The sequence below is a fragment of the Mustela lutreola genome, chromosome 2 (genome assembly GCF_030435805.1).
Source record: "Mustela lutreola isolate mMusLut2 chromosome 2, mMusLut2.pri, whole genome shotgun sequence".
NCBI lineage: Eukaryota > Metazoa > Chordata > Mammalia > Carnivora > Mustelidae > Mustela > Mustela lutreola.
In genome coordinates, this window is record NC_081291.1 from 106,915,135 (window position 1) to 106,968,728 (window position 53,594).

Genomic DNA, 53,594 nt, shown 5'->3' on the forward strand with positions numbered 1-53,594 from the left:
AGCCAAATTCTCTGCAGAGTTGGAATTGAGTAAAGTTGAGAATTTTCCCATTTTACTTTTACACCCTATCTAAATTTTTAAGATAATGGTATTGAGGGGCGCCTGGGTGGCTCAGTGGGTTAAAGTCTCTGCCTTCGGCTTAGGTCATGATTCCAGGGTCCTGGGATCGAGCCCCACGTCGGGCTCTCTGCTCCGCGGGGAGCCTGCTTCTTCCTCTCTCTGCCTGCCTCTCTGCCTACTTGTGATCTCTGTCAAATCAATAAATAAAATATTTTTAAAAAAGGATAATGGTATTGAGTATATATTCATTTTATAATGGAAAAAAATGTGAAAGAGGTCAGCAGAATTTGCTTTGGATAAGGTACCTAAGAAAAAAAAATCCACAACTGCTCAGCTCGCATGATCTCCTCCTCCTGCTTTAGACAGAGTCAGTACCTCTAGCTCATATACGCTAGTTTTCTTGTTTTGGTAAACTATGTTAATATCTCAAAGGCAAAAGTTATGGCCCATTTTGTATCTTACTGTAGCTCTTCACAGGATGTGCTCAATAAACATCAAAAAACATAGATTGGGAATGTGCTATAGATGACATTAATATAATCAAAAGATAACTATTCTGACACATATGGGAACTTGTATATAATAAAGCATGCACTTCAACTCAATGGGGGAAAGATAGGTAATTCGGTATATAGTAGTGCAGGAAAGCTGTATGGGCATCGGGAAGTAAGGTTGGGATTCACATCTTTTATCTTATACCAAAATAAATTTCTATGTAGAAAATACCATGGAATTTTTTTTTTAAAGATTTATTTATTTGACAGACAGAGATCACAAGTAGGCAGAGAGGCAGGTAGAGAGTAGAGGAGGAAGCAGGCTCCCCGCTGAGCAGAGAGCCAGATGTGGGGCTCCATCCCAGGACTCTGAGATCATGACCTGAGCCAAAGGCAGAGGCTTAAACCCACTGAGCCACCCAGGTGCCCCAATACCATGGAATTTAAAAAAAAAAAAAAACAAAACAAAACTTGGAGTGAAGAATGCCTCTCTCAGTATGACAAAAATGCAGAAACACAGAGAAAAATATTGATCAATTTGACTTGAAGAAAATCTGCCCGGAAACAGTATCATAAAGTCAAAACACAAATGACAAAGGTAATGGATCTGCAACTCATATCACAGACCAAGGTCTATTCTCCTTAATAAAGAACTTTTTTTTAAAAGAATTTATTTATTCGACAGTGAGAGCACAAGCAGGGGGAGTGGCAGGCAGAGGGAGAGGGAGGAGGAGACTCCCTGCTGAGCAGGGAACCCAATACGGGGCTCAATCTCAGGACCTTGGGATCATGTCCAGCACTGAATGCAGACACTTAACCAACTGCGCCACCCAGGTGCCCTAATAAAGAACTTTTTACAAATCAGTAAGAAAAAGACCAGTAACACAACAGAAGAATGAGCAAATGACATGTTGTCATAAAAATTGTCTTTAAGTGTACGAAAATGCTCAATCTCACTCATAATAAAAGACATAGAAATTAAAACCATGAGGTGCCCTTTTTAGATTATAAAATTGGCAAAGATCAACAAGTTTGAGAACACTATCTGTTGATGTGCATGTGGGGAAAATGGGTACCTTCATGTACTGCCAACAGTTTAAGTTGGTACAGCCTTCATGGAAGTACTATGCATTGGTAAGAACACTCCAACCTCATTTCCTACCATTATTCTCCTCCTCAGTCTGTATTAGCCATATCTGTGTCCTTGTTATTCCTCGGTAAGCCAAGCACATTCCAGGTCTGGGGGCCCACACACCTTTCTCTACAACTCATGAAATGCACATCATTTCTTGCTTAACCTCCTTCAGGTCTTTACTCAAATATCCCACCTCTACAGTGAGGCATTCTCTGATCACTGTCAAAAAAAAGTGGCTCCCAACCCCTACATCACTGTCTTTTTACCACGTTTTTAATTCCAAGCACATATGTGACATTATTCTATGTATTTATGTTTAATGTCTCTCTTCTGCCACTTGATTGTAAACTTTGTAAAGGCAAGGACTTTGTTGTGTATACTGCTACGTACTCAGACTCCAGAATAATACAGCTCAGCATGTAATATGTGTTCATTAAGTACACATACTGAATGAATGGATGAATGAATGAACTTCTTTGAAGGACAAGTTAGCAATTATCTATTAAAATTTGGAACAGACATACCCAGCAATTCCCTTCTAGGCATTTTATAGTTTTATAAGTGCACAAAACAGAGAATATACAAGGTTATTTGCTGTGGCGTTGCTTGTAATAGTGAAAGGAAAAACAACCTAAGGTCAACTTTTAAAATGTATCATCTACATCTGTACAATGAAATACTGTGTAGATATAGGAGATCTCTGATTCTGAAATTTTTTTCCTACCTTTGGCAAATATACATATGATGCCTGACCATCTTAAGCCCCTGATGATACCACTATAAGAGTGACCCCTTTCATGGGGCTTTTACTGGTAAAGACAGTGGAGATGAATAGGTGGAAAGAGTGAATAATTTTTACAGCTTTATTTAAGGAGTATTAATCTCCTTGCAGAAAACATGGAATATCTGCCAATTAAACAACATTCTAATGAGAAGAAAGTTGTATCTGTACACATTTAACCTGGTTCAACAAAGATCTTCTCTTTGTAGATCTAAACACATGAATAGGCCTAAACTGGCAATGCCTATTTATTCATTATGGCTAGATTTCCCATTTTACAAACAAACCACTTCAGTTATGGGAAGACCTTCAGGATTTCAGAGTATCTTTAGTACAGGTTTCCTGATCCTGGAGTGGCAGAATTCCCCTACTGTCTATCAGATGACACCCCTTGCAGCTGCAGGGCATTCTGTAGGGCTGGTCTCCTACTCCACAGTCCAATTCATATAAAAACATAATGCATACAGGGTAATCCCCTGGTAACAATAAATACCCTCCAATCTTACCAAACTATAATTTGCTTACTGTTCCTCAAATAAAATGTTCTAGTCCCCATCTCTTTACCACTACCCTCCCCAAAGCCCCTTTTTTCTCCCAGCTTCTCTCATCTGGGACCTTATAAACTTCTATCCAAACACTACCATTTCGGGGACCAGACAAAGTCCCATCTCTCTACTAAAGGACTCAGTCTTCCCTGACTATTCTAACCCTATCATCATCTAGGCTCTGACCCCCTTTAACTTTTATCAAGCATCTGGCTCTAATCTTTTTGTTGCCTAATTCTGTTAATTAGCTTTTCACAAGTTTCTGAGTTATCTTCCAATTAGATTGTGAGCTCCTTAAAGGCAGATTCCTATATTCTGGTTTTTGTATATTCCTCATGAATCTACACAGTAGATACATGTCCTGGTTTTGAAAAGTAACATGGTCAATCCAAACTTGACCCAACACGTACATTTAGTGTTCTTTAAAGATTTTTCTAGAACCATGTTTATACATCCTTTGTATAAACATGCAGTTTCTGCTAGCTCAATTAATTCTTTGAGTTTTTGGTATCAGAACTCGTCAGCTGACTCTGTGTCCCAGCCGCAAGACTGCAACTGTTCATCCTGTGGGAATTCAACTTCAATGTCATAAACGAAATCTGGATCATCCTTCTTCTTCTGATTTTTCTCAAAAAGTTCATCCATGATGCTCTTTCTCTTAGCAAGTTCCTTATCATCTAGTTTGTTCAGGTCTTCCTCAGGATCAATTGTTGTTTCCCGTTGAATTTGTTCCATTGTTTCTGCCAAACTCTGCCCCAACAAGTAACCTCGTAAAAAAATGAATAACTTCTCTAGCTGCCTCAGGGACACTTGTTCCAGGTAACTCTTGTGTCGCGGATTATTCTTTAATTGTTCAGCAGCTCTGTTGCAATCTAGGAGAGAAAAGCAAAATTATATACCACACACAACAGACACATCGCAAACTACTGAAAACATTATCTGCTGTGAGAGCCAAGTAGCTAAGTGACTGCTTCAGAATGAATAATTTTGCAGAACTATTATTCTTTTATATCGAGCTTTGAGTGTGGTGGGGGGAAGAGTGATGCATTTTTTATTTTCTTAACTTAAAAATCACTTTAAGGAGATGTCAAACACTTGCAACTGGAGAAAACATCTAAGGTGAAAAGGATTTATTACAGTTTCAGGTATTAGTACTGGTACCAAGAAAATATCAAGACTAAGAAAATATCAAGAAAATATCAAGACAAATACAAAACACATTTGGAGGGAGAGAAGGGAGTCAGTATTATTGAAGAATGCAATCTCATTTAACCCATATCACAATTCTGAAAGGATGGGATTATCAATATCCATTTACAGATCAGGAGACTGAAGCTCACTGACAATTTAGCTGGGGTTTACCTACCTACCCTGATAGTCATGATTTGAACCAGAGGCTGTCTAACTCTGAAGGCCATGGTGCTCTATTACAAGACTGAAATCATTCTTAGTAAGTGATTTAGAGAATATTTAAGATAGGAAGCAAGATAAAACATGAGGTACCTGAAAACTTTGAAAAGTTTCGGACTGGCATGATGCGTTGGCGACGTTTTCCCTTCGTTTCATTCTCATAGATTAAGATAATAGCTGGAGGCTGGAACCTAATTCCACATTTCTTGGCAGTGCACATCATTCTCACATGCACTTCAGGGCAAATCAGAGGAAATCTGATGAAAATATGTTAGTCACATAATGACTTCCTGCTAAAGGGGAAAAAAATATAAGTGTTGAATAAATCACACTCCCCAGTACCCCTTCTCCCCAGCAGATCTGGCTCTAGTCCAGTTCTAGAGATGCATGCTCAGCCCATCAACTTCAATACTTTGAGAGCTGCCCTGAACATTCAGTATAGCCCTGGGGTTATCCTTAGTTGTTGGATCCCTGGTTCAATGAGGTGTGTAGGTTTGTTCACACATGAGCCTGGAAGTGCAGTTGTCTGGACCTCTTAGTGTACTGCATTCTTAACCAAAGATTGTACATGAACCCGAGTCAGGCCAAGAATCAACTTACAGGATCTTTTTATTTATCAATTAAACAAGTACGTACAAGCACCCTCTATGGCAAGATACTATGATTTTTTTAACCTTAAACATTAAGTCCTGAGAGGTTTATCAGACTGGGTCTGTCTCCTCTGTACTTTCCCATTTTACTCACCAATTTTTCTATGATTACTTATTGAATCACTTATCTTCCCTTCCATTGTATATGCTGCATGAGGGCAGGGAACATATCCACTGTTCACCAGAATATCCCAGCAAAATACCATACATACTTGTTTAATTTAATATACTAAGGGCACCTGGGGGGCTCAGTCAATTGACCTTGGTTTCCGCTCAGGTCATGATCTCAGAGATCCACACTGCCCTCTGCACTCAGCGGGGAGCCTGCTTTTCTCCCTTTCCCTCTGCTCCTCCCCTCGCTCACTCGCGCATACACAAGCTTTCTCTCAAATAAATAAGTACAATCATTTAAAAAATTTAATTTAATCTACTAATATAAGACACAGCCTCTGTATATCCTTTAAGTGTTTCTAGTCTACAGGTCTGATAAAAAAAATGCAGACCCGGTACAGATTCAACCTCTACATATACAAGTCAATAAAGTTTACATCGTTTTTATTTCAACTTATTTGTCTCTCTGTTTTCTCAGTTACAAGAAACACAGCTATTTTGCAGTTAATACTTTCTATTTCCTCTTGTTGGTGCCCAGTGCCAAAATACGCTTAATTATAGCGACTGCTTTGGGTAGGACTTTGATATTCTCAGGAAGATTTGCAAATGTCAAGGAACCTAAAGGTAAAGGAGTATAGAGTGATGATACCTTCATAAACTTGATTTTTCTAGAGAATCACCATAGGAACACAGTACATTGGAGAAGACTGGAAGTAGGGTGGGGGAGGTGGAGGAGGAAGAAACATATATATAATGATTACCTTTGATTTGTTTTTTTCTACATATACTTTTTTTTAGTATAGTAGGTTTTACATTATACATCTATTTCCTGCCTTGTTAATGTAATAACTTACGTGATTCTGTCCTTCGATGCTTTACTAAAACACACATTTCTATGACTGTCAAGTGTTTTGTCTTATGGATATACCATCACCTATACTTTTCACTTCTTATTGTTGAACATCAGAATTTTTACTCTTAAGAAATTAATCATAAAGAACTGCCATTTCAAATTACTGTGCTCTGATCTGACACAAACGATCCCACCGCTCCCCCTTCTTCAAATAATACTCCCAGTTCATATCATTAAAATCTGGTCTGTTAGTAAGCTTTCTAAGAGATCCTATTGAGCACAATATAAATTCCACACACTCAAGCAAATGGCTGTACTCATGACTGATGTATGCAACTGATAACAATGGTTTTTCTTTTTAAAATTTCTTTTAAAATTTCTTTTTAAAATTTAACTTTTGGGGCACGTGGGGGGCTCAGATGGTTGAGCGTCAGCCTTTGATCCCAGGTACTGGGATTGAGTCTTGCATTGGGCTTCCTGCTCAGCGGGGAGCCTGCTTCTCGGACTCTGCGCCTCTCTCTCTTTCTCTCATAAATAAATAAATAAATGATCTTAAAAATTTTTTTTTAACTTTCATTTGTACTAATATGTTTATATTCGGTTAAAAATGTAAAATAATTCTGAGGATTATAACAAAAAAACTGCTGTCCCCTGCCCTTCCTCTCTTCATAGTCAACCAGCTTCAATTCTTTTAAGTGTTTCTTCCAAAATTTATCTCCATATTTCTTAATATCATGCTTATACTGCTATTTTCACTTTCCGATGGTACATTCTGACATCTTTCCTCTTGCAAACACCTGTCCTAGCTCCAGTCTGCATCCAGGCCTACTTACAGATTCACTTTAATTCAAGAAGACAGACCACACATTTACCTAACTCCTCCTCATAGGCATTAATACTTTTCTCCCCAGGAATCAGTGACCACCACAATTTTACTAAACATCCCCCACAGCACCTAAAACTGTACGGATTTTGCCAACAGAGAGACGATCCTCTCCCAAACTCATGTCCCCGCTACGGCACGGCTGACTTTCTTATCCTTAGAGAAATAGAGAAAGTGGATCTTCTGCGGCTGGGAAGAGCTTAAAACCGCCGTGAGGGGCTTGTTTCCCCCCAACCGCAATGCACAGAGAACTTAACTCGACTTTGAGGCCGGGCGGAGCCTGGCGATGCAGGAAGAGGCGACAGCCATAGCCCCGCAGACGTGACTGTGGGGTGAATTCCCCCGCAGGAGGGCCGAATCCGCAAGTACCTGGAAGTGGAGGTGGAGACAGGGAGCTCCCCGACACCGCTCGCAGGACTGCTCCAGAGCTCGGGTCTGGATGGGGGTCCAGGGAGTTCCCACAGCAACAGCCCAGGCGTACGTCACGGCGCGTGCGCCGCTCTTTGCCCCGCCCCCTGACCCGACGGCGAGGGGCGGGGTGACAGGGGAGCAAAGACGGAGGTGAGGTTGCCGCCTCCCGCAACGCCGGAAGTTTCGGGGGGACCAGGGCTGCGGGGACCGGGGTAACCGCAGGACCGCAGGCTCGCATCGTTGTCTTCCGTGCCGGTCACTGACTCCGTGGCAGCACGCTCTAGGAGCGGCATAAGGCGTGCTCGGGCTCCTCAGTCCGCAATTCGTCCCCGCGCGCTCTGGGGAGCGCGTTCTCCAGCGTCCTGGCTGTCACGGCCGTGGTCGTCCAGGCGGTGGCCTGGCTGCACCTCTGGGAGGCGGCTGGACTCACCACACCCGCCACGGCCTTCACTGCCACCCCCACCGACGCTGGTAAACGAGGGACGGGGTTGGGGGACCGGCGGGTGGGGGGCAGTCCAGACTCCTAGGTCCTCCAAGGTGTGCCTCTCGTCGCGCGAACCTAGAATCTGCTGGGTGACCTGGAGGAGGTTAAGAATGGAGGTCACGTGCTTCCCACCTTTCCCACCCGCCTAGCCACTGCTCCGAGGCGTCTCTTGGGTCTCTGGAGAGTAGGGCTTTGTCGTTCAGAGGTAGTTACTGGCCGTACTATTACTAAAATATCGGGAAGGCAGTACAGCCGTCAAGTGTCTTGGGATGCATGAAGCTTGGGACCCCTGAGAGGATCAGCAAGGCCACAGTGCCCTATGGGGTGTGAGAATCCCAGTCCAGAATGGAGAGACTGACCGGGTGAGGGCGTAGGAAGGGGTGAACAACTAGTTTTATTTAACAAAAAAAGTTTTTGTAATAGACTGGATTGGGCTGGGGCTTTTCTTCTAACTACAGGCTGGGCAAGTGAGTTGATTTCATTTCTTTGGGTCTGACTCGGAGGGCCGAAGTGCTGTGCTAGGCGCTGTAGATCCAGCGCTGAGCTAAATATGGCCCCAACCCTCGCAAAACTTGCAGAGTAGTGGGGAAGTGCCGTAGTAATTACAATAAGGAAAGTAGTACAAATTAGGTTAAGTTTCTCCACCTGTAAAGTGAGAATATTAGACTAGGGTCAATCACTGATTTGTGTCTTCACATTCTAGGTTTCCAGATTTACTTGAAGTATTATGAAGCCAAAATGAATTTTTAAACAGCTGGACTTTATTTTTTTTTTTAAGATTTTATTTATTTATTCGACAGAGAGATCACAAGTAGGCAGAGAGAGGTAGGAGGAAGCAGGCTCCCCGCCGAGCAGAGAGCCCAACACGGGGCTTGATCCCAGGACCCCGAGACCACGACCCGAGCGGAAGGCAGCGGCCTAACCCACTGAGCCACCCAGGTGCTCTGGACTTGGTGATTTCTAAAGGCTCTTCCAGCCCTGGTTTTTTATCATTAAAAAGAGGTCAATTTCCAGAGCCTGTTCCGGCCGCTGTAATCAAATAAAGTAATATTTAAGAGGAAAAGTTTAAAAAAAAAAGGGGGGGGGAGGAAAAATCTTGACGGTCAAATCAGATGCAGCAAATTTATTTTGAAAATGATATTTTTGCTTGGGACACCCGTGTGGCTCATTCATTAAGCATCTGCCTTTGGCTCAGGTCGTGATCTCAGGGTCCTGGAGTGGAGCCGCACATTGGGCTCTCTGCTCCGAGGAGCCTGCCCCTCTGTCTAGCTCTGTCTCTGTCTGTCAAATAAGAAAATGCATAAATAAAAACCTAAAAAAAAAAAAAAGAAAGAAAGAAAAAGGAGGCCTGCCTCTTTCTCTAGCTGTGTCTCTATCAAATAAATAAATAAAAATCTTAAAAAAAAAAAAGAAAATGGTATTTTTGCTTTAAAAAATTATGAATTATCTATTTGCTATACTGTTTGTGAATTAACCTTTCTACCATCCTGAGATGAAAGGGGTTTAGTATTCTCCAACAGAATTTAAGCCTATTAATCTGATTTTTTTTCTAATTTAAGTTCTAGATAGATATAAATCCTGACTCTCCACCTCTATTAAAATTAAACATAGTGAAACATCTGGATTTGTAAAAAAGATACCCAAAGGTATTTTTAGGGAATGATTATATATGGTCTCTGAAGCAAATAAGGGTTTTTTTTAGACAGCTAGGAAAGTGGAAATATCTTAAGCTTTAAATCTCTAGGAGATCTTGCTTCTAATCAGTAACTTACTTAGTGGTATGGCCTGGAGCCAGTGAGAACTGTTTGTTAATCAGTTTCTTCCCATGTGCAAATGGCAGTAATTTCTCCTATTTTGCTGGGCTGTGAAAGTTAAAATATGTGAAAGCCCCAAGTAGAGGATTTGTCATGGATATCATTTAATAAATATTATTTTTCCTTTCCTTGTAAATTTTGGTGTTCTCATATCTTTTTGTGTGTGTGTCTTTTCAGGAATGAATCTAATAGACTTAGCAATACATAATAGTGTATGGGTTTTTTTGTGTTTGGGGTTTTTTTGTTTTTTTGTTTTTTTAAGATTTTATTTATTTGTCAGAGAGAGTGCTCACTTCGGCAGCACATATACTAAAATATTTGTCAGAGAGAGAGAGAGCACAAGCAGGCAAAGTGCAGGCAGAGGCAGAGAGAGAAGCAGGTTCCTCGCTGAGCAAGGAGCCCGATGTGGGACTTGATCCCAGGACCCTGGGATGAAGCAGAAGGCAGTGGCTTAACCTACTGAGCTACCCAGTCATCCCTTTTGTGTTTGTTTTAATGTTAGTGCACTTCCAGCTTTTCAAAATGGATTAATGTTCCATATAGCAGGGTACCCAGAACAGTTGATGGTCATTAGTAATGGATTTATTTATTTATTTATTTATTTATTTATTTATTTGGAGTTGGGAGAAAATCTTAAGCAGGCTCAACACCCAGCACAGGGCATGTCTCAGGGCTGATCTCACAACCTGATCAGATCATGACCTGAGCTGAAATCAAGAACTGGACGTTTGACTGAGCCACCCAGGTGCCCCTGAATTTTTAATTTTATGATGCTGACCTTGAATAATAGTTTTAACATCTGAATTCTGCATAGTGTCATTACAGTGAGATTTTAGATTATTCTAAGTTTAAAAGGAACCCTTTGGATCTTTGAAAACCCTCAAGTTTTTGTTTCTCTGTTTTAAACCTTCCCAACATCTCCACAAGGTGTAAGTGTACCATTTTCTCAGTTTTACAGGTATGGACGATAGAATACAAAAGTTGGCAGTATGTATCTAAAATACGGTTTCAGTGCACCAGGATTAAAACTGAGATTTCCTGGCTCTTTAGCCAGTCTGTTCCTTTTGGTGTCCTGGGATCATCTGAAAAAACAGTATTAATGACACACACTTATACAGAGCTTTTACTATCTGGTAAGCCCTGTTCTAAGGGCTTCTACATGTATAAAAATACTCATGACAAATAGCAGAGAAATAAACTATCTTGTCCAAAGTCACATAGCTTTAAGGGACAGACTGGGGTTATAATTAGGCAGTATTACTCCAAGGTCAATGTTCTAAATGCCTCTGCTATATTAGAAGTAGCTTTTTAGATAGCTCAAATTCTTTAAGTCTTAAAAGCTTTTCTTTTGTTTATAGGTTGGTTAGATTTTCCAGGCAAGTAAAGCCTATTCAAGCAATTATTTTCTAATTATTTAAATGTTCTTTCAACTGAGCGCTTATTTTATTTTAAGAAATCTTCTGATTCTTATAGGCATAAGGGCTACTTGTTCAGAAATTATTTTGAGGCAAGAAGTTTTGAAAGATGGTTTCCACAGGTAAGTTGCCCACTGACGTTCACTAATGTCAAAATACTGTTTCATATAATTTAGAGCAAAAAATCAATAGCTGCAAAATGGATAAACCGAAAATCTCTTGCTTTCTTACAAATTTTATAAGTGACAGATTTATCATATGTGGTTCAGAGTTTGAAATAATGATTAAAATAACAGTAGAGGAGCACCTGGGTGGCTCCATTAGGTTAAGCATCTGCCACGGCTCAGGTCATGATCTCCAGGTCCTGGGATGACTCCCCCTGTGTCGGCCCCCTACTCAGCCAGGAGTCTGCTTCTCCCTCTGCCTGCCACTCTCCCTGCTTGCGAGCACACTCTCTCCCTCTGTCAAATAAATAGTCAAAATAAATACATAAATAAAATAACAGTAGAGAAGAGGAGAAAAATGTTTATTATTTATCATGCATGTATGGGTTTTTTTAGGATTTTATTTATTTTTGTGAATGAGAGAGCACACATGAGCATGAGTGGGGGAGGGTGGAGGGGCAGAGGGAGAATCAAACTCCCACCTGAGCAGAGAGCCTGACATGGGACTGGATCCCAGGACCCCAGGATCATGACCTGAGCTGGAGGCAGGCACCTAACTGACTGAGCCACCCAAATCCTCGTATGTGTATTATGTGTATATATATGTAACATACATACAGCCAGATTCACTTAATCTTCACAGTGGTTGTGAAATAGATGATATTTTCTTCCTTTTCACTTCATCTTAGCCAGGAGGCCAAGAAGTGATTCCCTTTTTTCCTTTTCAGATGAGAGAAGTAGGGTTCAGAGAATTTAAATAATTTAGTAGAAGTTAGGGGGGTAAGGTTCTAACTCAAATTTATGACTGTCATACTCCAAAGCCATGCCCTCATGTACTAAGATATTATATCACCCTAAATCACTGTTTCTGATTTATAGGAATTGGTTCCAAATGACCATGCTGTTTCCAAAATAGAAATTATTCTTGGGCAACCCTCTCAGGTCCCCTTTCTATTTAGGAGCTTTGTACTCTTTATCTTTCAGTAAACTTTACTATCACTCAATAAGCCTTGCTTTGTAGCCCCTTAAAAAAGATTCTCAAAAATGAATATTTGACCAGTATTGAAGATACTTAAAAGACTAATAGGGATGCCTGGGGTGGCTCAGTCAGTCAGGTGTCTGCCTTCGTCTCGGGTCATGATTTCAGGGTCCTGGAAATGAGTCCCACGTGGGGCTCCTTGCTTGCCAGGGAGCCTATCTCTCCCTCTGCCTGCCTCTCCCCTCCTTATGAGCTTGCTTTCTCTCTCTCTAGTAAATAAATAAAATAGGTTTTTTTTTTTTTCAAAGATTTTACTTATTTGTCAGAGAGAGAGAGAGAGTGCGCACAAGCAGGCAGAGTGGCAGGCAGAGGCAGAGGCAGAGAGAGAAGCAGGCTCCCTGCAAAGCAAGGAGCCCAATGTAGGACCCGATCCCAGGATCCTGAGATCGTGACCTGAGCCAAAGGCAGTGGCTTAACCCACTGAGCCATTCAGGCATCCCAATAAAATATTAAATTAAAAAACAAAAAAAAGAAGACTAGTAAAAAGTTGTAGAAACTGTTCTGTAAGAAAACTTCCCAAACTTTAAAGCTTTCAAGGTAATTAATTTGAAATAGTTCTGATACATGATTTACAAAATTTGATACGTTTATTTTTTTTAAATCATTGCATTTTATAAGCCACCTTAAACTGAGACATCTCACTCTCCACCCTCTTCAAAGTCAGCCTATGTGTGAATGGCTAGGAGATACAGTAGAAAAAACTTGGGATTTCGTTTTGTTTTGTTTTTTAACTCAGACAGACTTGGGCTCAGAGTGTAGCTCTTTTATTTAGTAACTATGTGGCTTTAGTCAAGTTACTTAAATCTTTGCCACCTTACCAGTAAAATTAGATAATGATAGTATTTCCTCATTAGGTTCACAAGGATTTAATCTAAGAATATATAGGAAGTCTTTTAATATAGTGCTTGTCATATAGTACATCCATAGGAAATGTTAGCTCTTATACAAACAATGAGATAGATGATCAAATTGGGCACTACAATTTCAGTAAAGAGGAGATGTGACTACACAGTAATAAAACTGATTTTGGGAGGGAAGTCACTTCTGAAAGGAATTTTTAACTGGGTTTCAGACAAATTTAAAGCAATGTCAGGGTAATTATGCCAAGGTTATAGCTTTTTTTTTTTAAATTAATTTGAGAGAGAGAGGGAGAATCACAAGCCAACTCCCCATTGAGCACCATCCCAGGACCCTGAGATTGTGACCTGAACCGATATCAGAGTCAGATGCCCAACCGACCGAACCACCCAGGTGTCCCATGCCAAGGTTATAACCTGTTTTTAGAGAAATTGGGATGTATTCTCAAGAGAAATGGGAAATACTAAGTAATGCAAATTTGGCAGTGCAATTATAAGTGACTCCAGTGAGGAAGAAAGAAGTGCCTGAAGAGGCCATTGTGACAGCAAAAGTAGCTGTCCAGTTAGAAGTACTGAAGATAAAAACCAGGATATAAAACCAAGGATGAAGAGTGACAGAACCCATAAGAATAAACTCAGAAACTAGAAATCTCAGAGTTACTGGAGACCCTCAGAAAATGCCAGTGAAAGGCTTTTCTGTTATGTTTAGAGCAGGTGTAATCTTGCTGCTGGGTAGAGAAGGAAACATTAACAGATTGTAGAAAGTAGAATTAGTTACCTTCTCTTATTTCTGTCTTCTTGGTCAAGAAGAATTACTTCCACTCTGGAGAAGGTCAAGCAAATACTGATAGGAGGAAACTGAAGTGCAGAATACATAAGGGAATTATATAAAAGGACCTTAGTATTTTAATTGAGTTTAGGGTCTCCCTTCTGTGATAATCTATAGTTTAGTGCAGTAGAAGAATTTACTTAAGTGATTGCTGAACTTCTGTTTGTAATCTTTGGATAATCTGGGAATTATTTGCTGTAGCTTCTGGTCTAGCCCAGATTGTTAAAAGGATGGTGTATAAACACAAAAGAGGAAACGGTAGTCTCTGGGAACTAGCATGAATTTATGACAAATTTATGTCCTTCGTACAGATCCATTAGGTAGATCAAAGAAATGCTGTAGATACAGTATATCTTACTTTCTGCAAAACTTGATGAAGTTTTACATGTTGTATTTGTGAACAAGATAAAGAATGTGAACTGAAAGCTAAAACAGTTGAATGACTTCATAAAGATCAATAAAGTTATCCAACATGTTCCGATTAATAGATTGACTGTCATCTTGGAGAGAGGTCCTGAATAGTCTCTGTCTTTTTAAATATATGTATTTTTTCTAATTATAAAATAGTACATGTTCATGAATAGATATCCATTATCTGGAAGAAAAGAGATTATAGGTATATCCTACTTTTATAGAGGCAGAGTGATACAGTGGCTAAGAATGTGGGCATTAGAGTAAAACTATTGGGGTTTGAATCCTGGCTCTTGGATAAGTTAGTTTCTGAGTGCTGTGGTTTTCTTTCTTTCTTTCTTTGAGGAGGGAAAGTATTTGAGAAGGAAAAATACTTGTTTCTTAAAATCCTTTTGGATTTAATTTAATTTAAATCCTTTTAGATTTAATTGATTTGCCCTTAGCTTTTACGTCACTAGAAATTATATATTTGGATAAAAATAGAATATATAGAATATATATATTCATAGAATATACTATGAATATTATTCAGAATTCTTTCAATGAATATAAATTATTAGGAAAATAAAATTCTATATGTAAAATTACCTATTTGGAAGAATATAAGCAAAAAAAAAAAAAACAATTCTTTTTCTGTATAGCTGCTCTTAATATTCAATTCTTGAAGTTGCTGCTGTGTTCTTGGAGCAATGAGTCCATAAAAATTTATTGATTATCTGAGAACCAAAACCTAATATCATACATTTATATAAAGTCTCAAAGAATTTCCCCATACTTTTTGAGTTAGAGGTAACAATTTTTCTATAAAAACGGTAACACGGGTGTTTTAACCCTGGTGCTTTAATTTTTTACAGGTAAAAGAGGAATTATTATAGTACTATTTCATAGTGATTTTTAAAAATATTTATTTATTTATTTTGGTGGGGAGGGGTATGGGAAAAGGGAAAAGAATCTCAAGCAGACTCTGTACTGAGTGTGGGGCCTGAGACTGTGAGATCATGACTTGAGCTGAAACCAAGAGTTGGTCTTGATCCACCCAGATGCCCTCATAGTGACTTTTTAAATCAACTTCATTGAGTTTTGACAATTCTGTATACCCATGTAACCACCACCCCAGTCAAAATATAGAGTATTTTCATCATTTCCCAAAATACCCATGCAGTGCTATTTGGAATTATTCTATCTCACCTATACCTAGACTCAGCAAACCAGTGATCTATTTTTTTTTTTCACTATATAGATTTTCTAGAATTTTATGTAAATGAAACCCAGTGGTCTTTTTGATATCTGGGTTCTTTCACTGCATTATATCAGTGACATTTATCCATATTGTGCATGGCAGTAATTTTTTCCTTTTTGTTGCTGAGTAGTAAAATTTGTTTAGCCATTCACATTTTTATGGCATTGGGGCCATTTCTAATTTTGGGCTAAGATAAATAAAACTATATTGAACATCTGTATACAAGACTTTGTGTGAACATGTTTTCATTTCTCTTGGGTTCCTGGATATATGGTAGGTGTATGTTGAATTTAAGAAACCACCAAACTGTTTTCCAAAGTGGTTATACTGTTTTACATTCTTACAAGCAGTGTATGAGAATTCTGTCCCTGCCACATCATTACCAACACTTGGTATTGTCAGTCTTTTTAATTTCAGAGATTCTGGTGGGTGTGTAGTGGTAACTCATTGTAGTTTTAATGGGTTATTTCCCTGATGATGGTGTTGACCATCTTTCCATGTGCTTTTTGGGGTCTGGTTTATCTTCCTTTGTGCAGCATCTGCTTAAATCTTGCCCATTTTTATTTTATTTAATTAAAAATTTTTAAAGGATTTTGTATATTTCATAGAGAGAGAGAGCATAAGCAGGGAGAGTAGTAGGCAGAGGGAGAGGGAGAAGCAGGCTCCCTGCTCAGCAGGGAACCTAATGTGGGGCTCAATCCCAGGACTTTGGGTTCATGACCTAAGATGAAGGCAGATGCCCAACCATGTGATCACCCCCCCCAGGTGCCCCAAATCTTGTCAAAAGCTTTTTCTATATCTATTCTAAGAGAATCTTGATTTTTTTACTTTATTTTGTCAGTATGGTACAATACATATGTTGATAATTCCAGTAAATCTATCACCTGGTCATGATGCATTATCTTTTTGAAATATTACTGGGTTTAATTTGTTAGTATCTTGTTAAGGATTTTTACTTCTCAGTTCATGAGGGATATTGGTCTGTACTTCTCTTTTGTTGTGATGGCTTACTTGGGTTTTGGTGTCAGGCCAATTCTAGCCTTGTAAAAAAATTGGGAAATACTTCCTTCTCTATTTTCTGATGGTGTAGCACCAATATTATTTTTTAAAATATACAATAGAATTCAACAATAAAAAGGCCTGAGGTCTTTTATATGGAAGGCTTTAAATTTTTTTAAATTACAAATTGAAGATACAGAGCTATTCAGATACTCTATTTTTTCTTTTGTCAGTTTTGGTCATTTTTTTCTTTCTAAGAATTTAGCTATTTTATTTAAGTTGTTTAATTTATTGGGATAATTGGAATAAAATTACTCAAATATTCTCTTATTGTGCTCTTCATAGGTAGAGGTATTGTATAGTAATGTTCCTTTTATTCCTTTTTTTAAAATAATTTTTTATTTTATTTAAAAATTTTGGGGCGCCTGGGTGGCTCAGTGGGTTAAGCCACTGCCTTCGGCTCAGGTCATGATCTCAGGGTCCTGGGATCGAGTCCCGCATCGGGCTCTCTGCTCAGCGGGGAGCCTGCTTCTCTCTCTCTCTCTGCCTGCCTCTCCATCTACTTGTGATTTCTCTCTGTCAAATAAATAAATAAAATCTTTAAAAAAAAAAAAAAAAAAAAAAAAAAAAAAAAAAAAAAAAAAAAAAAAAAAAAATAAAAATTTTTCTGTTTTTGGGGCACCTGGGTGGCTCAGTGGTTTGGGCTGCTGCCTTCGGCTCGGGTCATGATCTCAGGGTCCTGGGATCGAGCCCCGCATCGGGCTCTCCGCTCCGCAGGAAGCCTGCTTCCCTCTTTCTCTCTCTCTCTCTCTGCCTGCCTCTCTGCCTACTTGTGATCTCTGTCTGTCAAATAAATAAATAAAATCTTTAAAAAAAATTTTTTTTTTCTGTTTTTAAAGATTTTATTTACTTGAGAGAGAGAGACCACATGAGTGGTGGAGCGGGGGAGATGTTGGAGAGAGGGAGAGGGAGAAGCAGACTCCTTGCTAAGCAGGGAGCCAGGTGTGAGGCTCGATCCCAGGACACTGAGATCATAACATGATCCAAACGCAGATGCCTGACTGAACCGAGGCACCCCCCAAATTTTTTTTAAGTAGGCTCCATACCCAGCATGGAGTCCAACATAGGACTTGAACTCAAGACCTGAACTGAGATTAAGAGTCAGTCACTTAACTAACCAAGCCACCCATACAACACCCCCCAACTCTTTTATTCCTAGTATTGATAGTCTGTGCTTTTTCTCTTTCATGATCAATACAGAGATTCATCAATGTTACTGACCTTTGGAAAGAAGACGTTTCGTTGTTTATTTGTCTACTTTCTGTTTCATTGATTTCTGTTCTTTATTATTTCTTTCCCTTTTGCTTTGATTTTAATTTCTTCTTCCTTCTTAGCTTTTTAAGATGGCAGCTTAGGTCGTTGATTTTAGATCTTTTTCCCCTAATATAAGTGTCTTTGCATTTATGTCAATAAGTTTCTTTCTGTACAGGGCTGTAAGTCTATTCTATAAATTTTGACATTTATTTTCATTTCCATCTAGTTCAGTATATTTTTAATTTCCTTTTTGACACCTTAGTTATTTAGACATACATTGTTTGATTTTAAGGTTTTGGGAGATTTTCCAGAAATTTTTTACTGCCCTTTTTTTTTCTTTTTGTATTATTTTATTCCACCCTGGGCATCTCAATATCAAACTAAATACTGGTGAACTGTTTTCCTTACTAATTCTGAATTGCTGTAGATGTATAAATTCTGCTAACTGTTCAGCACTTTAATAGATGAAATCATTTCTGACACATAGTGGAAATACCTAAAACAATTAGTGCAGTATATAAAACGGATCAAAATAACATGAATTTGGGAAAACAAGGCTGCAAGATTACCAATATATTGCAACATTCATGTGACAGATTACAGGTATCCTGTTTATGGTGGTTCTGGCCATATAGGAATAATTGAAACCCTTCCTTTCAAAGGAGGAGAGAGGAAATAATTAGCTGTTTTAGTAACTGTACAGTTCATAAACTTTTAAACAACTCTTAGTATTACAGAAAAGTAGTAAACATATATAGAAGCTTCAGTGTAGTACCCTACTTACAATACAGTTGAAGATTGAATTTAAAATAAGTTTAAATGTACATATTGTTAGTGCATTGACTTTATTGTGTCCAAAGGAAACAAAAGCCCCCTTTTAGCCCCTAAACAAAATCAAACTCAGTAAGTAAACAGAGTCACATCTGGTTTGCTTCATTTTTATTGCAGAGCTCACATGTTTGCAGGAATTGCTATTCATTAAGATGCATTTATCATGGGGTGCCTGGGTGGCTTAGTCTGTTAAAGGTCAGACTCTTGATTTCAGCTCAGTCATGTTCTCAGGGTTGTGGGATCAAGTCCCACATCAAGCTCATGCTGGGTGTGGGCCTGTTTGAGATTCTACCTTTCCCTCTTCCTCTGCCCCTCCCCCACAAAGATGCATTTTACAGTTTCATATTCCTAAAGCTAACTATGGTTGCATTTGATTTTTTTAAAAAAGATTTAATTTACTTATTTGACAGACAAAGATCACAAGTAGGCAGGGAGGCAGGCTCCAAGCTGGGCAGGGAGCCTGATGTGAGGCTCAATCCCAGGACCCTGGGATCATGACCTGAGCCAAAGGCAGAGGCTTTAACCCACTGAGCCACCTGGGTGCCCCACATTTGATTTTTTAAAGTCTATTTTATTTTATTTATTTATTTAAAAGATTTTATTTATTTATTTATTAGAGAGAGAGAAAGATTGAAAAAATGAGTGTTAAGAGAGGTAGAGGGAGAAGCAGACTCCAGGAGGAGCAAGGAGCCCCACACGAGACTCCATCCCAGGACTCTGGGATCATAACCTGAGTCAAAGGCAGATGCCTAACTAATAGCCACCCAGGCACCCTTACCTTAAAGGCTATTTTTAAAATAACAGAACTAGTTATAGTTTAAATGCCACTAATACTCATTCTTTAGCTTGAAGATATGGGACTCTCTTTTTTTAAAAAGATTGTTTGTTTATTTATTTATTTATTTATTTGTCAGAAAGGGCGAGTGTGAGTGCACAAGCAGGGGCAGCAGCAGGCCAAAGGAGAAGTGGGCTCCCCGCTGAAGAAGGAGTCCAATGTGGACTCGCTTCTAGGACCCCAGGATTATGACCTGAGCCAAAGACAGTTGCTTAACCGACTGAGCTACCCAGAACATCCACTAGGACAGTTTTCTTGTGGTTAATTTGTTTTGTTTTATGATTTTATATTTTTTTTTTGAAGATTTTATTTAAGAGAGAGAGTGGAAGAGAGCACAAGTGGGGAGGAGAGGGAGAAGCAGAGAGGAAAGAGAGAAGCAGGCTCCCTGCTGAACAGGGAACCCCATGTGGGGCTCAGTCCCAGGACCCTGAGATCATGACCTGAGCCCCAAGGCAGCTGCTTAATCAACTGAGCCACCCAGGTGTCCCTTAAGATTGTATTCCTAAGTATTCTCTACATCCGTGGGGTTCAAGATCAAGAGTTGCATGCTCCGTGGACTGAGCCAGCCAGCTGACCCTGTTAATTTCTTAAGAAGTGGAATATATGCTTTAAAGGTAGATACTAGGAGAAATTACTGTTTGTCTGAGTTACTGTGGCAAACTATAAGCATCCTTAGAACCTCCTTTTTAAAAAAAAATCTTTTTGCAAAGTCTAAATCAGTAAGTTCAAAGTCTGATTTGTTAGATCTCTGGTGATGAGAAGTGATTTCCCCTAACCTTTCAGTAAAGCAAGTAGACACACAGCTCTCATTTTCTTGTATTGCTGAAACAGGCAGAGGGACACATACATATTATTAAAAATTAAGTTTGAAACATTTAAAATAATTCTGTATTAGAAACTTGACTCTGGGGACGCCTGGGTGGCTCAGTTGGTTAAGCAGCTGCCTTCGGCTCAGGTCATGATCCCAGCATCCTGGGATCGAGTCCCACATCAGGCTCCTTGCTCGGCAGGGAGTCTGCTTCTCCCTCTGCCTCTGCCTGCCATTCTGTCTGCCTGTGTTCACTCTCTCTCTCTCTGACAAATAAATAAAAAAATCTTTAAAAAAAAAAAAAAAAGAAACTTGACTCTGGGACACCTGGGTGGCTCAGTTGTTAGGTAGCTGCCTTCGGCTTGGGTCATGATCCCAGAGTCCTGGGATCAAGCCCCACATTGGGCTCCATTCTTGGCGGAAGGCCTGCTTCTCCCTCTCCCACTCCCCCTGCCTGTGTTCCCTCTCTCACTGTGTCTCTGTTGCAAATAAATAAATAAAATTTTTAAAAAGAAAGAAAGAAACTTGACTCTGGGTCCCTGGGTGGCTTTGTCCTTTTGGGTCCCCCTCACCCCCACTCTTTCTCTTTGTCTCTCAAATAGATAAAATCTTTAAAAAAAAAAAAAAAGACCATCATAAGCCTCGTTTTGGAAGTTAGACTGGACTGGACTGGTTAGGTGCATCATTTCACTGCTGTTTACATTTAGGAAGCAGAAGAATAGTCCAGCTAGCTCAAATTGGAGGTTTAATTACACTGTCCCCTGGTTGGCTGTGTGGGTTCAGTAAGTTCTGCTACTCTTCTTGGGCAGAATTTGCTCCTAGATTCTGTGGTTCATTATTTGGCAGCTTTTTAGCCATAACTGTAAATATTTCATTCACATACATTGAGGTTTTAGCTGATGTCTCCATGAATAATAAACTTATCATCTTCATAGGGCTGTGCTTCCTGTGAATCTATAGCCCTTTTATTCTAGGTCAGCTTTATTTCCTGGTAAAGCTATGACAGTGTTAGGACTTGTTTTCCTTTGAGGTTTTTTTAACCCAGTGTTTTGCTCTTGCAAGGAACTCCTCATTGGAGCTCTCATATTCAACTATGGCTTCCTGTGCTCCTCTGTAGTACATGGGTGCTAGGCTGTAGTGTCATTCTTGACCACTGTATCTCCTATTTCAGACTTCACAGTTACATTATCATGGTAGACGGCTTGGGTTAAAAAGCAGCCACAATGGTACCGTCTTGAAATTCATGAAACAAAGAACTAGGCTTCATTAGCCAACGGCAGACTCTCCCAGAAGTACTAGTTTCAACTGGTGTATTTTATTTATAATATTTGGCCTGTTGGGTCTTGTTGCTTCTCAGCCATGTCCAGATTTGAAAGAAGTCCCTAATTTCAATCTCCTAAATGGATTTTCAGGTTGTGAGGTATCTTTTTTTCTTTTTTTCTGGAGGTAAGAAACCTGAGATGACACAAGCAGCTGTGAAGTCAAAGCTTCCTGGCAGCAGATCCCAGGCATAGCCAAAGGAGGAGACTGAGCCTCAGGCTGTGGCTTTGGTGAAGGCTGTGTCTCCTCCTCCTTTTGGTTTCTAACTTAATTCCATGTGGTTAGAGACTATATGCAATATAATTTCAGTCGTTTGATACTTCTGGAGACTTATTTTATTGCCCAGCATATTGTTATATATATGGCCCGTGTAATGCGCTTTTGTTTGGTAGAACATTTATATATATCAATTAGATAAACTTGATTGAAAGCTGTTCATGCCTTCTATATCCCTCCTGCATTTGTACTTCGTCTGTCCATTATTGAGAGAGGGGTATTAAAATCTCTGGCTCTAATTGCAGATTTATCTATTTATCCTTGAAGTTCTCCCAGTTTTTGCTGTGAAGTAAAATACGTGAATATTTTGAAGCAGTGTTTTTAGGTGCGTGCAGCACATTTAGGATGGTTATATCTTCTTGATGAATTGATCCTTTTATCTTGGTGTAATGTCCCTTTTTATCCCTGTCGGTATTCCTTGTTCTGAAGTCTCCATTTTTTTTGCATTTTTTATATTAATGTGCCCACTCCATTTTTTATTATTAATGAGTATCTTGTACATAGCATGTAATTGTTTCTTTTTTTTTTTTTTTTTTTTTAATTATAATTTTTTTATTTTATATAAACATATATTTTTATCCCCAGGGGTACAGGTCTGTGAATCACCAGGTTTACACACTTCACAGCACTCACCAAATCACATGCCCTCCCCAATGTCCATAATCCCAACCCCTTCTCCCAAACCCCCTCCCCTCGGCAACCCTCAGTTTGTTTTGTGAGATTAAGAGTCACTTATGGTTTCTCTCCCTCCCAATCCCATCTTGTTTCATTTATTCTTCTTCTACCCACTTAAGCCTCCATGTTGCATCACCACTTCCTCATATCAGGGAGATCATATGATAGTTGTCTTTCTCTGCTTGACTTATTTCGCTAAGCATGATACGCTCTAGTTCCATCCATGTTGTTGCAAATGGCAAGATTTCATTTCTTTTGATGGCTGCATAGTATTCCATTGTGTATATATACCACATCTTCTTGATCCATTCATCTGTGGATGGACATCTAGGTTCTTTCCATAGTTTGGCTATTGTGGACATTGCTGCTATAAACATTCGGGTGCATGTGCCCCTTTGGATCACTACATTTGTATCTTTAGGGTAAATACCCAATAGTGCAATTGCTGGGTCATAAGGCAGTTCTATTTTCAACATTTTGAGGAACCTCCATGCTGTTTTCCAGAGTGGCTGCACCAGCTTGCATTCCCACCAACAGTGTAGGAGGGTTCCCCTTTCTCCGCATCCTCGCCAGCATCTGTCATTTCCTGACTTGTTGATTTTAGCCATTCTGACTGGTGTGAGGTGATATCGCATTGTGGTTTTGATTTGTATTTCCCTGATGCCGAGTGATATGGAGCACTTTTTCATGTGTCTGTTCGCCATCTGGATGTCTTCTTTGCAGAAATGTCTGTTCATGTCCTCTGCCCATTTCTTGATTGGATTATTTGTTCTTTGGGTGTTGAGTTTGCTAAGTTCTTTATAGATTCTGGACACTAGTCCTTTATCTGATATGTCGTTTGCAAATATCTTCTCCCATTCTGTCAGTTGTCTTTTGATTTTGTTAACTGTTTCCTTTGCTGTGCAAAAGCTTTTGATCTTGATGAAATCCCAGTAGTTCATTTTTTCCCTTGCTTCCCTTGCCTTTTGCGTTGTTCCTAGGAAGATGTTGCTGCGGCAGAGGTCGAAGAGGTTGCTGCCCGTGTTCTCCTCAAGGATTTTGATGGATTCCTTTCGTACATTGAGGTCCTTCATCCATTTTGAGTCTATTTTTGTGTGTGGTGTAAGGAAATGGTCCAATTTCATTTTTCTGCATGTGGCTGTCCAATTTTCCCAGCACCATTTATTGAAAAGGCTGTCTTTTTTCCATTGGACATTCTTTCCTGCTTTGTCGAAGATTAGTTGACCATAGATTTGAGAGTCTATTTCTGGGCTCTCTATTCTGTTCCATTGATCTATGTGTCTGTTTTTGTGCCAGTACCATGCTGTCTTGATGATGACAGCTTTGTAATAGAGCCTGAAGTCCGGAATTGTGATGCCACCAACGTTGGCTTTCTTTTTCAATATCCCTTTGGCTATTCGAGGTCTTTTCTGGTTCCATATAAATTTTAGCATTATTTGTTCCATTTCTTTGAAAAAGATGGATGGTACTTTGATAGGAATTGCATTAAATGTGTAAATTGCTTTAGGTAGCATAGACATTTTCACAATATTTATTCTTCCAATCCAGGAGCATGGAACATTTTTCCATTTCTTTGTGTCTTCCTCAATTTCTTTCATGAGTACTTTATAGTTTTCTGAGTATAGATTCTGTGTCTCTTTGGTTAGGTTTATTCCTAGGTATCTTATGGTTTTGGATGCAATTGTAAATGGGATTGACTCCTTAATATCTCTTTCTTCTGTCTTGCTGTTGGTGTAGAGAAATGCAACTGATTTCTGTGCATTGATTTTATATCCTGACACTTTACTGAATTCCTGTATAAGTTCTAGCAGTTTTGGAGTGGAGTCTTTTGGGTTTTCCACATATAGTATCATATCATCTGCGAAGAGTGATAATTTGACTTCTTCTTTGCCGATTTGGATGCCTTTAATTTCCTTTTGTTGTCTGATTGCTGAGGCTAGGACCTCTAGTACGATGTTGAATAGCAGTGGTGATAATGGACATCCCTGCCGTGTTCCTGACCTTAGTGGAAAAGCTTTCAGTTTTTCTCCATTGAGAATGATATTTGCGGTGGGTTTTTCATAGATGGCTTTGATGATATTGAGGTATGCGCCCTCTATCCCTACACTTTGAAGAGTTTTGATCAGGAAGGGATGTTGTACTTTGTCAAATGCTTTTTCAGCATCTATTGAGAGTATCATATGGTTCTTGTTCTTTCTTTTATTGATGTGTTGTATCACATTGACTGATTTGCGGATGTTGAACCAACCTTGCAGCCCTGGAATAAATCCCACTTGGTCGTGGTGAATAATCCTTTTAATGTACTGTTGAATCCTATTGGCTAGTATTTTGTTGAGTATTTTCGCATCTGTGTTCATCAAGGATATCGGTCTATAGCTCTCTTTTTTGGTGGGATCCTTGTCTGGTTTTGGGATCAAGGTGATGCTGGCCTCATAAAATGAGTTTGGAAGTTTTCCTTCCATTTCTATTTTTTGGAACAGTTTCAGGAGAATAGGAATTAGTTCTTCTTTAAATGTTTGGTAGAATTCCCCCGGGAAGCCGTCTGGCCCTGGGCTTTTGTTTGTTTGGAGATTTTTCATGACTGTTTCAATCTCCTTACTGGTTATGGGTCTGTTCAGGCTTTCTATTTCTTCCTGGTTCAGTTGTGGTAGTTTATATGTTTCTAGGAATGCATCCATTTCTTCCAGATTGTCAAATTTATTGCCGTAGAGTTGCTCATAGTATGTTCTTATAATAGTTTGTATTTCTTTGGTGTTAGTTGTGATCTCTCCTCTTTCATTCATGATTTTATTTATTTGGGTCCTTTCTCTTTTCTTTTTGATAAGTCGGGCCAGGGGTTTATCAATTTTATTAATTCTTTCAAAGAACCAGCTCCTAGTTTCGTTGATTTGTTCTATTGTTTTTTTGGTTTCTATTGCATTGATTTCTGCTCTGATCTTTATGATTTCTCTTCTCCTGCTGGGCTTAGGGTTTCTTTCTTGTTCTTTCTCCAGCTCCTTTAGGTGTAGGGTTAGGTTGTGTACCTGAGACCTTTCTTGTTTCTTGAGAAAGGCTTGTACCGCTATATATTTTCCTCTCAGGACTGCCTTTGTTGTGTCCCACAGATTTTGAACCGTTGTATTTTCATTATCATTTGTTTCCATGATTTTTTTCAATTCTTCTTTAATTTCCCGGTTGACCCATTCATTCTTTAGAAGGATACTGTTTAGTCTCCATGTATTTGGGTTCTTTCCAAACTTCCTTTTGTGGTTGAGTTCTAGCTTTAGAGCATTGTGGTCTGAAAATATGCAGGGAATGATCCCAATCTTTTGATACCGGTTGAGTCCTGATTTAGGACCGAGGATGTGATCTATTCTGGAGAATGTTCCATGTGCACTAGAGAAGAATGTGTATTCTGTTGCTTTGGGATGAAATGTTCTGAATATATCTGTGATGTCCATCTGGTCCAGTGTGTCGTTTAAGGCCTTTATTTCCTTGCTGATCTTTTGCTTGGATGACCTGTCCATTTCAGTGAGGGGAGTGTTAAAGTCCCCTACTATTATTGTATTATTGTTGATGTGTTTCTTTGATTTTGTTATTAATTGGTTTATATAGTTGGCTGCTCCCACATTGGGGGCATAGATATTTAAAATTGTTAAATCTTCTTGTTGGACAAACCCTTTGAGTATGATATAGTGTCCTTCCTCATCTCTTATTATAGTCTTTGGCTTAAAATCTAATTGATCTGATATAAGGATTGCCACTCCTGCTTTCTTCTGATGTCCATTAGCATGGTAAATTCTTTTCCACCCCCTCACTTTAAATCTGGAGGTGTCTTCGGGCTTAAAATGTGTTTCTTGGAGGCAACATATAGATGGGCTTTGTTTTTTTATCCATTCTGATACCCTGTGTCTTTTGACAGGGGAATTTAGCCCATTCACATTCAGGGTAATTATTGAGAGATATGAATTTAGTGCCATTGTATTGCTTGTAAGGTGACTGTTACTGTATATGGTCTCTGTTCCTTTCTGATCTACCACTTGTAGGCTCTCTCTTTGCTTAGAGGACCCCTTTCAATATTTCCTGTAGAGCTGGTTTGGTATTTGCAAATTCTTTCAGTTGTTGTTTGTCCTGGAAGCTTTTAATCTCTCCTTCTATTTTCAATGATAGCCTAGCTGGATATAGTATTCTTGGCTGCATGTTTTTCTCGTTTAGTGCTCTGAAAATATCATGCCAGCTCTTTCTGGCCTGCCAGGTCTCTGTGGATAAGTCAGCTGCCAATCTAATATTTTTACCATTGTATGTTACAGACTTCTTTTCCCGGGCTGCTTTCAGGATTTTCTCTTTGTCATTGAGACTTGTAAATTTTACTATTAGGTGACGGGGTGTGGGCCTATTCTTATTGATTTTGAGGGGCGTTCTCTGAACCTCCTGAATTTTGATGCTCGTTCCCTTTGCCATATTGGGGAAATTCTCCCCAATAATTCTCTCCAGTATACCTTCTGCTCCCCTCTCACTTTCTTCTTCTTCTGGAATCCCAATTATTCTAATGTTGTTTCGTCTTATGGTGTCACTTATCTCTCGAATTCTCCCCTCGTGGTCCAGTAGCTGTTTGTCCCTCTTTTGCTCACCTTCTTTATTCTCTGTCATTTGGTCTTCTATATCACTAATTCTTTCTTCTGCCTCATTTATCCTAGCAGTTAGAGCCTCCATTTTTGATTGCACCTCATTAATAGCTTTTTTGATTTCACCTTGGTTAGATTTTAGTTCTTTTATTTCTCCAGAAAGGGCTTTTATATCTCTTGAGAGGGTTTCTCTAATATCTTCCATGCCTTTTTCGAGCCCGGCTAGAACCTTGAGAATTGTCATTCTGAACTCTAGATCTGACATATTACCGATGTCTGTATTGATTAGGTCCCTAGCCTTCGGTACTGCCTCTTGTTCTTTTTTTTGTGTTGAATTTTTATGTCTTGTCATTTTGTCCAGATAAGAGTAAATGAAGGGGCAAGTAAAATACTAAAAGGGTGGCAACAACCCCAGGAAAATATGCTTTAACCAAATTAGAAGAGATCCAAAATCGTGAGTGGGGAGAAAGGGGATAAAAAGAGGTTCAAAAAGGAAGAAAGAAAAAAAAAACAAAAAGAAAAGAAAAAAAAAAGAAAAGAAAAGAAAAGAATTTTTAAAAAAAGAAAACACCTAAGAAAAATGTAAAAAAGAAAAAATATATATATTAGATAAACTAGTAAAAAATCGTTAAAAAAGAAAAAGGAAGCAGTTAAAAAAAAAAAATTTTACCCGAAGGCGAGAAAAGAAAAAAAAAAAAATGAAAAAGAAAAAATCAAATTAACTGCAAGACTAAAAAAAATCCCAGGAAAAAAGCCATGAGTTCCGTGTTTGGCTTTCTCCTCCTCTGGAATTCTGCTGCTCTCCTTGGTATTGAAACCGCACTCCTTGGTAGGTGAACTTGGTCTCGGCTGGATTTCTTGTTGATCTTCTGGGGGAGGGGCCTGGTGTAGTGATTCTCAAGTGTCTTTGCCCCAGGCGGAATTACACCGCCCTTACCCGGGGCCGGGGTGAGTAATCCGCTCGGGTTTGCTTTCAGGAGCTTTTGTTACCTGAGCGCTTTCCGTAGAGTTCCGGAGGACGGGAATACAAATGGCGGCCTCCTGGTCTCCGGCCCGGAGGAGCCGAGAGCCCAGGGCCCCACTCCTCAGTGCGCCCTCAGAGAACAGCGCCCAGTTACTCCCGTCTGCCTGACCTCCGGCCGCGCTCCGAGCTCACCGAGCCTGCGACCGGTTCAAGGTAACACCGAGCTGCGAGCTTACTGTCGGCTCTGTCTCTGTAGCCGGCTTTCCCGTTCCAATACCCGCAAGCTCTGCGACACTCAGACACCCCCGATCCTTCTGTGACCCTGCGGGACCTGAGGCCACGCTGACCCCGCGTGGGTTTCGCCCCGGTTTAGCCTCTGGAGCTATGTCTCTCAGCGGAACAGACTTTTAAAAGTCCTGATTTTGTGCACGGTTGCTCCGCTGCTTGCCGGGAGCCGGCCCCTCCCCCCGGGGTCTATCTTCCCGTCGCTTTGGATTCACTTCTCCGCCGGTCCTACCTTTCAGAGAGTGGTTGTTTTTCTGTTTCCAGAATTGCTGTTCTTCTTCTCTTCGATCTGCCGATGGATTTTCAGGTGTTTGCAATCTTTAGATAAGCTATCTAGCTGATCTCCGGCTAGCTGAAGCAGTCTCAGCTTGCTACTTCTCCGCCATCTTGACTCCTCCCCCAGCATGTAATTGTTTCTATTTAACCAGTCTGTCAATCTCTACATTCTAATTAGAGTGATTAGACCATTTACTTTTAATATAAATATTAATTTGGTTGGTTTGGTTTAAATCTACCCATCTTGCCACTTTTTTCCTATTTGCTTTTCTTTTTTTTTTTTCTTTCTTTTTTAGAGAGGGTGAGAGAGGAGGAGAAGGGGTAGAAGGATAGAGAGAGAGGGTCTCAAGCAGGCCCCTAACCCAGCATGGAGCCTGACTTGGGGCTTGATCCCACAACCTGGAGATCATGACCTGAGCCAAAATCAGGAGTCGGCTCAACCGACTGTTTGCTTTTCTATTTGTCCTCATTAATCTTTTCTCTCTTTTCTTGCCTTATTTTAGATACATTGAATATTCTTTAAGCATTCCACTTTATCTCCATTTTGGCTTATTAACGGTACTTCTTTTTTTAATTGGTTGCTTCAGGGTTTACAGTGTGCAATTTTAACTTATCATAGTCTACCTTCCAATATTATTCCATACTATGAATAATGTATAAATCTTAGAATTTTTTTCTCCTCCCTTTTATGCTTTTGTTGCCATACATGTATCAACTTTATGTTTTACTAATAATCCCCTCTACTGTTATTTTTGTTTTGAATAGTCATATATTTCTTCATTACTATTTAATTGCGGTAGAGCACCCACCCATCACATAAAACCTACATCACTTTAAAAAATTTTTTAAGGGGCGCCTGGGTGGCTCAGTGGGTTAAAGCCTCTGCCTTCAGCTCAGGTCATGATCCCAGGGTCCTGGGATTGAGCCCCGTATCGGGCTCTCTGCTCAACAGGGAACCTGCTTCCTCCTCTCTCTCTCTGCCTGCCTCTGCCTATTTGTGATCTCTGTCAAATAAATAAATAAAATCTTTAAAAAAAAATTTTTTTTTTAATTTAAGTAGGCTTTACACTCAGCATGGGGCTTGAACTCATGACCCTGAGATCAAGAGTTACATGCTCTACCTGGGTGGCTCAGTGGGTTAAAGCCTCTGCGTTCAGCTCAGGTTATGATCTCAGGGTCCTGGGATCAATCCCCCCATTGGGCTCTCTGCTCAGCAGGGAGCCTGCTTCCTTCTCTCTCTGCCTGCCTCTCTGCCTACTTGTGATCTTTGTCTGTCAAATAAATAAAATCTTAAAAAAAAAAAAATTACATGCTCTACTGATTGAGCCAATCATGCATCCCCTATCTTAACCATTTTTAATTGTACACTTGGCTGTCATTTAGGACATACACATTATTGTGTTACCATCACCACCATCCGTCCACAGAACTCTTTCATCTTGCAAGATTGGGACTTTACCTATTAATTTAAGCCCCCGATTCTCCCCTTTCACCAGCCCCTTTCTATTTCTGTGAATTTGACTATTCTCGATACCTTGTATAAGCAGAATCATACAGTATTTGTCACTGGCTTACTTCACTTAACATAATGTGTTCATCATCCATGTTAATTTTCTGTGGACTCATCATCCTGTTTTCCTTAGAGCTGTACCAGTTGACGTTTCCACCAAGAAATGAACAGAGTTCCAATTTTTCTATCAATCAAATTTTAAAGCAATTTAAAAATAAGTAAAAAAATTCTTATATTCACTCACATACTTAGCATTTGTTCTTCTTTCTTTTCTTTCCCTATTTTCATGTGATACCATTTTCTTTCTGCCTAAAGAATTTTTTGTAGTGACAAATTCTCTTAGTTCATATTTGTTTTAGCTTTTTTTTTTTTTTTTTTTTTTGCCTTTATTTTTGAAGGGTTCTCCTTTTGGATATATAATTCTATATTGATAGCCTTTTCTCATTTAATAGTTTAAACACTTTGTCCTATTGTCCTCTGGTTTGTTCTTTGTTATTCTCCATAATGCTGCTTTTTCCTCTGATGGCTTTTAAGATTTTTTCTTTCTAGTGACTAGTTGATAATATGTCTTGGTGTGGTTTTCTCTTTCTTTCTTTCCTTCCTTCCTTCCTTCAAGATTTTGTTCATTCCACGGACAGAGATCGCAAGTAGGCAGAGAGGCAGGCAGGGGTGGGGGAAGCAGGCTCCCTGCTCAGCAGAGAGCCTGATGCGGGGCTTGATCTCAGGACCCTGAGATCATGACCTGAACGGAAGTCAGAGGCTTTAACCCACTGAGCCATCCAGGTGCCCCTTGGTGTGGTTTTCTTTATGTTTATCCTGCTTGGGATTTGTTGAATTTCTTGGATTTATGGGCTTATAATTTTCATGAAATTCAGAAAATTTTCAGCCATTATGTCTTAAAATATTTTAATATTTTATATATAATACTTAATATTATATATTAAATATATATGTATATTATATATGTATGTTTATGTGTGTATAGAATGTGTATTATATATAATATATAAATATCTCATATATAAAATCATATATATATAAAATAATATATAAATATATAATTTATATTTTTATGTTTATAAATTATAAATGTATAAGTATATAAATTTATATTTATAATTTATAATTTATAAACATATACATATATTATATTTCTAATTCATTTATTAATATATAAATATGTGTATGTCTATTTTTAGACTATTTTTTCTATTGATTGTTGTCTGTTTATATAAATATATAGGTATAAAATCTCTTTCTCTCATGGTGTTCGTGTTTTTCTTTAAACTTTGAATGTGTTGGGCATATTTCAGAGGACTTTTAACATCCTTTGCTAATTCTGTCACTTCTGTCATTTCTATGTCTGTTTCTATTGAACAGTTTCTTTCTTGGTTATTGGTCGCATTTCCCTTCTTTTTTGCATCTTCAGTGACTTTTTTTTGAAAATGATTTTATTTATCTATTTTTTTAAGAGTTTATTTATTTGAGAGAGAGAGAGAGCCAGAAAGAGCCCTTCACAAGTGAAGGGGAGGGGCAGAGGCAGAAGCAGACTCCCTACTAAGCAGGTAACCTGACTTAGGGCTCAATCTCAGGACCTTAGGGCTCAATCATCATGACCTGAGCCGAAGGCAGACGCTTAAGTGACTGACCCACCCAGGTGCCCTATATATTTATTTTAGAGAGAAAGAGAGTGTGCTTGTGGTGAGGAAGAGAAAAAAGATTCCAAGCAGACTCTGTGCTGAGCATGGAACTCAGCTTAGGGCTCAGTCTCACAACTCCAAGATCATGATCCAAGCCAAAACCAGGAGTTGGACGCCCAACTGACTGAGCCACCCAGGCACCCCATAAGTTTAGTGAGTTTTGATGGGATACTGAACACTGTGAATGTTGTAGATACGAGCATTTTTTAGTGTGTTTGTCTTTTTTTTTCTGTTAGCAGTTAAGTTACTTGTTTATCAGCTTGATTACGTTAACCTTTTTTTGTATAGGTCTAAAGTTAAAGTGGCCTTTACTACAAGGCTAATTTAAGAGTCTGAGCTAGCCGGGCACCTACTACAAGGCTAATTTAGCCACTAAGGCCTTACCCTATTGGTGTCTCTACCAAAGGCTGTGATCTCTATACTTTGGTTGATTGGAATGCAAATTTCTCCCAACTGTGTGAAATTTTCTAATTTCTCATATTCAGTTCCCTGGTCATTCTTTGCACCATCTTTTGGAATTACACTTTGCTTTTGCTTTTCTTACTATTCAACAAAAAAATCAAGGGGAGTTCAACTCAGATTTATAGAACTCTTTCTGCATAGTTCCCTCCTCTCTGGAATTTAGCACCTTGACTTCCAGCCACTTTAGTTTCTCTTAACCTCTGTCTCTGTTTTATAATTTAAGCAAAACCACCATGTTGTGCTTTGGATTTCCTTCCTTGCATTTGGTCCCAAATGTGCCTTCAGAAAGAAAGCTGGGACAATTATACATTTAGGTCTATAATCTGTTTCAAATTAATACTTGTATATGGTATGAGACTGAGGTCAAGGTTCATTTTTTTCTACATAGGTATTTGTTTCAGTACCATTTGGTGAAAAGACTCTCTTCTCCCCCATCAAATCATGTTGGCACCTTTATTGCCATATAAATATGTGTGTGTCTATTTTTAGACTATTTCTTTCTGTTGATTGTTGTCTGTTTTCATACTAATACTATACTGTGGCTCTTGACAGAAGTTTATGAAAGATATAATTGAGTGATTCTGACATGAAATTCTTACTTGACTTTATAATGTTTTGAGAATAGATTTTGAATTTGAAATACAGTGTGTCCACTAATTTGAATGTAATGTTGTGCTGTCTCATTTACAACTGAATGAAGAGATATATTTTAAACATGCTTCTCTTACAGAGACCTTTTAATAAAAGTGAAATTTGGAGAAAGCATTGAGGACTTGCAGACCTGCCGACTCTTAATTAAACAGTACATCCCGACAGGACTTTTTGTGGATCCATATGAGTTGGCTTCATTAAGAGAGAGAAACATAACAGAGGTATAACTATTAGAGGATTTTTTTTTGGAGAGATTATTTTAGGAATGCTGTCATTTGGATTAAGGAAAAACAATAGACAAGACAACATTGTACTTTTTATTCATTTTGTTAAAGTGCATAAAGTAACCTTTTTTTTTTAGGTAGTATGGGAGTATTATTTTAAAAATGAGTGATAATGTGTCAAACTTGTCAGTAATAAGCCAACTGAACTGAGCTAGTCAAAATGGTTTTTGTTAGAATTGTTCCTAGTTTCATAACTAAGAAAATTATATATCTTTGAGAAGGTTAATGATTATAAATACTGCTTCAGCAGCATTTGACAGTATTGTTTGAGTGACTTATACATCAACACCTGTATAATTTGGATGTGGGAGGAAAGGAAGCTGATATTTATTGGATATCTGTATGTCAGATATCATCTTCTCTTTTTTTTTAAGGAAGCAATAGATAAAGATTATGTCCCAAACCCATGCGTAGATCCATTTTTGTGTGTGTGTGTGATTTATGTTTTTTATTATTTTTATTAACGTATAATGTAGTATTTGCCCCTGGGGGTATAGGTCTGTGAATCGTCAGTTTTACACACTTCACAGCACTCACCATGTCACATACCCTCCCCAATGTCCATAACCCAACTACCCTCTTCATACCCCCCTCCCCCAGATCAGTCTTTATAACAACCCCAGAAGTATTATTTCTCCATTTTTATAGATAAGGAACCTGAGGCACAAAGAGGCCAGGTAAATTATCCAGGATCACACAGGTAAATGGAAGAGCCAAGAGGTATATCCAGGGTTGTCTAATTATCAAGTTGTTCCTTTTTCCAGAAATGAATTTTATTCCTTAATTAATGGGTTCTCTGACTTTTGGTAAGAATCACTTGGGGCCACTTTTTGTGCAGATTATGTCTTCCTGGGAAAGCTTAATTCAGTAGGTCTAGATTGGACCCAAAAATCTGTTTTAACAACTCAGATAATTCCTATTAAGAAATTATGGCAAACAACATCTTCATTCTTAAGATTATAATCTATATGTGAATATAAAAGAGGCAAAATAGATATACTTGGAGTCATTTATGATGATAGTTTATAATTGTGGTTTAGGCCAATTTCTTCACCTATTTTAATTACTTGTTTATCAAGTAATTATTTAATTATTTAAATTTTTTTGAATAGGTGATTATATTCTCATCGTTCAAAATTTAGGAGATATAAAAAGGTGTGCAATGATAAGCGTCCACCTATCTTGACCCCCATTCACCAAGTTTCTTCCTATGTTCTGTTTTTTTTGCATACATATTACAGTTTAAATAAACATGTTCACTTATATGGCGGTCTCAGTACATTTGCACATGTAGAAAAACCTCATTACTTTTTCCCTCATTCCTTTCCTTCACTGAGTCATGAATTCTGAATGAGGCTTTAAAATTTTAAATAATTGGTTTCAGATTTAAATGTGGTTCTTGGCTTATAGGGACATGGATTGGAATCATATTTAAACCTACTTAATAAAATTGCCTACAACGTTTTAAGAAAATGGAATTTTTTTGTTTTTTTTTTTGCATAGGAGTACCCAAAAAGAGATCACATGCCCACCGTCTTGGGATGAGATTGGGGTATGTGCAGATTAATTGTAACTAGAAAACTGGGCAGGCAGAGGATGCCACTCTGGATTGATTGACAAGCTTTTCTTTATCTTAATTTTCTGTTTCCTAATTTTCTAATCCCTAATTATAAGCCCTCTAAGTGAATTTACTTTTTCATTTCAAATAGATGTCTCATTTGTGACACATAGATAATTAGAAGCTGATTTCCTGATATAGGAGATGCTATTTCTTTCTGCCTAGCTGAGTTGAGACTGTGGCCCAATCCTTTGTGTAGAGAAACTTTGTCTCAAGAAGTATTGAGGAGTATAACTGGATAGAAGGAAATTTATATTTAGGGAATGATTTATACTTATGTATTTAGATTGAGATCTTAACTATTTCATGAGATAAAATTTGTGACTGCAGCACATAGAACAATGGGTTCAAATTAAATGAGTTATGGTGGCAATAAAATGTTTTGTAAGGAGTTTGTGATGGTTTGTGAGCAATTTGAAAATAAATACAGGCCTTAAACAGAGTCATAATGAATAAAGCACTTCAAATGAATCTCACTTCATTTTTAGGTAGGGCTATTTGATATATTTAATAAAAACCTCTCACGTTCTTTGAAAAAGGCATAATATTAGATTGAAGCATATGAAACTGCTGTTCTATAGGTCAAAATGGAAATGCTGTGCTTTTGAAATCATAAATTTTACTCAATCAAAGTATGTAATAATAGGACTTAATGCCCTCACCAAGTTGGAGGACAGGGACCAGATTTACTCTCCCACTTGAAATAACCAAGAAATAGACAAATTATAGAAATAATGGGAAAGATCGTTGAATACCAAGCAGTGAGGACAGTGATGTCTGAAATTAATGGAAAATAAATAAGATGAGCTCTATGACTGTCCCAGCTTATCTCTTATTGCCTGAAGAGTTTTCGAGCTCTAGCATAGGGAGCAAGAACCCAAGCAGAGCCTAGTGGACTGCTTGAGTTTAGGAAATGAACATGAAATCCTGGGAAGACGAAGGTCACCAGAATTGACAAGGCAGTATAGAGAGAGCTGCACAGAGACAACTCCAGAGATCCATAAAAGGTTCCCTTCAAGTTCATAGTCGAGTACTGATTAGTGCATTTTTGTAAGGAAACTACTTGCTTCTGGGAAAAGACCTTATGAAAAAATTAGAGGTTACAATGTCAGACACTCACATAGGGCCAGTGGTAGTGTTTGTTCTCAGCAACCATGCTAGGAAAAGCCTCATAATTCATTGGGCATTCAGTAGAGTAAGCAGAAGAACTTTTACTCAGTAGTGGGGAATATTTAGCCCCCATGGCAGTTCTGTTTAACAAATCTTAAAAGCATGACCTTTAAAAGGTCAAACTGTTTATAAGTAAGTTTACTGCATACAAACAAAGCTCAAGAATTCTTATAGGAATACAGCACCCAACAATATCAAAATCACAGTGTCTTGATTCTAATAAAAATTTTGATGCAATGATGGGGAGAAATGTGGCCTGTAATGAGGAGATAAATGAATCAATCAAAACCAATCCAGAACTGACCCAGATGTTAGAATTGGGCTATGAAAACAGTTACAATAACTGTATTCCATATGTTCAAAAAATTAAATACAGATATGGAAGATATATAAAAGGAGAACATTAAACTTGTGAAGATTAAAACTACAGTGTATGCGATAGAAAAGATTCTAGATAAAATTAATGGCATTTCAAACAGTGCAAAAGAAAAGATTAATAGATTTGAAGACATAGTAATAGAAACTACCTAAAATAGATTTTTTTAAAAAGAAATATAAAAAGTGAATAGAGTGGGGGCGCCTGGGTGGCTCAGTGGGTTAAAGCCTCTACCTTTGGCTCAGGTCATGATCCCAGGGTCCTGGGATCGAGCCCTGCATCGGGCTCTCTGCTCAGCGGGGAGTCTGCTTCCTCCTCTCTCTCTCTCTCTCTCTCTCTCTCTCTGCCAGCCTCTCTGCCTACTTATGGTCTCTGCCTGTCAAATAAATAAATAAAATCTAAAAACAAAAATGTGAATAGAATAATAGTGAGTTGTGGGACAACTTCAGTCCGACCTGTGGTTGGACTATGTTGAAGAGATATCTCTATCTCCATGTTCCTTTCGTTGTTCACAGTAGACAAGCTGTGGAAACAATCTAAGTGTCCATCAACAGATGAGTGGATAAAGAAAATATGTATGAAAATAGGATACAATGGAATGTTATTCACCTATAAAAAAGAAGAAAATCCTGCCATTTGCTACAAGCTAAGTGAAATAAGTCAGAGAAAGACAAATACTGTATGATCTCATTTGTATGTGGAATCTAAAAAAAATCCTGAAATCATTGAAATAGAGTATATTGATGGTTGCCAGGAGCAAGAGTGTGGGAGAAACAGATGAAGGTGTTCAAAGAGTATAGACATCCAGTTATAAGATGAGTACACTCAGAGGTTCTAGTGTATAGCATGGTGACTATAGTTAACAATAGTGTGTTATATATTTGAAGATTGTTAAAAGAGTATACTTTAAAAGTGTTCATCAGGGGTGCCTCGCTGGCTCAGTAGAGCATAATGACTCTTGATCTTGGAGTCATGAGTTTGAGCCTTGTGCTGAATGTAGAGATTACTTTAAAAAGTAATAAAATAAAAGTTTTCATTGTACACACGCATACACATAAGAGGTAACTATGAGTGATGATGGATGTGTTAACTAACCTTACTGTGGCAATCATTTTGTATTATAAACATATTTCAAATAGTGATGTTGTATGCCTTAGACCTATACAATGTTATATGTCAGTTATATCTCAATGAAGCTCAGTGTGGGGAGTGGGGTAGGGAAGGTGTGATTGGAATCTCCAAGGACAGAAGAGAGAAATGGAGATGGAAAAAAATTTAAAGAAATAATGGCTGAGAAATTTCCAAATTTGGTGAAAACTATAAATCCGTATGTCTAAGCTGCTCAAGTACCAGAAACATGAAGAAAATTATCCCGAGGTGCATGTACTCAAATTGTTTAAAACAGTGAGAATGAGGGGCACCTGGGTGGCTCAGTTAAGCATCTGACTTTGGCTCAGGTCATGATCTCGGGGTCCTGGGGGTAAGCCCCATGTTGGGCTCCATGCTCAGTAGGGAGTCTGCTTCTCCTTCTCCCTCTGCCCCTCTCTTGCCTTGTGCTCACTCACTGTCTTTCTCTCTCAAGTGAATAAAATCTTTAAAAAAAAAAATGAGAATGAGAAAAAAACTTTAAGTTTTTATTTAAATTCCAGTTAGTTAACATACAGTGTAATATTAGCGTCAGGTATACTAAATGGTGATTCAACACTTCAATATATCACCCAGTTCTCCTTATAACAAGTGCACTCCTTAATCCCCATCACCTGTTGAACACCCCCCCCCCCCCACCATCTACCTCCCTTCTGGTAACCATCAGTTTGTTCTCTTTATTTAAGAATCTGTTTCTTGGGCGCCTGGGTGGCTCAGTGGGTTAAGCCGCTGCCTTCGGCTCAGGTCATGATCTCAGAGTTCTGGGATCGAGTCCCGCATCGGGCTCTCTGCTCAGCAGAGAGCCTGCTTCCCTCTCTCTCTCTGGCTGCCTCTCCGTCTACTTGTGATTTCTCTCTGTCAAATTAATAAATTAAAAAATCTTAAAAAAAAAAAAAAAAAAAAAAAAAAAAAAAAAAAAAAAAAAGAATCTGTTTCTTGGTTTCCCCCCCACCGCGCTTTTTTTTTTATTCTCCTTGTTCGTTTGTTTTCTTTCTTAAGTTCCATGTGTGAGTGAAATCATATGGCATTTGTCTTTTTGTCTTTCTCTGACTTATTTCACTCAGCCTAATACTCTCTAGCTCCATCCATGTCATTGCAAATGGCATTCTTTTTTATGGCCGAATAATAGTCCATTGTATATATATATACTACATCTTTTTTTTTTTTTAATTAGGCTCCCAGGCCAACGTGGGGCTTGAAACCACAGCCCTGAGATCAAGAGTCACATGCTCTACCGACTGAACCAGCCAGACACCCCTGAATCTTCTCTGTCCATTCTTTAATTGAAGGACTTTTAGGCTGTTTCCATAATTTAGCTAAGAAAATGCTGCTATAAACATCAGGGTGCATGTATCCCTTTAAATTAATATTTTTGTATTCTTTGGGTAAATACCTAGTAGTGCTATTGCTGGATCATTAATTTTTTGAAGAACATTGATACTGTGTTCTAGAGTGGCTGTATCAGTTTGCATTCCTATCAACAGTGCAAAAGGGTTGCCCTTTCTCTATATCCTTGCCAACACCTGTTGTTTCTTATGTTGTTGATTTAAGCCAGAGAATGAGAAAATTTTAAAAGTGGCAAGAGGGAAAGAAAAACGTAAAATATAAGGGAACAAAGATAAAGATAACAGGTTTCTTGTCAAAAATAATGCAGACTAGGGGCGCCTGGGTGGCTCAGTGGGCTAAAGCCTCTGCCTTCAGCTCAGGTCTTGATCCCAGGATTCTGGGATCAAGCCCCGAATTGGGCTCTCTGCTCAGCGGGGAGCCTGCTTCCTCCTCTCTCTCTCTCTCTCTGCCTGCCTCTCTGCCTACTTGTGATCTGTCTGTCAAATAAATAAGTAAATAAATCTTTAAAAAAATAATAATGCAAACAAGAAAATAGTACAACACTATCCTTAAAGTATGGAAAGAAAAGAAACCTGTTGATTTTGAATTCTGTATGCAGTGATAATATCTTTCAAAGTGAAGGTGAAATACTTTTCAGACATCTAAAAGAATTAATCACTAATAGACCTCCACTATAAAAAATGTTATAGGAAAATAATACCAGATAAAATCTGTATCTATACTAGGGAGAGAAGAGCACTTGAAATGATAACTACATGGGTAAATATAAGACTTTTCCCCCTTATTTAAATTTTTTATTTATCAGATAATTGAAAAAAATAATATAACATTCATACCATATGTAAAAATAAAATGCATGACACCAAATATCACAAAGTTGGGAAGGAGAAGATGGAAGCATACTTTTATAAGGTTGTTATTCTAAATGTGAAGTAGTTTAATACCACTTAAGTGTAGACTGTGCTACATTAAAGATGTAAACCTTAAAGTAAACATAAAAATAGCGAAGAGTTTTGGGGTGCCTGGCTGGCTCAGGTGGTGGGGCAAGGCAACTTTTGATCTCAGGGTCATGAGTTCAAGCCTCACATTGGGCCTAGAGCCTACCTAAAAATAAGTAAAAGTTAAGAAAAACACAAAGAGTTTTAGCTAGTATACCAGCAAAGCAGATACAATGAAATTATAAAAAATATTCAATCCAAAAAGCAGAGAAAGAACAGAAAAGGACAAAGAATGTATGTTAAATATAGAAAACAAGATGATACATTTCAACTTAACCATATCAATGGTCACATTAAATATAAATGTCTAAATATCCCCATTAAAAGACAGAGATCATCAGATTGGATAAGAAAGCAAGATCCAGCTGTATGTTGCTTACAAGAAATGTTTTATTTTAAAACATTTAAATTTTAAAAGAAACGATATGGAGGTGCCTGGGTGGCTCAGTGGGTTAAGCCTCTGCCTTCGGCTCAGGTCATGATCTCAGGGTCCTGGGATCAAGACCCGTATTGGGCTCTCTGCTCAACAGGCTCTCTCTCTGCTCAATCGGACTTGCTCTCTGCCTGCTGCTCTGCCTACTTGTGATATCTTTCTCTCTCTCTATTCAATAAATAAATAAAATCTTTTTAAAAAATAAAAGAAAAGATGTGCTCACACTGGTCAAAGGAAGCTGAAGTGGGATTATTAATTTTAGGTGAAGTGGATTTCAGAGCAAAGACTATCACCAGAGCTAACGGAAGGCATTTTGATAATGGGATCAACGCAGCAGGAGGAAATAATAACCATAAACATTTATGTACCTAATAGCACAGATTCAAAATGGATGAAGAAAAACTGGTAGAACTGTAAGGTATAACAGACAAATCTACACTTACAGTTGACGGTTTCAGTACACTTTTCTCACTAATTGATACAGGAAATTATTAAGACTTTATAAGATTTGAATAAAAATGTCAACTTGACCTAATTGGCATTTATAGACCACTCTTCCCAGCCACAGTGGAATATACATTCTTTTTAGACGTACATGGAACACTTGCCAAGATAGAGCATATTCTATGTCATAAAACAAGTCTCAATATATTTAGACAAATTCAAGTTTCACAAAGCACATTCTTTGATTACAGAGGAATTAAAGTAGACATTAAGAATGGAAGGATCTTTGGTGCCTGGGTAGCTCAGTTGGTCAAGTGCCTGCCTTCATCTTAGGTTATGATCCCGGGATACTGGGATCGAGTCCCATGTCGGGCTCTCTGCTCAGCTGGGAGCCTGCTTCTCCCTCTCCTTCTGCCAGCCACTCTGCCTGCTTGTGCATGAGCTCTCTTTATATCTCTCTCAAATAAATAAAGTCTTTTAAAAAAAGAAAGAAAGAAAGAAAGCTCTCTGGAAAAGGCTCAAACATTTGGGAGCCAATCAACATACTTCTAAGTAGTCCGTGGGTCAAAGAAGAAAGCAAAAGGGAAATAAGGGATTTTGAACTGAATAAAAGTGAAAACACAATATATTAGAATTAGTAGGGTGCTGCTAGAGCTGCATTTAGGGGGAAATCTGTAGTCCTAAAATGCCTGTTTTAGAAAGAAGAAAGATCTCAGATTAGTGATAGCCAAGCCTCCCTAAATTATAAAAAGAAGAGCACGTGAAACCAAAGTTAAGTAGGAGAATAGGAATAGAAAAAACAGCAGAAATCAATGAATTAGAAAATAGAAACACAATAGGGAAAACCAGCGAAACAAAGCTGGTTCTTTGAGATGGGTAAAATTGGTGAACCTTTAGCCAGAGAGATCATTTTTTTAAAATGTGCTGTTAGAATTAACATCGCAGTGTCAGAAAAGTAGTCTACATTTCATTTTTTTATAAAGTCATATTTTTAGATCGTGTAAGTTGTTCAAAAGCACCAATTACTGTGTCTTAATTGGGAGAATTTTTTCCTGTTTTTGAAAGAACTAGTTTATAAGAGAAAGATCTGGCAAATGTTACAGACATGGCACAATTTCATAGCTGAACTCATTTAACTTAGCTCTGGTGGTTTGTGACGTGTTAGTTGAGTATTATGAAAAGGAATAGGTTCATGGCTGTTAACAAGTATATGCTCTTGTTTGATGAATTTTTTGTGTATCATTTCGGTTTTTTGTTAATACATTATTGCTGTTTACCCAGGCACTCCTAAGAGAACTATGACTATTTCTCTGAGGAGGAGAAATCTTAGTGGAGATGTTTGAGTGACCCTTAGTGAAATAAGGAACAGATTTATTGTAGATACTGTAAGCAAGGACAGTTGCGAATGTTAAAGACCAGAGCATCAGACTTCTACTTATAAAAAAGGAATGGGGATACCTAGGTGGCACAGTAGGTGGAGCGTCTGACTCCTGGTTGTCGGCTCAGGTCATGACCTCGGGGTTGTGGGATCGAGTCCTTTGTTGGGCTCTGGACTCAGCACTGAGTCTGCTCAAGACTCTCTCCATCTTCTCTCTGCCCCTCCCTCCCACACTCTTGTTCTCTCTCTCAAATAAATAAATCTAAAAAAAAAAAGGAATAACCTTTTAACGGAAGATAAAATGATATGACTCAAAGTAATAACCTCCATTTTAGTCATTGAGCGTATTCAGGCAGCGGCTGGATTCTTGAACAATGCCCTCATTGACAGTGGTTTAATTTAATCACCTTTAAAGTTCATTATGACTCATAAGATTATATTCTTTGCCCTTTGCCAATGAACTTTTTTATTCCTGTGATTAACAGAGAAGGAAAAACATGAAAAAATACAGCACTTGGTGTCACTCTGAAACAGAAGAATTAGGATGTTTGCCATTATGCGAAGACTTTAATTCTGTTTTTGTTTTTGTTTTTTCCTGGAGATATGTAAGGGCTTCACATAGAGAATCTAGAGACAAGTTGTATGTGTATACATCTGTACATATATCATACACACAGACTCACAGATTATGTAGTGTCTGTATATATGTATTTATAAATATATGTGAATGTGAGTGTGTGTATGTATGTTTATACAGAAATATGTGTGGGTGGATATATATAATATATATATTATATATATATATAATATATATATAATAGTATGTACTTACATTATAATTTAGGACTATTTTCTCTCACATATACATTTTTAGTTTTGGAATAGAATACCTTTTTCTTTTTTAAAGATCTTTTTTATTTCTTCATTTGAGAGAGAGTGAGCAAAAGCTTGAACAGGGGGGAGGGGCAGTGGGAGAGGGAAAATCAGATGCCTCCCTGAGCCGGGAGCCCAATACAGGGCTCAATCCCAGGACCCTGAGATCACGAACCGAAGGCTGAAGGCTGAACTTAACTGACTGAGCCACCCAGGTGCCCCTAGAATACCTGTTTTAAAATGGTTTTTACCATATTATTTTTTTAAAGAATCATTTACTATTTTCCTTTTAACTTTTTATACCTAATATGGGAAGAGTACTGACCTTTGCTTTGACTTCCTCACCACAGTGCTCTGTCTTACTCACTGCCATCTTACCTACTTTTCTGAAGAACAGGAAATTACCAGAATGATACCAATCATTTCAACCAATACTGGGTTAACTGTTTTTGTCATAGTTTTCATTTGTGAATACAGCATCATTTAATATTTATTAAATTTAATAAATATTAAATGATGCTGTATTCACAAAATTTCTCTTTTCTTATTACCTGTTTTGTCACCTAAACAAAGCTTGATAAGGATATTATAAATACATAATTTTTGTTATGGGGAAATTTCACACCCCAGAGTATAATTTCCTCAGTTTACTTTTAGTAAACAAACTTTTATTAAACATAGATCACATCTTATTTTTCTATTTAAAATTGAGGATAGAATGAAATGGGAATTGTTTATAGGGGGAGTGAATTTGACATTTCTGTTCATCAGTATAGCATTCTTCTGGTTTTATTAATCTTCTCTATTTCTTCTTTGGATTAATATTTGTTTTCTTTTTGATAGGCAGTGATGGTTTCCGAAGACTTTAATATAGAAGCTCCCAATTATTTGTCTAAGGAATCCGAAGTTCTTATTTATGCCAGACAAGATTCACAGTGCATTGATTGTTTCCAAGCTTTTTTGCCTGTGCACTACCGCTATCATCGGCCACATAGTAAAGATGGAGAAACCTTTATTGTGGTCAATAACCCTGATTTATTGATGTATTGTGACCAAGGTGAGAGTTGCAAGTCTTTTCTGCGGGTTGAAAATAAAAATAAAGGTATGATGGCAAGTCCAAAGTCAAGGACAGGGGTGACAGAAGGTTTCTTTTTACTTTCCTTTTTAACTTTTTTTTTTTTTTTTTTAAGAAGATTTTATTTATTTATTTATTTGTCAGAGAGAGAAAGAGAGCACAAGCAGGGGGAGCAGCAGAGGGAGAAGGACAAGTAGGCTCCCTGCTGAACAAGGAGCCTGATGTGAGATTTGATTCCAGGACCATGACCTGAGCTGAAGAAGAACTGACTGAGCCACTCAGGCAGCCCCCTTTTTAACCTTTTCATTGTAAAATACACCATAGGTATAGAAAAGCTTCACAAATAAATAGTTTAGTATATTATTATAAGGCAAAGACCCTTCCTTGTAACTACCACCCAGGTAGAGAAATAGAGCTTTACCAGTCACCCTAGAAGCAGCTGTGTGTCCCGTCTCAATCATAGCCTCCTCCTTTCCTCTAAGACTAACCCATATCCTGACTTTTAATCAGTTGCTTATGTTTCTTTATACTTTTTTCACCCAAGTGTGCATTCGTGGATAGTAAAGCCTCATCTTCCCCATTTGAAGAAATGTGTTTCCACTAAGTCTCTTAATTTACAAGTTTCCCCTCTTTCCCTTTCTTTTTTTTAGATTCACCTGTTGAGAAACCTGGGTCATCTGACCTGTCTAGTTTCTCATAGTTGGGGTTTTGGTGATTTTGCTTATGCCATTCATCTAGCCTCTTTATTTCCTGGAAATTGGCTGCTGGCTCCAGAGCTGTGATCAGATTCAGTTTGATTCTTTTGACAAGACTATAGGTGGTGCTGTGTTCTTGTATGAGGACTCATATAATGTCTGGTGTGTTTCTTTTTTTTGGCCATTGATCCTCTGCCCTTGTGCTGCTTTCTATTTCTTTATGCTGATTTGCGGGACTTACAGCTGTTGGTGTTTTGTCTACTTGTATAGATTTTTTGTGTTTGAGGGAATACTTTACCACCTAGTTTTGTGTAAATGTTAGCCATGAGTTTTTGGTTTGGGAAATAATTGTTCTTTCTGTTTTTATGTATGCATTTGAATTAAAAAAAAACAAAAAACAAAAAACAAGGAACTATGCTTCCTCATTTTCAGTCTTCCTAGAATCAGGACTTTAAGAAGTCCCTTTCAGATTTTGGCGTTTTTTTTTTTTTTTAAAAGATTTTATTTATTTATTTGACAGAGATCACAAGTAGGCAGAGAGGCAGGCAGAGAGAAAGGAGGAAGCAGGCTCCCTGCTGAGCAAAGAGCCCGATGTGGGGCTCTATCCCAGGATCCTGGGATCATGACCTGAGCCGAAGGCAGAGGCTTTAACCCACTGAGCCACCCAGGCGCCCCCAGATTTTGGTTCTTTGTGTCTCCAAATTTAGGTTGATTAGAATATTCACAAATCAGTAGCACCAAAGATTGGGAGATAGGAAGTTTTTTGTTTTGTTTTTGTTTTTGTTTTTTTTAAAGATTTTATTTATTTATTTGACAGAGAGAGATCGCAGGTAGGTAGAGAGGCTGGCAGAGAGAGAGAGAGAGAGGGAAGCAGGCTCCCTGCCGAGCAGAGAGCCCGATGTGGGACTCTTTCCCAGGACCCTGAGATCATGACCTGAGCCCAAGGCAGTGGCTTAACCTACTGAACCACCCAGGCGCCCAGGGAGATAGGAAGTTTTTAATCATACTTTGCTGCCATGATAAATTTCATGATGAGAAAATAATAAACTGTTCAACTTTGTTAGATCTGTTCATCCAACCTAGTTTTTTTTTTCTTTTAATTACTCAGAATAAAGTTTGGAAAAGTGTCCTCTCCTGGAGTTCTGGTATTGTGTTTTGTTTTGCTTTGGTTTGGTTTGTTAGTCTGAATGTTCTTTATATGGGTTTGTTTAGTTTATGGAAATTTTTTTCAGTTGTATGTTTAGGATCTGTTAATTTTTCTGAGTATATGTTATACTTCAAAAAAAGTTTAAGTTAAAGTTTTTAAAAAATTGTACCTACTGGGGGCACCTGGGTGGCTCAGTAGGTTGGGTGTCTGCCTTCGGCTCAGGTCTTGATCTCTACATCCTGGGATTAAGCTCCACAGCTGGCTTCCTGCTTAGTGGGGAGTCTGCTTCTCCCTCCCTCTGCTTCTTCTCTCTCTCAAATAAATAAATAAATAACATCTTAAGAAAAAAAAGTGGCACCTACTGTAATGGGATTTATTAAGAACTCATGCTTAACTTCTGTACAGTCTTGGTAATTTTGTAATTTCTTTGGCATCCTCTTAGAACAGGTTGCTGAAATAAAACAGCATGTGATAGATGGATTCAGGTCTTGTACATTGTGTGGCAAAGAGTATGAGTACTCATATCTCAACATGGAAGACTGGCTTAGTGTCTAGTCCAGATGCATGTTTTCTGATATGATGTTCTACCACTTTTTCTCAGAGTTTCCAATTTTGAAATGCTGGGCTCAGTCACAAGTGGCAGCTCCTTGTGCTTTGAAGAATAAGGATATATGCCAGTGGAACAATATGAAATACAAATCAGTAAGTTGATATTTTGAGGTGTTTTTCAATCATGCTGCATTATTTAAAACTCATAATGTTTCTGCCACATTTAAGGGATTAGCATTTTATATTCTACCATTAAAAGCTATTTTTTGTTTGTTTTTTTTTTAATTTTTTAAAAAAGATTTTATATATTTATTTGACAGGGAAAGAGAGAACAAGCACAGGGAGAGGGAGGCAAAAGGAGAGGGAGAAGCAGGCTACTGCTGAGCAAGGAGCCCAATGTGGGGCTCAGTCCTAGGATCCTAGGATCAGGACCTGGGCCGAAGACAACTATTTAACCAGCTGAGCCAACCAGGAACCCTTTGTTTGTTTTTAATGTTGTTTCTTTGCTACTGATGGCAACAATGGCTCCTCATTTCCGTAGAGTCATAGAATCATTTAATTTGGGGACTGGAGATTTAGGGTTAGTTCCATGCCTTATATTAGTCCAGAGCCCAAGTAAGCTAATATGCTTTTTAAACGTGTGGAGTAGCAACAAATAACAGTGCTATATCCATCTGGTTTTACTTTATCTAGAAAAATGTTTCCACAGCTGATGTCAAAGAAATCACTGCCTATGTTTTTTCCAGGGGTTTGATGGTTTCTTGTCTCACATTTAGGTTTTTAGTCCATTTTGAGTTTATTTTTACGTATGATTTAAGAAGGTGGTCCAGTTTCATTCTTGATTTTACTTTATAGGTACTTTATTTTATTTAGAACTTTTTATTAACTTTTGAACAACGAAGTCAATTAGTTAACTTCAATATATTACATAGAAAAAGTGAGAAAAGAGAAATAATGACTCCAAGTAGTAATATTTCGACTATGATAAAGTTTCTAGACAGTTGTATTGCAATTTATATATCTAAATCCAGGTTGTGGCCAGCCATTTTAATAGTTTTGACCCCGACCTTGTTTTCAGTTAATAAATTAGGTAAGTATTCTTATTTCATTATCATTGGCTTTGTCTGAGGAGTGTACAGTTTTCTATTTACCTTCTTAAGTTATCATGGTCTACTTCTCTCTGTTCAGTGGCAAGTCTTATACAACCATCTCTCTTCTTTCCCTCTTTTCCTGACCTTTCCTTCCTCTTTTATGAGCTGCATTTTAACTGATGGTTGTACTATCTGTTTGTGTTTCACTTTGACCCTAATTCTCTTTAAGGTCTGCCTCCTTTGGTGGAATAGCACAATCTCTGTCAACATTCTTACAATTTACTTTTACAAAGAGTCAAATGAGTCTGCAGTAAAAGTAAAATAAATTAGGGGCGCCTGGGTGGCTCAGTGGGTTAAAAAGCCTCTGCCTTCGGCTCAGGTCATGATCCCAGGGTCCTGGGATCAAGCCCCACATAGGGCTCTCTGCTCAGCAGGGAACCTGCTTCCTCCTCTCTGTCTGCCTCTCCGCCTACTTGTGATCTCTGTTAAATAAATAAAATCTTTAAAAAAAAAAAAAGTAAAATAAATTAAAATGTTAAGCCCACAGACAGATAAACATAAAGCAGATTTGTTTGTATGTGCTGTTGGAGATTATTATAGATTTGAAGTATTTTCCTTGGAGTTGCTTTGAAGCCTGTCTACCAGCTAGCCTAGAGAACAACTAGTTACCGTTAAGTCTTACTATAAAGCACTGCTATTTTGTAGTGGGGAACTCTCTTAGAGCTGACAATTGTAAGAAGTATGACTCTGCTAATATGTTTTGTAGCGTAGAGTTGCTTTTGAGTAGATTTCCATTAGCATATGGAACCTGAACTTTTTTTACACTCTAAAATACATCTGGAGAATTACATGTGATTTTCTTATGTGAATGAAGAGTATAATTAGTATTTACAATTTATTAATTTAAAATACTGGTAGTGTGCATTGCTACAAAATAAGTAATTACCTTATTAAAACATTCTGAATTCAGTTCTCTTTTAGACCATGTAACTTGAAATAAAAGGTCTTAATGAACCCTTTGATTTATGTGTGTGTATGTGTGTGTTAACATTTCTTGTTTATATATATCAGGAAAATAGGTGACCATCACTGAGGTGGTGATCTAAGTCTTGTTTGTCTAAGGCACCATTTTTTTAAAAGATAATTTAAAAGATAAAAAGATAAAGATAAATAAAAAGATAAAAAACTATCTTTTTTTAAAATATAATTTTTAAAGATAATTTTTAAAAGATAATTTGAAAAGATAATTTTCAAATTAACATTTGTTTTGGATGTGAAATTATACTCCAGATATTTATAAAAAGGAACCAAAAATAAGAGCATTCCCAAGTTACCTAAATTTTAATATATTTTTTAAAGATTTTATTTATTTATTTGACAGACAGAGATCATAAGCAGTCAGAGAGGCAGGCAGAGAGAGAGGGGGAAGCAGGCTCCCTGCTGAGCAGAGAGCCCGATGCGGGGCTCGATCCCAGGACCCTGAGATCATGACCTGAGCCGAAAGCAGAGGCTTAACCCACTGAGCCACCCAGGCGCCCCTAAATTTTAATATTTTTAAAAACCGATTTTATTGGGGCGCCTGGGTGGCTCAGCGGGTTAGGCCTCTGCCTTCAGCTCAGGTCATGATCTCAGGGTCCTGGGATCGAGCCCTGCATCAGTCTGTCTGCTTAGGGGGGAGCCTGCTTCCCCCCACCCCGCCCCTGCCTCTGCCTACTTGTGATCTCTGTGTGTCAAATAAATAAATAAATCTTTAAAAAAAACACCCCGATTTTCTTTTCTTTTTTTATGATTTTACTTTCTTTTTTAAAAAGATTTTATTTATTTATTTGACACACAGAGATCACAAATAGGCAGGGAGGCAGGCAGAGGGAGAGAGGGGGAAGCAGGCTTCCTGCTGAGCAGACAGCCTGATGCAGGGCTCGATCCCAGGACCCTGAGATCATGACCTGAGCTGAAGGCAGAGAGGCCTAACCTGCTGAGCCACCCAAGCGCCCCCAAAGGCAGAGGCTTAACCCACTGAGCTACCCAGGTGCCCCGATTTTACTTATTTATTTACCAGAGATTGAGGGAGAGAGAGAGAGCACATGAGTACAAGCAGGGGGAGCGGCCGGCAGAAAGAGAAGCAGGCTCCTTGCTGAACAGGGATCCCGATGCAGGACTCCATCTGACGGGGATCATGACCTAAGCGGAAGGCAGACAGTTAACCCACTGAGCCACCTAGGTGTCCCTAAAAAGCTATTTTAAACCACAAAATTTCCTAGAGTTTTTATCCTCTTTATCTTCAAAACCAAATAGAAAATAGAAACCAAGTTGAACTGTAGGAGAACTGTTTTGTTGGTCAGGATGACAGTGACTTTGATGTTTTAACAGTAAAAGACACATTCACTGTGTAACTTGTGAATAATAGACTTTTTAAAGGTATTTTGGAGAGAGAAACAGCAAAACAGAAGTGATTGGATACTTTAGCTTTATTGTTGTTTTAATGTTTTTCCTTTAGGGCTTTGACTGAGAGATAATTCTGTATTCTAATAGAAAGGTAACAAAAAGAAGTAAATGTTTATACTGATTACAGAGGTGACAATGGCAGATAGCTAACATCAGTAGAAAGTAGAAATCAAAATTAATGAGAATTTAAGGATTATTGTGATGAATCTGATTCTGTTACATTAAATGAAATGTTGAATCCAAAAGAATCACCCAAACAATAATGTTACATGTAGTGTAGCATTGGCTAAAAGATACTAAAAGGAAAAAATTACATTAAAAGTCAAAGAACTAGGTCTCACCTTAGGGCCTGCATTTTAGATGTCTCTAACCTCTCTTTCTCTCTCTTTCTCTAGGTATATAGGAACGTGACTCTACAGGTTCCAGTGGGACTAACTATACATACCTCCTTAGTGTGTTCTGTGACTCTGCTCATTACCATCCTGTGTTCAACTTTGATCCTTGTGGCTGTTTTCAAATATGGCCATTTTTCCCTATAAGTTTTGTGGAGCTTAATGCTTCCCATAAACCTAAATAAGACCTATTTACTTGTGATCAGAAGTGTTCTTCTAGGGGTGCCTGGGTGGCTCAATCGGTTAAGTGGCTTCTTCAGTTCATGATCTCAGGGTCCTGAGATCCGGCTCCTTGCTCCACAGGGAGCCTGCCTCTCCCTCTTCCTCTGTTGTTCTCCCCTGCTTATACTCTAGCTCTCAAATAAATAAAATAACATGTTTAAAAAAAAAAAAAAAGGAGTGTTCTTCTAGAATTATGTCGTTTTTGTCTTCATTTATGGCTATAATTTTGTGTACTAGAGGAAATTTTGGACCATTTTCAACCCATTCCAGAATTTAGTACTCTGTTGTATAGACCATTGATAATCTTTAAGCAAGTACCAATAGGAGAGGAAACTTAATTTTGTTGAATTTATATTTATTTTGTGAGAAGTGATTTCAGTTTCATTTCGGTCATGAAAAGAGTACTTTATGTGTTAGAGACAAATTATTCTTATTTTATGAATAGAAACATTTTAATTTCCGCTAAAAATTGAGAAAATAATTTTTTTTTTTTTAAAGATTTTATTTATTTATTTATCAGAGAGAGAGCGAGCGAAAGCGAGCACAGGCAGACAGAGTGGAAGGCAGAGTCAGAGGGAGAAGCAGGCTCCCTGCGGAGCAAGGAGCCCGATGTGGGACTCGATCCCAGGACCCTGAGATCATGACCTGAGCCGAAGGCAGCGGCTTAACCAACTGAGCCACCCAGGCGTCCCGAGAAAATCATTTTAAATGAGAATAAAATATTTTGGATGAATCAGTTTATTTAAACATTAGTTTTATAAGAATATTAAAGTTACTCATCCAGAGTTTAAAGAAAATAAAGTAGGACAGCTAAGAAATTATTAATATCAAGATTGATTATTCCTTAAAGCATTTCTATTCTCTTTTTGTATTTTATTTACTGTTTTGAATATATGAATGGCTAGATGAAACTAAATACTAAGTACTAAGACACAGTTTTTGTTTAGTACTGAATTTGTCAGGAAGACAATTCAGATTGTCATTTTAGAGTATGTTTTATTAAGTTGTACATTTATGAAAAAAAATATTTTTGTATCTTTTGCTCCATGCTGAACTTGGGTCTTAAACTCATGACCCTGAGATCGAGTCACATGCTCTACCGACTACTGCCAGGTAGCCCTCTTTTGTGTATCTTCAGTGGCTTTTTTTTTTAAACAAAGGTTCTTATTCTACTGTTTTTCTTGGGGAAAAGTTAGAAAATAAAGTGCCATAAGCTAATTAAAAAATAAAAAAGCGGGGGTGCCTGGGTGGCTCAGTGGGTTGGCCCTCTGCCTTCCACCCAGGTCATGATCTCAGGGTCCTGGGATCCTGAGCCCCACATCAGGCTCTCTGCTCAGCAGGGAGCCTGCTTCCCTCTCTCTCTCTGCTTGCCTCTCTGCCTACTTGCGATCTCTCTCTGTCAAATAAATAAATAAAAATCTTTAAAAAAAAAATAAAAATAAAAATAAAAAATGTATGGGGCACCTGGCTGGCTCAGTCAGTGGAGCATGTAACTCTTGAACTCAGGGTTTTGAGTTTGAGCCCCATGTTGAATGTAGAGATTACTTAAAAATAAAGTCTTTGAAAAAAAAATAAAAATATAAAGGCAATGGGGCGCCTGAGTGGCTCAGTGGGTTGAGGCCTCTGCCTTCGCTCAGGTCATGATCCCAGGGTCCTGGGATCCAGCCCCACATCGGGCTCTCTGCTCTGTAGGGAGCCTGCTTCCTCCTCTCTCTCTCTCTGCCTGCCTCTCTGCCTACTTGAGATCTCTGTCTCTCAAATAAATAAATAAAATATTTAAATAAATAAATAAATAAAAAGGCAAGCACGTCCTTCTGTTTATATGGGGCAATGCTTTGAGGACAAGCATGTTCCAAAACAGAAGCCAGTAAACCAGGGTTTGTTTGCAATGTTTGTTTCATAGAATAATGGAATGATACATATTTATATATGCTAGCACCGCTTAGCTTCCTAAAACATTCTGGTGTTTTTATGGGAATAAATCTTTTATAATTTGACATGTATGACTTGATGAGTCATAATAGTTCTTTTTGAAGGTGTGTTTAAGAATGTAAATATTGAAAAAGCAACCGAGTGCCATGAAACAAGAAATATATATGTTTTTAAGATTTTATTTATTTATCAGAGAGAGAGCAAGCACAGGCAGACAGAATGGCAGGCAGAGGCAGAGGGAGAAGCAGGCTCCCCGCCGAGCAAGGAGCCCAATGCGGGACTCAATCCCAGGACGCTGGGATTATGACCTGAGCTGAAGGCAGCCACTTAACCAACTGAGCCACCCAGGCGTCCCATGAAACAAGAAATATTAGAGACCACTAATATTTCAAACCCAATCTAATTTTATACTTATTTAGTATCTTCTTACAAGAAAGAATTCCTGTTTTTTACAAGAATTTCTTTCACAGTGGGATTAGTATGGGGACACTGGAATGAAATTATATGTCAGTTAAAAATCAGTAACATGGGGGCGCCTGGATGGCTCAGTGGGTTGAGCCGCTGCCTTCGGCTCAGGTCATGATCTCAGGGTCCTGGGATCGAGTCCCGCGTCGGGCTCTCTGCTCAGTGGGGAGCCTGCTTCCTCCTCTCTCTCTCTGCCTGCCTCTCTGCCTACTTGTAATCTCTCTCTGTCAAATAAATAAAATCTTTAAAAAAAATTTAAAAAAAATCAGTAACATGAACAGACAGCATATTGAAGTATGACTGGATGGGAATGTGTTACCTCTTAAGAGTATATGTGGGGAAAAAAAGAAAGTATATGTGGGGGGGGGGCAGAATATATATATATATATAAAAGAATATATATAAAATATATATATTA

The 53,594-nt window shown here is 38.3% G+C and overlaps 2 protein-coding genes and 1 pseudogene across 6 annotated transcripts; 1 reads left to right on the forward strand and 2 right to left on the reverse strand.

Annotated features, from left to right (window-relative positions):
- Positions 1-2,538: 2,538 nt before the first annotated feature.
- On the reverse strand, positions 2,539-7,435 carry CEP19 (centrosomal protein 19). Of its 5 annotated transcripts, XM_059163037.1 has the most exons (4): positions 7,292-7,387; positions 5,836-5,893; positions 4,519-4,718; positions 2,539-3,887 (listed from the first exon to the last, which is right to left on the reverse strand). In XM_059163037.1, exons 3-4 carry the CDS (start codon positions 4,646-4,648, stop codon positions 3,526-3,528), a joined length of 492 nt encoding a protein of 163 aa, XP_059019020.1. In that variant the 5' UTR covers positions 4,649-4,718; positions 5,836-5,893; positions 7,292-7,387; the 3' UTR covers positions 2,539-3,525. The 5 variants fall into 5 exon arrangements, with proteins under 5 accessions (XP_059019020.1, XP_059019018.1, XP_059019019.1 ...); XM_059163035.1 differs by lacking the exon at positions 5,836-5,893 and having other exon boundaries at positions 4,519-4,659; positions 7,292-7,435; XM_059163036.1 differs by lacking the exon at positions 5,836-5,893 and having other exon boundaries at positions 7,292-7,427.
- Positions 4,809-50,970, forward strand: PIGX (phosphatidylinositol glycan anchor biosynthesis class X). Its single transcript, XM_059165043.1, has 8 exons — positions 4,809-4,913; positions 7,271-7,399; positions 7,618-7,804; positions 11,105-11,168; positions 33,176-33,317; positions 44,007-44,220; positions 46,682-46,782; positions 50,561-50,970. Exons 1-8 carry the CDS (start codon positions 4,809-4,811, stop codon positions 50,702-50,704), a joined length of 1,086 nt encoding a protein of 361 aa, XP_059021026.1. The 3' UTR covers positions 50,705-50,970.
- LOC131826034 (ras-related protein Rab-5A-like) lies at positions 21,119-29,016 on the reverse strand (annotated as a pseudogene).
- Positions 50,971-53,594: the final 2,624 nt, after the last annotated feature.

Coding starts and splice junctions, on each gene's coding strand:
- CEP19 (XM_059163035.1), bottom strand. CDS start 4,648: ATGATGTGCACTGCCAAGAAATGTGGAATTAGGTTCCAGCCTCCAGCT. Junction 3,888..4,518: donor AAACTTTTCAAAGTTTTCAG/GTACCTCATGTT, acceptor TTTCTCTCCTAG/ATTGCAACAGAGCTGCTGAA.
- PIGX (XM_059165043.1), top strand. CDS start 4,809: ATGCATGCTCAGCCCATCAACTTCAATACTTTGAGAGCTGCCCTGAAC. Junction 7,805..11,104: donor TGCCACCCCCACCGACGCTG/GTAAACGAGGGA, acceptor TGATTCTTATAG/GCATAAGGGCTACTTGTTCA. Junction 11,169..33,175: donor TTGAAAGATGGTTTCCACAG/GTAAGTTGCCCA, acceptor CTTCTCTTACAG/AGACCTTTTAATAAAAGTGA.